At 37.7% G+C, this 72,089-nt stretch overlaps 4 protein-coding genes and 1 pseudogene across 4 annotated transcripts in view; 4 read left to right on the top strand and 1 right to left on the bottom strand.

Annotated features, from left to right (window-relative positions):
• The first annotated feature begins 14,194 nt into the window (after positions 1-14,194).
• On the top strand, positions 14,195-17,698 carry LOC146893578 (olfactory receptor 5AN1-like; annotated as a pseudogene).
• A 7,691-nt stretch (positions 17,699-25,389) lies between these two features.
• On the top strand, positions 25,390-26,340 carry LOC125398035 (olfactory receptor 5AN1-like). The gene has a single exon (XM_048430586.3). It carries the CDS (start codon positions 25,390-25,392, stop codon positions 26,338-26,340), a length of 951 nt encoding a protein of 316 aa, XP_048286543.3.
• An 18,850-nt stretch (positions 26,341-45,190) lies between these two features.
• LOC125398036 (olfactory receptor 5AN1-like) lies at positions 45,191-46,141 on the top strand. Its single transcript, XM_048430587.1, has one exon. The coding sequence runs from the start codon at positions 45,191-45,193 to the stop codon at positions 46,139-46,141; it is 951 nt and encodes a 316-aa protein (XP_048286544.1).
• A 7,269-nt stretch (positions 46,142-53,410) lies between these two features.
• Positions 53,411-54,364, top strand: LOC125398017 (olfactory receptor 5AN1-like). The gene has a single exon (XM_048430575.3). It carries the CDS (start codon positions 53,414-53,416, stop codon positions 54,362-54,364), a length of 951 nt encoding a protein of 316 aa, XP_048286532.3. The 5' UTR covers positions 53,411-53,413.
• A 17,175-nt stretch (positions 54,365-71,539) lies between these two features.
• The window catches only part of LOC125398038 (olfactory receptor 5AN1-like), a 948-nt gene continuing 398 nt past the window's right edge, over positions 71,540-72,089 (bottom strand). Inside the window, exon 1 of the mRNA XM_048430588.2 lies at positions 71,540-72,089. This exon is cut by the window's right edge and continues 398 nt beyond it. Within this exon, the coding sequence (XP_048286545.2) occupies positions 71,540-72,089 (550 nt within the window).

Raw genomic sequence — 72,089 nt, 5'->3', positions numbered from 1 at the left:
TGAAATAAACTGGCTGATTCAATTCAGAAGACTTTTCTATTATCCAATGTCTCTCTGTTGCTATTGTCCCTTTCTCATTAGCATTGGGAAAATTCAAGGTTAATAAAAAGCATTATGTAATCTATTTCTGGGGGCACTTTTTGCCCCTTTCTGTTTGTTTAACACATCTTTTATATTTCAATTTGATCTTTCTCTAACTGCCTAATCTGTAGGATTGTGTATTATGCCTGTAATATGATTAATATTATAATAAGCAAAAAATTATTTAATTTTCTTAAGACACATATGCTAGACCATTATCTGTTTTTAATTTGTGCAGGTATACCCCTGATAGCCATAACTTCTAATAAATGTGTGATTATTGAATCAGCCTTTTCTGAGCTTAAAGCAGTTGTCCACTGAAAACCGGAATAAGTGTCAATGATGCAGTGTACATATTTTAATTTTCCAAATTCTGCAAAGTGAAACACATCCATCTGCCAGATTTCATTTCTTTGAGTGCACTTTGGTGCTCTACAGGTAACAGTGTTATAGAAAGTGCAAGTAGGGCATCTCTTTATCATTTCTTTAGCTTGTTGCCATGTAATAGAAAACTTTTTCTTTAAAACTTTGCTATTGACATGATGTTTTTTTATGAAATTCTGAGGCCTGCAACACACTTCCAACCAATAATTGATCAATTTTTGCATTACCTTGTGCTATAGAACCTGGCAGACTCATACGGGATAAAAATGTGTGTTATGTACATAGGACAAAGCCTATTCCTGATTATGTCTTGTACCTGGATGAATAATGAAATCAATTCTGTATCATCTGGTATAAATTCAGTTGTTTCAATATGGAAGACAACTTTTTCTTCATATTGTGAATCAGTAACTATAATGAAGGTTCTTTAAAATCCCTTAGCACGATGAGAATAGCATATAATCTGCCCTCTGGACAGGATTATAAGGGCTTTGTTGATAGGGGAGTTCGGCCAATCACTTTCTGTTCATGGGGCGTGTCTCCCTAAGGCAAAAGTTTACCTATAAACCTGGTGGGTGAAAGCCCCCGCCCTCTCTCTCCATCTCGACCTGGCCAGGATCCAGCGCTCCAGACGAGTGGGACTCTGTGTAAGTTTTTCTTTCTATTTTATTAAAGCTGTATCTTTTGAAAGATAGTCTGGGGACTTTTCATTACCCCTGCATCTTCATCTTGTGTCCAAACCACCACCTCATGGTGCTTCACAGATTATTAGAAATGGGTTAATCAGGATGTGAGAGTTAGGCAATAACAGGCTAAAACTAATGGGCCAAGCAGTGTTTAAAAGAATACAGTTTCCGTGTAATTATTTCGGGTAAAGCTAGCTGGGAGCCAGGTGGCGGGACACAGCCTGCCGCTCCTTTTACACTTTGTTCCACCTTATTTAATTCTTCTGATTTGTAACCTGCCTTTCCCAATTTATTTGCATCAGAGTAAAATGTGTGGGCTCCAGTTATTGGAGCATCATGTACAATTCGGGGAAGAATCCAAGAAGTTCTCTTGATAAGGTTAAATCTATCGCTTTTGGGATAATTAATATTAATTTCTTCCAAAAAATTAGCATAAGCTCTTTGCCATGGTTCATTGTCTTTCCATAACTTTTTTATTTCATCAGTAGTGAAAGGCAGTGTAATCTCTCCCAGGTCTATACCTGCTAATTGATGAAATCTCAATTTACCTTTTATAATCAATTCTGAGACCTTTTCCACATAACTTTTTAATTTTTTACTTGGTTTATGTGGTAAAAAGATCCATTGTAAGATAATATCATCCCTCTGCTTTAAAATTCCTATAGGACAAATTCTGCAAGGCAATATGACTAAAATACAATTAAGATTTGGATTCACCCTATCCACATGTGCCTCCTGTAATTTATCCTCAACAATTGTCAATTATTTTTTTCTTCAGCTGTTAATTTGCTGGGAATATTCAAGTCTTTATCACCATCTAAGGTTTTGTTTAAATGAATTATTAGATCAGGTGTTATTCCAACAGCCAGTCATAGACTGGAAATGTCTTCTAACAATCTTTGAAAGTCATTAAGATTCCACAACTGGTCTCTCCTAATTTGTTACTTTTGTGTTCTAATTTTCTGTAAACCTATTTTATAACCTATGCAACTGACAGAATCTCCTCTTTGAATCTTTTCAGGAGTAATTTGTAATCCCCATTTAGGCAAAACTTTCTTTACTACTTCAAACATTCTTTCCAAAGTATCTATGTTTGTATAAGCTAGGAAAATGTCATCCATATAATGGTAAATTATAGACTTATAAAATTGCTTACATATTATTTCCAATGGCTGACTTACAAAGTATTGGCACAAAGTAAGGCTATTGAGCATTCCTTGTAGGAGAATAGTCCATTGATATCTTCTAGTAGGCTGTGAAGACAAATTTTTCTCTATCCTTTTCTTGTAAAGGTGCAGTGAAGGAAAAAATCCTTCAAATCAATAACTAGAAGAGGCCTTTCTTTTGGTAATAGAGAAGGGAGAGGAATTCCAGATTGTAGAGGACCCATAGGTTGAATTACCTCATTGACAGCTCTTAGATCTGTCACTACTCTCCATTTTCCAGATTTATTTTTTACAACAAATACAGGAGAATTCCAAGGGCTGGTTGACTCTTCAAACATTGAGCATATAGTTGCTCTTATACCAGCTGTTGTAAAGCCTGCAACTTTTCTTTAGCTAGAGGCTACTGCTTACCTATATTGTTTTCTAAGTTAACCATTTTAAAGGAAGGGCTTTTGGTAGCTCTGAATGTTTGCTACTTGCTTTATGTTCTTATACAGCCTGAATGGAAAATGACCTTTGTGTATTGTACCTTATAATTCCCTTCCCAGAATTATGAGTTCCTGGACTTCAGGAATGTTAATCTGGGTATTCCATGCAGCAGAAGTTTATATGTTGTTTGAGGTTTCTTTCCTGCCTGATTCCCACAATCATTAAGTCCCAAAGAAATCACACAGAGGTCTACATTAATTAAAAACTGATTGGCCCATTAGCTCAGGCTTCTTATTAAACCTTATAATTTATATTAGCCCATTATTCTTGTCTATGTTAGCCATGTGGCTCTATGTCTTATTCAGTGAGGCAGTCACATATTACTTCTTCTGTGGCTGGGTCATAACTGCAGGCTAGGACTTCCTTTTTCTCAGAATTATTCTGTTCTCATTGACCCACCTCTACTTCCTGTCTGGTTGTCCCACCTTTACTTCCTGCCTGACTACTGGCCAATCAGCGTTTTGTTAAAATACAGTTGGCAGGGTACAAACCATTGTCCTACAGCACTTCCCCCCTTTTATAAGGAGCAAAATCTCTGAATCTAATATTCTTTGTTTAGCTTTTCTCCTGACCAATATCCATACCAACTTATAACCAACATTTTAAACAAAGAAAAATATCCATAATCCATTTTTTGGGACTATGAACATAGTTTTCCAGGCTACTTCATGCTGTTTGGGGGTATTGATAATCTTTTGGGGACCTAAAGAAAATTTATAATTATATCAAGTCATGACTGGAGTATCCTGTAAGGATTGATCATCTCAGGCAGCAGTCTTGAATCTGTTCTGGATATAGAACTCAGATATTTGGGTCTTCCACTCCTATTGGAGATTTCTCATGTGGTCTTCCTTGATCAAACCTAATTTATCTTAACTCAGAATGAATACATAGTCTCCAATTTTCTGTGGAAACAAAAGCAAAAGCTCTTCTCCAAAGTAACATATCTTTTGACTTCAATTTTGAAATCAAGGTATTTTCAAAATACCTATCTTGGATTAATTCAGCAGCATTTATAAGCAAATATCTTCTGGCAGCTTTTGCTCTTTCCTCAGCATTCAAACAATTTAAAGAGAACATAATAATATACAGTATCCAGACTCTCTCTGTATTTTTCATCCTTATATGGCATTATTTTAACTTCTATTTCTTTTGTTTTTAATTTTTGGCTTTTTGAGACAGGGTTTTTTTTTGTGTATGTTTGACTATCCTGAAATTCACTCTGTACACCAGGTTGTCCTTTAACCCACAGAAATCTTTCTGCGTATGCCTCCCAAGTGCTGGGATTAAAGGTTTGTGCCACCACACCCAACTATTCTCTTTCATTTTTATTTCAAGGACTTTAACCTTTAGCCTGTATGTTTTTAACACATTGTAAATCATTTAGAGGTTTTTCTTTATCTTTGACTCTCTAATTACTGTATATCTCTCTTCTTCTGACCACATGAGTATTTAATTTGCTAGGCAAAATGGCTAGGATTAAAGCCGTGGCTTTGGTGTCTGGATGCAGCCCATTTCTTAGCTTTCTGAGATCACAGCCTCATTATGGAGGACCAGCCCTTGCCCTGTTTATTGCCACAACTCTATGGCTCTTCAAGGTCCCTGCCAGCAAGCAAGCTGAAACAGTCTGCTCAAAAGCCACACTCAAATGCTCTGTAGATAGGCCTCCTGCCTAAAAGAGTCAGAGTTTGTGCTGGCAAGATGGTGCAGAAAGACAACATTTTAAAATGGCACAGCTTTTTTCCTGCTATGACTGAAAACCAAAAAGCATGTAGTCAGCTTTTCATCAACACCATTTAAGTGTTTTGTAGCAGGGTCTCTTAAAAGAGCTGTAAGGTTTTACAGCTAAAGTTGAGTCAGGAGGCCTCTCTTAAATGAGGTGCATTTGCCTCTAGCAAACAGAGCCCACCTGAGAAAATGTTGCTATCAATAATCTGTGCTTAACTCTTTTCTTTTTTTGGTCTAGAATTACTTCCCAAGCTCTCTCATGCTTTATGAGGATACAGTTGTCTACATGGGAACCATTTGTTGTCTGAGGTTTCTTTTTTGTCAGTTTCCTGCAATCATAAAGTCCCAAGAAATCACACAGAGGTCTACATTAGTTATAAACTGACTGACTCATTAGCTCAGGCTTCTTATTAACTCTTTTAACTTATATTAGTCCTTTATTCTTGTCTATGCCAGCCATGTGGCTTGGTACCTTCAGTAAGGCAGTTACATTTTACTTCTTTTATGGCTGGGTCATGACTGCAGGCTAGGACTTCCCTCTTCTCAGAATTCTCCTGTTCTCATTGACCCACCCACTTCTACTTCCTGTCTGGCTGTCCCACCTATATTTCCTGCCTGGCTGCTGGCCAATTAGCATTTTGTTAAAGTACAATTGACAGGGTACAAACCATTGTCCAACAGCAGTCATGACCCCATAAATTTACTGCAATATCAGCCTCAGCTTCCCTCTTTGACATTTTGGCCAAATTCAGTCAACCCATCTTGTGATATGTTTAACTTGAGATGTAGTTCTAATTCTTAGTAATTGAACATCTACCTCTTGAAGAGGCCAATTTGGATGCAAGATTCTGGGGTAATGATATTCACATATACACTTGTGTCTATCAAACCAACAATTACAATGTCCTTCATATGCCCTCTTAGGCTTGGCCTTTGATCATTTATAGAAGTCTGCCAGAATATGTTTTCTATTTCATATTGGAATTTTTTACTTATTCTCCATATTCATGCCATCATCTAGAATTGTATGGTCTTTTACAGAAGGCTCTGGATTCTGTAATTATCCTGGTGAGACATGCCCTCCACAGTGACTGGACCACTTTGGGCTCGGGCCTGCAAGAGGCCCTCAAGGAGTTTCCCTATGGTATCAGGTTGCCTTTTCTGTCTTTTGTTGATCAGCATTTATTGGTCCAATATTGGCCTTTGCCACATCCTCTACATAAACCTGAAGTCCAAGTCCTCCTATTTTTGCCATTCCCAGAGGAGATATTATCCCTAGGAATTCCTTGTCTACAGTCCCGTCTCATGTGTCCTATTCTACCACAATTAAAACATTTGGTGTTTTGATGTCTTTTTATTTCTTTGGAAATTGCTTCTCCTACCCAAGATTCAGTATTATAGTTAAGTGTCTCAATGTTTATTGCATGCAGGACCCAAGTATCCTTTTGCATTCTAAGTTAACATTTTCAATAGCCAGAGATTCAGTAAGTATGCATCTAGCATCTGGGTCTGTTACTCCTATTTGCACGGCCTTAGTTAATCTTTGTAAAAAGTCACTGAAGATTTCTCTCTGGCCTTTTTCAACCCTGGTATATGATTCAATTTATTTTCTGAGTTCTTGAATCCTGTCCCAAGCATTTAAGACTGCTTTGTGGCATAGGGACAAGATTTGCTCATTGTAAACAGCTTGAACCTGTGGGTCAGCTTAAGTGCCGTCACCAAGAATTTGATCTTGGGAAGTCTCAAGGCCTTTTGCTTTTCCCTGTTGTTCCAAAATTTTTGTTTCTTCTCTGAAATAACATATAAATATCAATTGTGGACCATCATCTAGGACTGCTGAAACAAACTGAATCTAGTCATGTGGTATTGCATTGATGCTAGAAGCTCAAGTCTTTATCATCTTTTATCATCTTCCTAACATATGTGGAATGCAAGCCATAAATTACAACCGCTTGCTTAATTTCTTTTTACATCATTCATTCCTATAGGTATCCATCTACCTTCTTTCAGCCTTTAAAACTTGATGCTTTGTCAGAGTAGATTACAGGGTAGGAAGCTAAAACCCTGGGTAAGTCATCTCTGACAGCTACTGGCAATGTTGAATCCTGTCCTTGTGCCTTCTTTCCCTGTTCATCAGCTCCAATAATTTCCTCAATTATTTCAAATCTTTTTAGTATTTTCTCTTGTAAAGCCTGAATCTCCTAGTGATTTCAGTAAGGCACTTAGCCTCTGGTTCTCATTCTGCACATGTGATTCCAAGGTCTGAAGTTTCTCATTTAAAGATAAAACCTCATCCTTGGACATTATTGGATAGCATGCAGATTGCCATCCTGGAGAGATACTCTATCTGCTAACTTATCATAACTTTTAAACAAATTTTAATTGTCAAATTCAACAATATAAATTTTTTCAGATAACTTCTTAGTACTCTTAGATATGAATTTAATTTTTTTCTGTCAAATTAATGTTATCCTTTTTAATAGTATTAATTTTTTCAGGTAACTTTTGATTTTCAGTGGTATTAGTCCTGTCAACTAGCTGTTCATTATTAATCTGTAAAGAATGTATCACTCCTAAAAGTGCCACATTCTTTTTTAATGAGAGAATATGAAGAAAAAAACTGAGTTCCAATGCCCAATAAATTGAAGTATCGCCATAACCATATAAACATCACATCATACAATTCATAGCATTAGCAAAAATGTTCCTAAAAGTTTAAATATTAATGTACTATACAGTATTGTTTTATTAATTACTTGTTATGTTATCTGGTAAACTGTAACATTTATTGTCCAGCAGATGTCATGGTTGCAGAGGTGCGGTGTTGACAGAAATGGTTCTGAGCCACTTTAGTTTCCTGCATTGGTACTGGTTAAATACTGAGAAATATGCTTTGCTTGACAATTAAAACAATTCCATATATGGAGTAAGAAACCCAGAACTCATGTGCAGGGAGCAGAAACCAAATGCTGCAACCAGAAAAGAGGCCAAGAGCATGCTCTACATCAGCATAAATAGTATAAGAGGCCACACACCAGTGGGTGGTTAGCTTAAAGGCTATTGACTGTATGATTTCCTCTGGCAGCCTTGAGTTTTGTGCATGGTGATAGATATGGATCTATATTCATTCTTCTACATGTTGACATCCAGTTATGCTAGCACCACTTGTTGAAAATGCTTTCCTTTTCCCATTTTATATTTTTTGCATCTTTGTCAAAAATCAGGTCTTCGTAGTCGTGTGGATTAATATAGGGTTTCTGATTTGGTTCCACTGGGCCTCCTGTCTAATTTTATGCCAATACCAGGCCCTTTTCAATATTACCTTTACCTCTGTAGTAGAGTTTGAAGTCAGAAATTGTGATGTCTCCAGAAGTTCTTTTATTGTACAGGATTGTTTTGGCTATACTGTTTTTTTTCATTTCCATATGAACTTGAGTACTGTTCTTTTGAGGGCTATGAAGAATTTTGCTGAAATTTTGATGGGTTATTGCATTGAATCTCTAAATTGCTTTTGGTAAGATTGCCATTTTTACTATGTTAATTCTGCATACCCAAGAGCATGGGATATCTCTTCACTGGTGTCTTCTTCAATTTCTCTCTTCAAAAAATTTAAAGTTCTTGTCATACAAGTCTTCCACTTGTTTGGTTAGAGTTACTCTGAGATATTTTATGCTATTTGTGGCTATTATGTAGGGTGTTGTTTCTCTGATTTCTTTCCCACCCCTTTTATCATCTGGGTACAGGAGGGCTATTACTTTTTTTTGAGTTAATCTTGTATTTTACTGCATTACTGAAAGTGTTGTAAAACTTCCTTGGTAGAATTTTTGAGGTCACTTATGTAAACTATCATATCATCAGCAAACAGTGAGAGGTTGACTTCTTCTATTCTGATTTGTATCCCCTTGATTTCCTTTTGGTGTCTTATTGCTCTAGTTAGGACCTCAACAACTATACTGAATATATATGGAGAGAGTGGACAACCTTGTCTTGTTCCTGAATTCAGTGGGATTGCTGGAAGTTTCTCCCCATTTAGTTTGATATTGGCAGCTGGCTTGCTGTATATTGCCTTTATTATGTTTAGGTATGTCTCTTATATCCCTGCTCTCTCCAAGACCTTTATCATAAAGAGATGTTGTATTTTGTTGAACGCTTTTTTGTCATCTAACAAGATGATCGTGTGGTTTTTATTTTTCAGTTTGTTTATATGGTGGATTATATTGACAGATTTTCACATATTGAATCATTTCTGCATCTCTGGGATGAGGCTGATTTGATCATGGTGGATGTTTCTGATGTGTTCTTGGATTCGATTTGTCAGTATTTTGTTTAGTATTTTTACATCAATGTTCATGAATGAGATTGGTCTGTATTTCTCTTTCTTAGTAATATCTTTGTGTGGTTTGAGTATCAGGGTAATTGTAGCTTCATAAAAGAGTTTGTCAATGTTCCTTCTGTTTCTATTGTGTGGCATAATTTGAGGAGTATTGGTATTAGTTCTTTGAAAATCTTGTCGAATTCTGAGCTAAAACCATGTGGTCCTAGGCTTTTTTGGTTAGGAAAGTTTTTATGACTGTTTCTATTTCTTCAGCAGTTATTAGGTCTGTTTAATTTGCTTATCTGGTCTTGATTTAATTTGGTAAGTGATATTTATCCAGAAAGTTGTCCATTTCTTTTTCTTTTCCAATTTTGTTGAGTACAGGTTTTTGAAATATGATCTGATGATTTTCTGTATTTCCTCCTGTCTGTTGTTATGTCCTCATTTTCATTTCTGATTTTGTTAACTTGAATATTATCTCTCTGCCTTTTTTGTTAGTTTGGATAAAGGTTTGTCTATTTTGTTGATCTTCTCGAAGAATCAACTCTTGATCTCCTTGATTATTTATATTGTTTTCTTTGTTTCTATTTTGTTGATTTCAGCTCTCAATTTGGTTTTTTCCTGCCATCTAGTTCTCTTGGGTTATTTTGCTTCTTTTTGTTCTAAAGTTTTCAAATGTTGTGTTAATTCACTAATGTGTGATTTTTCCAGTTTTTTATGTAGGCATTTAATGCTATGAACTTTCCTCTTAACACTGCTTTCATTGTGTGCCTTAAATTTGGGTATGTTATGTGGTCATATTCTTTGAATTTTAGGAGGTCTTTAATTTCTTCCTTTATTTCTTCCTTGATACATTGATGATTCAGGTGAGCATTGTTTAATTTTCATGTGTTTGTGCGCTTTCTGAAATTAGTATTGCTGTTGACTTCTAGTTTTAAACCCCGTTGATCTCATAAGATACATGGGGTTATACCATTTATTTTTGTATTTTTTGAGGTTTGTTTTGCTACCAATATGTGGTCAATTTTTGAAAAGGTTCTATGAGGTGCTGAGAAGAAGGTATATTCTTTTCTGTTTGGGTGGAATGTTCTATAAATGTTTGTTAAGTTCATTTGATTCATTACATTTGTTAGTTCTCTTATTTTTCTGTTCATTTTTTTTGTCTGACTGACCTGTCCAGTGGTGAGAGGGCAGTGTTGAAGTCTCCCACTATTAGTGCGTGGGGTTTAATGTATGATTTAAGTTTTAAAAGTGTTTCTTTTACATATGAAGTTGCCCTTTATTTGGGGCATAGATGTTCAGTATTGAGATTTCCTCTTGATGAATTTCTCCTTTGACTAATATGAAATGTCCTTCTTTGTCTCTTTTGATTGATTTTAGTTTAAAGTCTATTTTGTTAGATATTAGGATAGCTACACTAACTTCTTTCTCAGGCTTATTTGATTGGAATATTTTTCTCAACCCTTAATTCTGAGACAATGTCTGTCTTTGAGGTTGAGATGTTTTTCTTGTATGCAGAAGAAGGATAGATTTTGTTTTTGTTTATAATCTGTTAGCCTGTGCCTTTTCATAGGTAAGTTGAGTCCATTTATATAAAAAGATATTAATAACTTATGATTGCTATCTCCTGTTAATTTAGTTTTCATTATTGGTAATGTTAATTTGTGCATTTCCCCCTTCTTTGGGATTTGCTGCTATGAGACCATCAATTGTCTGTGTTTTAGTTGGTGTAGTCAACTTCCTTGGGTTGGAGTTTTCTTTCTAGTATTTTGTGTAGGGGTGGGTTTGTGGCTAGATATTGGTTAAATCTGGTTTTGTCATGGAATATCTTGTTTTGTCCTTCTATGGTGACTGAAAGGTTTCTGAGTATAGTATTCTGGCCTGGATTCCGTGTTCTCTTAATGTCTGCATAACACTTTAACATGACCCTCTGGCTTCTATTGTCTCCAATAAGAAGTCAGGTGTATTTCTGATAGTTCTGCCTTTATATATTACTTGGCCTTTTTCCTTTGCAGCTCATAATATTCTTTCTTTATTCTGTATGCTTAGTGTTTTGATTATTGTGTGGTGAGGAGACTTGTTTTTGGATCCAGTCTATTTGGTGTTCTGTAAGCTTCTTGTATCTTCACAGGAATATCTTTCTTTAGGTTGGGAAAGTTTTATTCTATTATTTTGTTAAATATATTTTCTGTGCTTTTGAGTTGAACTCCTTCTCCTTCTATACCTATCATTCTTAGGTTTGACCTTCTCATGGTATCCCATATTTCCTGGATTTTTTGGGTTAAGTTGTTGTTAGATTTAATATTTTCTTTGACTGTTAAATCTATTTCCTCTATTGTATCTTCAGCACTTGAAATTCTCTCTTCCATCTCTTCTATTCTGCTGTTCATGCTTGTGTTCGTGGTTCCTTATCATTTTCTCATTTCTATATTTCTGTTTTTATAATTCCTTCAGTTTGTGTTTTCTTTATTGTCCCTATTTCAGTTTTCAATTCTTGAATAGTTTTTTCATATGTTTGATTACTTTTTCTTGGTTTTCTTTAAGGGATTTACTGAAGTCTTCCAATGTTTTGTTTTCTTTCCCTCCATTTGTTTGAGGCAACATCTCATTTCTTCTTTTAGAATTTCAAACATTTTCCTGAAGTTATTTTTTAGGTCACATTTCTTCTTCTTCATCTATATTTGTTTGTTCAAGTCTTGTTGTTTTAGGGTCTTTAGGTTTTAACTGGTGTTTATTGCTCTTTGTGATGTTGAGTGTGTTCTTACCTTTTCTACTCATCTTTTCCTCTCATATGTGTGATTGGGGCTTTCTGAGATTCTGTCGATTAATCTTCTAGGTGCCAGTGAATCCAAAGCTCAGATGATTGTTCTTTATGATACAGTCAGTGCCACAGTTCTCGTTACCCTGTTGGTCACTCCATGTTCTTGGAGGTCGCTCAGTACTCCTGGGCTTTGCTCTGTTCCCTTTGAGTTTTCCGTCTCAGGCCTGCTGTAGCCTAGGATACCAGCTCAGACATGTTTCTGTAAATGCTCCTGGTATGTATCCATTCCTGTGTAGGTCCCTGGCTTGGGATTGGTCCTGGAAAGGTCTCTGGCTCTGGTCTACTCCCCTGGAGTTCCCAGGCTTGGGAGTGCCCAGACCCACAGAGGATCTGGCTCAGGCTTACTTCCTCAGAGGTCACAGACTCACACCACCGAGTTTCTGGTTCCTGCCCATTTTCTTTGATGTTCCAGGCCAATGCCTGGACTCACAGAGGTCCTGGCTCAGGCCCATTCTCTGCGAGGTCCCAGACCCAAGTCTAGACCTGCAGAGATCTCTGGTTCCTGCCTACTCTTTCAGAGGTCTTAGATTCATGCCCAGACCAGCAGTGGTCCTGGGTCAGACCTAGTTCCTCAGAGGTCCTAGAGTAACGCCCAGACCCCCAGGGGTCCTTGCTTATGTCTACTACCTTTAAGGTCCCAGATTCACATCTGGACGCTCAACTGTCTCTGAGTCTGGCTCTCTTGCTTAACAGTTTCTCCCCTGTACCTGTTCCAGTGGAGTTCGTTGGCTCAGGTCTGCTCTGGACCAGGTCTCTGGTTCAGTCCTGGTCTGCCAATGTTCTAGGACTGGATTGGCTCCTGGTCCCATGGAGCTTGCTTTCTCAGGCCCATTCTGGCCTAGATAGCTAATTCAGTCCCATGCCTTTCAACTATTTTTGATCCAGCCTATTTGGTGCTCTGTAAGCTTCTTGTATCTTCATAGGCATATTTTTCTTTAGTTTGAGAAAGCTTTCTTTTATTATTTTGTTAAATATATTTTCTGTGCTTTTGAGTTGACCTTCTTCTATACTTGTTATTTTAAAATTTGGTCTTTCATGGTATCCCACATTTCATGCATATTTTGTGTTGAGCTTTCTTTAAATTTAACATTTTCTTTGACTGATGAGTCTATTTCCTCTTTTGTATCTTCAGCACTTGAGATTCTCTCTTCCATCTCTTGTATTCTGTTGTTTATGCTTGCATTTGTGGTTCTTGATCATTTTCTCATGATTTATGCTTTTATAAATCCCTCATCTTGTGTTTTCTTTATTGTTTCTATTTAAGTTTTAAATCTTGAATAATTTCTGTCATATGTTTGAGTGCTTTTTCTTTATTTTCTTTAAGGAATTTGTTGATGCCTTTTAATTTTTTGTATGTCTTTTTCTCCATTTCTTCGAGGGAACTTATTTTTCATTTTACTCTTTAAGGGCCTCAAACATTCTCCTAAAGTTATTTTTAGGTCTTTTTTTTCTGTTTCCTCTATATTTGGTTGTTCATGTCTTTCTGTTGTATGGACATGGGTTTTTAAGGGTGTTGTGTTGCTTTTTGTGGTGTTGTGTGTGTTCTTACCTTGTTTATTCATCTTTTCTTCTGATTGGTGTAGTTGGGCTGTCTGTGACTCTGGTGATCAATTTTTCAGGTGTCAGTGGAGCCAAGGCTCAGATGGTTGCTCCTCATAGTGAAGTCAGGATTACAGTTTCAGTCACTCTGTTGGTTACTCCATGTTCCTGGAAGTCACTCAGCATTCCCAGGGTTCTGCCTGCAATACCAGGGGTTGTTTATGTGTTATCCAATGGAGTTTGCTTGCTTTGGCTTTTTTCTCCCTAGGTTGTTGGTTTGGGCCTGCTCTGGCAGATGTTCTGGCTCAGGCTTACTCCCTCTGAGGTTCCAGTTTCCCACTTGGACCCACAGAGATCTCTGCTTTCTGTCTACTTCCTTGGAGGTCCCAGACTTGTGCCTGGAACAGCAGAGGTCCTGGCTCAGGCCTACTCCCTCAGCAGTTTCTCCCTTGTACTTGTTTCCTGTGGAGTTCACTAGCTTAGGCCTGCTTCAGCCTAGGTCTCTGACTCAGACTTGTTTCCATAAATGTCCCTGGTTTAGGCCCCATTCCCACAGAAGTCCCTGACTTGGGCCTGGTCCCACAAAGTCTTCTGGTCAGAGACTCTTAATCTCTCATACTCCATCTAGTAAGATTTGTGGGGATTTTTTTTTAACTCTTCCCCTAGCCAATCTCCTAAGTTCCACATCCTGTATATTTTTCCTTAGTTTCCATTTGTGCTTATCCAGTCAGCCCCAATGTCAGCCACATTTAGAGAATCTGGTTTGATCACATGCTCCTTCAGTCCCATTCAGCTGGATTTGTTGAACTCCCATTAGATCAGTCGCACTGTCTCAGTGGGTGGACCAACCCCTCGCAGTCCTGTCTTCCTTGCTCATCTTCTCCCTCCTTTTGCTCTTCAACTGGACCTTGGGAGCTCAGTCCAGTGCTCACATATCAGACATTTTTTTTGGAGGGATATCTTGCTCAGCCTAGAAGCAGTGGGGATGACCTTGGTTCTGGCTCAGTGTGATGCGTCAGACTTTGTTGACTCCTCATGAGAGGCCTTGTCCTGCCATAGGCTGAAGCAGCTTTATTTATCAACAAATAAAGCAACACATATACAGAAGGACATCCCACATCATTAGGGTCTTAACTGGGGCCATCCTTGTGGATTCTGGAAATTTCCCTAGTGCAAGGTTTCTTGCTATCCCTATCATGGCTCCCTCATATAAGGTATCTCTTTCCTCGCTCCCCCACTCTGTCCTTCCCCCATCTCAGACATCCAGTTCTCTTATGTTCTCCTCCCTCTTCCCTCCTTTTTACCCTCACTTCTTTCCCTTCACCAAGTTCCCAATTTTCTTAAGAGTTCTTGTCTATGTCCCCAAATGGCTCTCCATTGTGGCCTTTGGTCATCACTAAACCATTATCTTTAGCAATGGAGTTATCAGACACACCCACTCCAGACACAGCTAATGCTCTCCTAGCTGTCCATTTAAGCTTCTCAAACTTTTCTCACTCAGAAATACATGCATATTTATTATTCTCTGCACATTCCATTAAGCTTGCCGTGTTCTTATTAGATCAGAATTGATAAGCTGTGTTTATGCAGTCAAAACTTTAACAGCTTTTCTACTTTAAACTGTCTGGCAAGATGCAGAACACTAATAAAAAGAGTATGTGTGTGTGCTGATGAGTGCCTGTGTGTTTATTTATGCATGTGAGTGTGAAAAGAAAAAGAGAAAGAGATACAAAACAGAGAGTGACATAGCCCACATGTAGGAGAGTAATTATGCAAGGAAAACTTATACAAGAAAGAGGAGTATTCCTTGCACTCATTAGTGCTATGGTGCCCATTCCTGGTTGGTTTAGAAGATAGCTACCACAGAAAAGGTGTTGTGTACCATCTGTTTATCTTGTTAGAATTAACTTATATTGAAGTGAGTTTTTTTCTTTTTCTCTTAACCATGGTTTCTACTTATTTTTGTATTTTTACTTTATACTTTATATTTTGGGGTTACACTTCATCCCAAGAGTGTATCAGTGTATGATGGATCCTCTAATAATTTTTCCATGGTGAATTAAATCTCAGAGACCATGGAGGAATGCTAATCCCACATTAGTTAAAATTATTAATTTGTCATTTGAAATTCCTTACCAATCCATTTCTTTCTAAATGTCTATTTGTTATTTTGTGCATGTCTGTTACTATGAAGATAACAAGCCATGGATGTTAACAGGACGGTTGCCTTCCTTTGAGTGCCTACTCTTTCTCATGCTCATCCCTGTGACATCTTTCATAGGTGCTATCACTGACTGGCTCTTACTCCTGAGGGATAGCAGTTTTATTCATGGAACATAGGGAATAAGTATTATTTCTTATGAAACAGAGACTTCTAACATTATGATTGTCAGAACAAAAATATTTCTAGAGCATTTTAGAAAGAAAATATCTGCTTTAAGCCTTTTCTGTGTCAAAGCCCTTTAGTTCATGTCTATCTATGGACCCTGCGTACTCAAAGTCAAGAAAAGTCCAAAGAATAAGGTTTTTCATTTGATTTCAATGTCTCCAGGTGGTTTGATCTGCATGGGTGCTGATTATGAATCTACAGCTTCGTGGAGTCATTGTGTTTCACTGAGTATATGGTGGAAGACATCTAAGGAACTTGAAGACCTGGCATCACTCTCCCAAGGTGTAGCTCTTACAATCGTGATAATAGCAACCAGAATCCAGTGGACAGTCAATGTTCACTCCAGTGCAGGATGAGCCTGTGTGTGAATTGCTGGCTCTAGCAACTCAGGTAGTTTCTAGTCATGGACTACTGCTGTTATATCTTTACAGCAAATGCTCAAGATTATTTTGTTGAAGCCAGTGGGATAATTTAATTTAATACAGAGCAAGCAGAATCAGAACTGAATTGCCAAATCAATAAAATTCTTCTGACTGTCCTGCTTTTTAGAGGTGTATATTCGCAAATGAGACATCATTTGGGATCAAGAATGGATATTAACAACCTTCTTCTGAAGCTCCTCATATGACACTTCCATAAGAAGATTAATTTTAAACCTTTCTGGGTAGATAAGCTTTTGTGTTCCCAAAATCTGTCAGAAGAACAAATCATGACACTATGATCCAGAAAAGTTTTGAGATACTTTGTTAAACAAATTTGTGGAAATTATTATGCATACGACAAATAAATTTTAACAGCAATAGAACTCTAAACCAATGTCAGGAAATGATATCTTAAAAGTTATTTAGGAACTCTTCATATGACAGTTTTCTAGGAATACAGATTTCATTACATCACATAAAAATATGTTATTTATTTGCCAGAACTACAAATCATGACAGTATGATCCCAATCTCTGTGTGCCTACTCACTGATTTGTGTATATACTTATTTGTGTATTAGTGTTCTGTTTATGTGTTTGAGGATCACATCATTCCTTAAGCATTGTTTTATAAAGTTGCTACTTGTTTAAAATGTCTTTCATTAAAATAATGTTATAAATTCACTTGAGTCGTCAGCAATGCATATTTCTATTTCCTTTCTTATTTTAGGAACAGGAAACCTGAAGTATTGACTGGGAAAAGAATTATTATTGAGATCACTCAGTTCATCCTCTTAGGATTCTCAGATTTCAACCAAATCACAACACTTTGTTATATTCCTCACACTTTACATTACAGCGCTGACTTGGAACCTGTCCATTCTTGCTTTAACAAGGATGGATTCCCAGCTGCAACACCCATGTGTTTCTTCCTCAGTAATCCATCCTTTGTAGACATATGCTATGTCAACTCTACACTCCCAAAAATGCTGTCCAATTTCTTCCAGGAAAAACAAATGATCAGTTTCGTGGGCTACATAGTTTCATACTTCATCTTTGCCACTATGGGACTGAGCGAATCTTGCCTCATGACAGCCATGGCCTATGACAGGTATGCTGCCATTTGCAACGCACTGCTCTATTCATCAATCATGTCACCCACCCTGAGTGCTCGCATGGTGATGGGAAGCTACAGAGCAGGGCTCATAGGTTCTTTATCTCAGATATGTGCCTTGAGGCAGCTCCACTTCTGTGGACCAAATGTCATCAGATATTTCTTCTGTGACATGCCCCAGCTGTTAAATCTATTCTGCACTGATACTTTCTTTGCACAGGATTTTGTTGCTATATTAACAATGTTGTTTGGGCTTACTATTGCCTTAGCCATCATGATATCTTATTGCTATATAGTCTGCCCATTATGAAGATAACTTCAGCTAAAGCCAGGTCTAAGGCATTTAACACCTGACAGCTTTTCCCTATTCTATAGTTCTGAAATCTTTGTCTATTTGTGTTCTAGCTCTGGTGGATCCTCCAGTTTTGACAGATTTGCATCTGTCTTCTACACTGTGGTGATTCCCATGTTGAATCCTTTGATATATAGCCCGAGGAACCAGGAAATCAAAGATGCCATGAAGAGGTTGCAGAAAAAGACAATCTTTAGTCAAGGTCAAAGATAAGAAGATTTCGACACAATACCACACCAGAGTTACTGTTATCTGCTATCATGCACTTACTGGAACACTCCAAGTCTCTAGAACTTTGGATAAGACATCTTTGAAACAGACAACATACTAATAGAAACCAGCAATTGATTTGATGCAGTGGAAGCACATCATATTTAGGACCTGTTTGGTCATAATTTCCTTGTTACAAAAGGCCATCATCTCATCTTTAATTATTCTATCTATAGGCATTTGAATAGTATCAAGTTGAGAATTTGTGCAAGGATGAAAATTGTTAGATTACAGGGCTATTACTCTAGAGAAGATTCCTGATGGAGTTCTGTACTTCAGAATCTACCAACCTTGTCTCATAAATATCTTGATGTAGTGTAATAAGGACCAGACCACTATCATTGAATTTGCTGTTATACTTGTCAGGTGAGGGTGATAATTCCTGTTTGAATGAAATAAAGCCACATTCTGTCTTTAATGAATGTTTTATGAAGATTGATCAGAAAGTCTTGATTTTGTAAAAGAAATCACTTCTAGCTGTTTATTAAACTTTAGGTCTAGCACAAAGTTGGGAGTTTGAATCATTAAGAAAAATGGTGAAAAAGACTGTTTCTTCAGTACCAATTCTTTGATAATCTGATAGTTTTATTACTGGGACCTTCAAAAGCCAGACGTATAGCAATATCTTTTAGACTAATAGCCACAATACACACACACACACAAACACACACACACACACATTAGGATTAAAATCTCTCTTAATCTTCTATATCGCATCCCTAAGATTGCTCTGCGTTAATATAGTGAATGAGATCACTACATAAATATATTGATATCTTAGATAGCTGCACAAATTTGGCCTCCCAACACTTGTGTGAATTCATTGCAACATAGTCATTGGACATTCAAAATTAATGAGATTAAAAACACACGACACATAACACATTCTTACTGTCCATGTATGTTCGGCAGTTTTGGGTCCCTTTAAGGCATGTTTTTTTAAAAGTAATGTAATGGTCATAGTACAATACCTATCAATTTAAGCTGATATTTTTCAGCATTGCATGGGAGCTTTTGCCCTTCACCATCATGATGCCTTACACAATACCTTGTTTCACAGTCATGGGAAACAAATATTTGCAATAGTACAGTGATAAATGTGTCCATGGAAACAAAAGCAATAGAATGTTAATATTCTTCCAGAGCCAAGATGAGTGCTTTAAACCTATAACCCCGAGATTAATAAGGTAGGGGGAAAAGAACACTGCCCACAGAATGAGCTAGGTGGGTTCACTGGGGCTCTCAGAGACTAAAGCAGCAATAAGAGACCCTGAATGTGTCTGGTAAAGGTCCTCTGCATATATGTTATAATCCTGTAGGTTGCTGTTCTTGGCGATTTCTAACAGCAGAAATGATTCCTGTCTCTTACTCTTTTACTTGATTTGTGGACCCTTTAATCCAATAGGTTGCCTGTGTAGCCTCATTGTGAGGGTAGGTATGGTCAAAAGGCTTTTTTCTGTCTTGTCCCATCCTGCATGTGTGGATTCCTCTCCTGCCCACTGATCTCCATATCTGCTTATAAAATAATCATTTTGAGCCGTAATATTTGTAGTATGGAGGTCACTTGTTGGTTCCTGGCTGCTCAGTCCTGAAATAATCTCACAGAAACTGTATTAATTAAATCACTGCCTGGATCATTAGCTCTAATTTCTTATTGGCTAACTCTTACATCTTAATTTAACCCATATCTAGTAATCTGTGTTCTCCATGTGACTGTGGCTTACCAGCTAAAGTTCTGGTTTCTGTCTCTGATGGGGCTACATGGCTTCTTCTCGACTCTGCCTCCTTTCTCCCAGCAATCAGTTTAATTTTTCCTGCAGAGCTCTGTTCTCGCGTAGCTCTGCTATAGGCCCAAAGCAGTTTCTTTATTAACCAAGCATACAGAGCAGAACCCTACTCAATATTTGTTATAATTTCTTGGATGATAACTCAGGCTTATTACAAGCTAGTTCTTACATATAAATTATCCCATTTCTAATAATCTGTGTAACACCTCCTGTCTTTGTGACTAGCTGTTCACTAGTATATCTTGTTGCCCTGGCAACTCACTGGCATCTCCCCTCATCCTGCATTTCTTCACTTGTATCTCTGTCTAGATTTCCCTCCTAATTCTATTCTGCCTTGCCATAGGCCAAAACAGCTTTACTCAGGAACACATATTCACAGAGTACAGAGGGACATCACATATCACTTCTCCTTTTCTGTCTAATTAAAAAAGGAAGGTTTCAACACTAACATTGTAAAATTACATATAACAAAATAGGTATCAAACAAGAATTACAATTTTAATAATTATTCTTTCTGTATTTAGAAAAATTAAAGAAAACAATTTATCATCTACTTTATCTTTGTGAGTATCAAGTTTCATATCTTATTTATCTTTATTCATAAGTATGGAAAACTATAGTTATCTAGTCTTCAACTCCATGAAAGACCAGAGAAGGATACAATACTACCTGAGTAAATAGGAAGCACACTATAAGCAACTTAAAATTTTGAAGAAATGACAAAGATATGTGGCTGCCTGGACAGTCACCCAAAATTCTTCCATAACATTGGCAAATCCATCTTAAACTTACAGGCTTTGAGTGTCTGGCATACTTCTTAGTGAAGAAGGAAATTTGAAGGACAGTTCCACCTATTTTGGCAAACTTCTTCATTTGCAAAAGCAAGATGTGAGGTAACAAGTTTTGAACCTTGTGGTAAAATTGTAGAAATGGGTTAGTTTAAAAAAGAGCAAGCCAATAATAAGTTAGTACCACTGACCAAACAATTGTAATTAATATTAAGGCTCTGAATGATTATTTTAAATGTGACTGCAGGACTATTCTGGACCCAGAAAAACTTAGTTATAGGAATGTGCCCAGTCTTATAGTAACTTATGTCATGTTTGATTGAATTCCCTGGGCAGCCTGCTCTTTTCTGAAGAGAAATGGAGGAGGGGTGATCTGGTGGAAGGGGGAATTTGTGGGGGTGACTAGGAAAAATGGATGTAATGAATGAGAGAACAACAAATAGAAAAGATAAGGCAGAAAGATTTCCACAGGCTTTAGGCCTACCTGGGCTACATCTATCCTAGCCTTGATTACAGTATGAGGTGATGCCACAATCAAGTTAACAAATAAACAAACAATCAAAGCATACAAGTAAACTTCCATCTTAAAACTGAGAATCACAAGACATTTATGTAAGATTATAGTCACTAGTCTCTTTTCTCTTAATTTCATTTATCACTACATGTGATCATTACATTTCCATGTTATCTTCAGAGATTCACCAGATATTTTTATTTTGAGGGTATAATTATATAATTTCTCTTTCATTTACTCCTTCCAGAGTTTCCTATATGCCCTCCCTTACTCATTATTTGAGAGTTTCACAACTTTAAAAATAAAATTTGATCATATCAGCCACTAGCTCCACCTCTAAGTTCTTTCAGACATTCCACATAGAACCTGTCTCCCTCCATTCTCTTTTTGGGTTCTCCATTGACTCCATTCAGTAATAATTATGTGAGAAGTGAAGAATTGTAGAGCCAAGTGTGGGCAAGCTCTCAGGCATACTTCCTCGCAGGAAATTGAATTTTGCTATTTCAGCAGCTTTTTTGAACCAAAGTTCTTCAACTAATGGTGGTCTTCTTTGAGGCTCCCAATGCTGTAATTTGTGAAATTTGATCTGTGCAGGTAACCATAGCTGCTATGAGTTCATAAGTGCAATGACCCTGTCATGTCTGAAAATACAGCTTTAAAATAGCCTTTTCATTCTATGGCTTTTTACAGTTTTTCTGTCCCTATTTTCTCAATGATATGTGTGTGTGTGTCTGTGTGTGTGTGTGTCTGTATGTGTTTGCGTGTGTGTGTATAGTGTGTGTGTGTGTGCGGGACAAAGGCCTGATTTTGAGAAAGAGCTCTTCCATCTTACCATCTGCTCCCAAAAGCTCAAGTCATAAGCTTGATACAAGCACGCTCACTGAATGAGAATCTTGCCAGTTCTCAACATAAATTTCTTTTACTTTATGATACCAACACCCTAGGTTGTCATCAGGATAGGACATTTTCTGTCCTAAATTTCAGTTTCTTGTCATGAGTGGGAAGATAACTTACTGCCTTGACTTCTGCAATGTGTGTTGGCTGCATGTCTATTAGAGCTGCTGTATTGATTCACAACAGATATCTGAAAAAAAAGTGTGCATACTTATATAAACAAAATGCTTTCTATATTGTATGATTACATACTTATCAATATCAAACTATGTTATAAGCTAATTGTGCTGTCTTTGGAGACTCCTTTAACATCTCTGGACTTAATTTTGTCTTCTAGAAATGAAGATCTTGGGACTGGAAGATCCCTGTGTCCTTTGGAGATCAAATGCCTCCAAGGTCAGTGAACTTACAATCTGGTGTCATAATAGGATCACAGGGGAAGTTAAGAAGCAATGCACATGGCAAACTTGGCTGGTAATTATTAGAAAAATCTCCATGACAACCGTGATGCTGGAGAGCAAGTGTCTGTAGCATCTTCTATAATTGGCTTTTTTCCCCACTTTGGCTCTCAACAGCACATTTAAGAGGATTCCCTAGTGTTACTCTCTCACTGTCTCACCACTAGACAGCCAGGTCAATGGCCAGAAACATTTATTAGGAATATACTAGTTCCCCTTCTGGAAAATTATTGGAATATTGGTAGTTTCACCATTTGGCAAGATTCTGTCTTCCTCTAGTCTGGGTGAAGGTCAGAGGGTAAGACTTGCAGTTAGAATCAACTATCTTGAAAGTCCATCAGTTTTGCAGGAGGACTCACTATCTAATAAGATTTATTGGGATTTTCTTACTCTTCTTCTAGCCATCTCCTAACTTAAACATCCTGTATATTTTTCCTTTTACTTACTCAAATAATGTGCTGTTCAGAGAGAATACATGTTATGTTGAAAATGTCAGGCATGGGGCTGGGGTGAGAGGTGGTTGTTGAATGAAGTATGTACCTTAAATTATGTTACTTTTCTTTTTCCACTCAGAATATTGGAGATAAGAGGGTGCTAGGGCTACATGAGATTATCTATACAGTCTAACTGATTTTAAAATCCAGATATCAAGATCTAAATAAAAACAAAGGAATTGATTACGTTTCAGATTTCCTAAGAGCAGAGCATGCTTGTCCATGTATCTCAACTTTCTGTCTTCTCTGGAACTCTTTTTGCTGGCACTACATCTTTGATTACCAGGGTTATATATTTGAAATGATTGAGATTATATTCCACTGAGATGCACTGCTTTGGTTCATGACTTATAGTGGTAAGAAACAAACCAAGTCTTCTGATATGACCGATTACTCATGCACAATTCCTTAGACAGTAAAAATCTTCAAATGGTTCTCCAGTGTCAGCTCTGGTGGTCCTAGAGACACTAGATTTAGCAATGCAGTTATCAGAAAAACTCACTGCAGACACTACTAGTGCTGGCCTGTCCTTTTAAATTTCTTTTAATCACATTTTTCCTCACTCAGCAACATGTATTTAACTTATTGTTCCCAACACATTTTAATAAACTGGCCAAGTTCTTATTAGATCAGAACTGATAAGCTGTGTTTATCCAGTTAAATCTTTAACAGATTTTCTATTTTAAACTGTCTTGGGAGATGCTGAACACACAAAGAACACTAATAAAAAGAGTGAGTACATTTGTTTCTTCTCTGTTACAACATTAAATAATTTAGTCTAGAAAAGATATTAAGAGAAAGAATAATGGTCTGTAATTTTTCAGTCTTTGCTGGGAATAGTGGGTTACATAGAATATACCTAAATGTGCCTGCCAAATCACCAAAATGCAATGAGACAATGAAACATTTCAGTCATTTTTATTGAATTGACCAATTAAATTGATATTTAAGAATGCTACCCATGAGAGTTCATAATTTCAAAATGTTAATTTTGTTAATTTCATTAAGCTTAACTCAACTTGGATGAACTGAGAAACAACATTGTTTATCCTAAGAATAATCAGAAAGATGGTTAAGCTTTTAAGCCATAATGAAAATTAAGTGAAAGTAAGACTTTGAGTTTCAAATGCAAAGTCGAGTAGGACCAGATGATAATACATTCACCTGTACTTGTGGGTGGATGCAGATGTGAGTGAATGCAACACCTAACACTAAGGAGAAAGTCTCCTCCAGTCCTCCATCAACAGCACTGTCGTCTAGATAGCTCTTGGTGGAGGAAAACAAATGCAGCAATGAGAACCTGCAATGTGAGCGAGTGGGCATTTGAAAATATTCGGCAGAAGTAGATATTCTAATAACTGTTTTTCAACACCGTTATTGAAATCTGTCTCAGACCATTTTTTTTTAGGAACTAACTTTGTCAAAAAGACCTTGATGTATCATCTTTGTTCCGCCATTGACTGCATTTTAGAGGGAGGTTATGGCAGGAAGCATAATTGCTAACTTTAACAAAGTTCTGCCTGTAAGTCCCTTATGTCATTCAGTCTCTTGAGCAGTGCTAGAGGATGGTCAGTTTCATCACCACCTATACATGAGACTACTGAGGCAGTATAGTATTAGCATGATGAAGGGATATGCAGTCATGAAGTGAATATCATGACCTCCCCTCGTTCTCTCTCTCTCCCCCGGTGTTAGCATTAATGTAAATCTTAAATTGTTATTTAAATAAAGCAGATATATAAATTTGGGAAAATACAGAAATGCATGAAAAAGAAAATATAAATCATAGCACCCTTACTTTTTTGTTTGGGTTTTAATTGTTTTTAGTATGTTTCTTTAGAAATGATTTATACTGTGTATGTTTGCATGTTTACTTTTATGTCTGTGAGTTTGCATATATGTGTGCCTATGCAGTTATCTATGAATGTGGATGCAAGAGAGAAAGAAAGTGAGTGAGAGAGAAAGAGACAGAGACAGAGACAGAGACAGAGAGACAGAAAGCCATAGGTCACATTCATAAGAGTAACTATACAAGACAAATGTATACAAGAGAAGAAGAACATTCCTTGCACTCATCAGTATTGTGTTGTCCATTTCTTGGTGGTTTAGAAGATATCTTTCACACAAAAAGTGTTGCCTACTGTGTTTTGTATATTTTGTGAGTATTAACATATATTTATTTTGAATATTTATTCTTTTTCTCTTAACATGGGTTTCCACTAGTTTTCATGTTTTTACTTTATACTTGAGGTTTCAAGGTTACACTCCATTCCAAATGTGTATCAATGTATATCTGGCTCTCTAACAATTTCCCTATATTGAATCAGTTCTCAGAGACCATGAAAGTATGCTCACTCCAGAGTAATTAAAATTATAAACTTTGCCATTGGAAACCCCTTATCAACCCATTTATGTCTGAAATGTCTATTTGTTCTTGGTGCATGTCTGTAGCTGTGAGGATAATGAGCCATGGATGTTAACAGTACAGTTGTGTTTCTCCAAGTGCCGACTCTCACGCTCATCTCACCAAATTCTTTCATAGGTGATGTCACTGATTTACTTTCTCTTCTCAAGGACAAAAACAGTTCTTTTCATGGAATATTTTGAAACCGTCTCTAAGATAATGTTGTAATATCATTTGAGTCCTCAATACATTGTCTTATTTCCTTTCTTCTTTTAGGAACAGAGTCTCAGAGGTAATGATTGGGGGAAGAAATATTACCGAAATCACTCAGTTCATCCTCCTGGGATTCTCAGATTTCCCCCAAATCACAGCCCTGCTCTTTGTTATATTCCTCACACTTTACATTACAACGCTCACCTGGAACCTGTCCCTTGTTGTTTTAATAAGGATGGATTCCCACCTGCACACACCCATGTATTTTTTCCTCAGTAAGCTGTCCTTTATAGACCTCTGCTACATCACCTCAACAGTCCCTAAATTGCTTTCCAACTTCTTCCAGGAAAAGCAAACAATCAGTTTTGTGGGTTGTATAGTTCAATACTTTCTTGTTTCCACGATGGGGTTAAGTGAATCTTGCCTCATGACAGCGATGGCCTATGACAGGTATGCTGCCATTTGTAACCCACTGCTCTATTCATCAATCATGTCACCATCTCTATGTGCTTTCATGGTAATGGGAAGCTATACAGCAGGACTCATAAGTTCTTTATCTCAGATATGTGTCTTGATGCAGCTCCACTTCTGTGGACCTAATGTCATCAGACATTTCTTCTGTGACATGCCCCAGCTGTTAAATCTATCCTGTACTGACACTTTCTTTGCACACATTCTGCTTCTCATTTTGACAATGTTTTTCGGGCTTACAAATACCTTACCAATCATGATATCCTATGGCTTTATTGTCTCATCCATAATGAAGATCACTTCAGCTAAGGGCAGGTCTAAGGCATTCAATACCTGTGCTTCTCACCTGACAGCTGTTTCCCTATTCTATAGTTCTGGAATATTTGTCTATTTGCGTTCCAGCTCTGGTGGCTCTTCCAGTTTTGACAGATTTGCATCTGTCTTCTACACTGTGGTGATTCCCATGTTGAATCCTTTGATATATAGTCTGAGGAACCAGGAAATCAAAGATTCCATGAAGAGGTTGCAGAAAAAGACAATCTTTAGTCAAGGTAAACGATAAGAAAATTTCAACCTAATACCATGTTAGAGTTACTGATATCTGCTATCATGTATGTTACTGGAACACGCCAATGTCTATGGAACTTTGGATAAGACATCTTTGAAACAGACAACATACTAATAGAAACCAGCAATTGATTTGATGCAGTGGAAGCCCATCATATTTAGGACCTGTTTGAACATAATTTCTTTGTTACAAAAGGCCATCATCTCATCTTTAATTATTCTATCTATAGGCATTTGAGTAGTATCAAGTTGAGGATTTGTGCAAGGATGAAAATTCTTATATTGCAAGGCTATTACTTTATAGAAGATTCCTGATAGAGTTCTGTACTTCAGAATCTACCAACCTTGTCTCATAAATATCTTGATGTAGTGTAATAAGGACCAGGCCACTATCATTGAATTTGCTGTTATACTTATCAGGTGAGGGTGATCCTACTAAATTCTTGTTTGAATGAAATAAAGCCACATTTTGTCTTTAATGAATGTTTTATGAAGATTGATCAGAAATTCTTAATTTTGTTAAATAAATCACTTCTTGCTGTTTATTAAACTTTAGGTCTAGCACAAAGTTGGGAGTTTGAATCATTAAGAAAAATGAAGAAAAAGACAGTGTTTCCTCAGTACCAATTCTTTGATAATCTGATAGTTTTATTACTGGGACCTTCAGAAGCCAGTACTATAGCAATACCTTTTGGACCAACAGCTATGTATACACACACACACACATACACACACACACACACACACACACACACACACACATGTATGCATATATAATAATCTAATCTTTCTTAATCTTCTTTGTCACACCCATAAGATTGCTCTGGGTTAAAATAATGAATGTGATCACTACATAAATATATATTGATATTTTAAACAGCTGCCCAAATTTGGTCTCCTACGACTTGTGTGAATTCACTACAATATAATCATTGTACTGTTGACTGATTTTTCTGTCCTGCCCGGTTCCTATGGTCAATAAGACCAAAAAAAAAATCACACAGAGGTCTATATTAGTTATAAACTGATTGGACCATTAGTTTAGGCTTCTTATTAACTCTTATAACTTACATTAGCCCATTATTCTTTTCTGTGTTAGCCACATGGCTCAATATCCTTTTCAGAGAGACAGTTACATCTTCCTTCCTCTGTGGCTGGGCAATGACTGTAGAGGAATGGGCTTTCTCCTTCCTTGAATTCTCCTGTTCTCCTTGACCCACCTCTACTTCCTGTCTTGTTGTCCTACCTATATTTCCTTCCTGGCTACTGACCAATCAGGGTTTATTTAAAATATAATTGACAAAATAGAATTGTCCCATTCCACTTTCCCCTCTTTTTTGTTTTACTTAACAAGAACTCTGAATCTAATTTCCTTTGTTTAGCTTTTCTCCTGACCATTAGCCATAACAACTTGTAACCAACATCCTAAAGAAAGGAATATATCTATAGTCCATTTTTTTTCACAATGTGGGCTTAGTTTTCCAGGCTACTTTCTGCTGGTTGGGTTTGCTGATAATCTTATGGGGACCTAAAGAAAATTTAGAATTATGATCAAGTCCTGACTGGAATATCCTCTGAGGCTTGATCATCTTAGGCAGCAGTCTTTAATCTGTTCTGGATGTAGAACTCAGACATCTGTGTCATCTGTTCCTACTGGAGATTTCTCAGGTGGTCTTTCTTGATCAAACCTTATTTTTCTTAACTCAGAATAAGTCCATAGTCTCTCACATTTTGTGAAAACAAAAGCAAAACCCCATCTGCAAAGTAATATATCTTTTGACTTCAATTTAAAAGTCAAGGTATTTTCAAAATACCTATCTAGGATTAATTCAGCAGTATTTATAAACAAATATGTTTCAGGAGCTGTTGCTCCTTCCTCAGCATTCAAACAATTCAAAGATAACATTATAATACACATTATCCAGATTCTCTGTGTATGTTTCATTTTTATGTGGCTTTATTTTAATCTCTATTTCTTTTATTTTTACTTTTAATTTTTGGCTTTTTGAGACCGGTTCTCTGTGTATCTTTGGCTGTCTGGAACTCCCTTTGTTACCAGGTTGTCCTTGAACTCACAGAGATCTGCCTGTATTGGCTTCCCAAGTGCTGGGGTTAAAGACATGTGCCAGCACACCTTAAACTCACAGAGGTCTGCCTACCTCTGTCTCTCAAGTTTTGGGATTAAAGGTGTGTACCACCAAAACTCAACTATTATCTTTCTTTATTTATTTTAAGGACTTTAACCTTTTTCTTTACTCTCCCAAGCTTGCATATATTTTAACACACTGTAAAACATTTAGAAGTATTCTTCATCTTCGAATCTCTCTTCACTGTATAGCTCTCTTTTTCTGACCACGTGAGCCTTTAATTTGCTAAGCAATATTGAGAGGATTAAAGCTGTGGCTTTGATGGCTAGATCCAGCCCATTTCTTAGCTTTCTGAGATTCCAGCCTCATATCAGAGGTACAGGCCAGAGTCACGTTTATTGCTACAATTCTACAGTGTTTCAAGGTCCCTGCCAGCAAGCTAGCTCCAGCAGTGTGCTCACAAACCACACTAAAATGCTACTTAGTTCGACCACCTGCCTGAAAGAGTCAAAGTTTGCCATGGCAAGACAGCCAAAAATGCCAGCATTTTAAAACAGCATGGCTTTTTTTCCTGCTACATCTGAAAACCAAAAAAGCATGTGGTCAGCTTTTCATCAACACCATTTAAGTGTTTTGTGGCAGGACAGCTTAAAAGAGTTACAAGGTTTTACAGCTAAAGCTGAGTCAGGAAGCCTCTCTTAAATGAGAGCACTTACCTCTAGCCAACAGAGCCCACCCAAGAAAATGCTGCTATAATTGAGTTGTGCTTAACTCTATTCTTTTTTGTCTAGAATTGCTCCCTAAGCTCTGTCAGGCTTTATGTGAATGCAGTCATCCACATATTGGGCACCATTGACTTCCCAAACCATTTCCCCTTTTCTTTTTAAATAAATAGACAGGTTTTAACTTTAACATAATAAAATTAGATATAACAAACAGTTATCAAGTAAGAATTATAGTTACAGTATTTTTATCTACTTTATCTTTTATCATAATTAAGGAAATACTATATCTATTCTTCAACTCCATATGAGACAGAAACTCTGAATGTTCCTTTTAACAACACACTTGGATTTACAGAAGTACAGAGCCATTGTCCAACTCCAAAACAATATGAATATATTTATATATATTAATGTGTGTGTGTGTGTGTGTGTGTGTGTGTGTGTAAATGTAAGTGTAACCCATACTTGAATTCATAAACCATCTTCTGTTTTCTAGATGCGCCTTAGTGGATAGTTATTTTTTCTTCTGTCAGCATTCAAATATCCAGGGTCTCTTGAATTTTTGATGATGTGTATTTTCCTGCAAAGATAAGATCAGAACCCTGCCCCAACCCTGTATGGCTTTTCTTACCACCTGGATGATTGTCACCATTGTGGATGAGCTGTCATTTCTCTGTTTCAATAGGTTTCTCCTTTTCAAAGTGAATATATATTAATTTTGATGATATTCATAATTTTTCCTCTCCTGTGGAAACAAGAGCAAACCCCTTACCCAACATAGCACATCTCCTAGTTTCCATTGTGAGGTCAACACATCCTTGAATTATACTGGTTGATTCAATTCAGAAGATTTTTCCATTATTCAATGCTTCTCTGTTGTTGTTCTTCCTTTCCCATTAGTATTAAAAAATTCAAGGATAATAAAGCATTTTGCAATCTATTTCTGAGGGTATCTTTCATCTCTTTCTGTTTTTCAACATATCCTTTATAGTATGATTTGACCTTTCTATAACTGCCTGACCTGTAGGATTATTTGGTATACCTGTAATGTGCTTTATATTATAATAAGCAAAAAAGCATTTTATTTTCTTAGATACATATGCTGGACCATTGTCTGTCTTTATTTGTGAGGTATAACCATGATAGCCATAACTTCCAATAAATGTGTGATTACTGAATCAGTCTTTTCTGAGCTCAAGGCTGTAGATATGCCTCGCTAAAAAATGTAACAAGCCACATGGCTAGCATAGACAACTAATATAAGGTATAAGAGTTAATTAGAATCATGAGCTAATGTACCAATCATTTTATGATCAATGTAGACTTCTGTGTGATTTCCTTGGGACTTAACAACTGAGTGAACCAGGTGGGATAGAAAATCTTGGTCAACATTGGACATTCAAAATTGATGAGATTAAAAACACATAACATACTGACACATTCTTATTGTCTATGTATGTTCAGCAGTTTTGGGTCCCTTCATAGTGTGTTTTTAACAGTAATGTAATGGTCATAGTATAATACCTAATGATTTAAACTGATATTTCCCAGTATTGCAGGAGAGTTGTTGACCTTCACCATCATGAGGTCTTACACAATACCTTGGTTCACAGTCATGGGAAATAAATATTTGCAATAGTACAGTGATAAACATGTCTATGGAAACAAAAACAATAGAATATGAATATTCTTCCAGAGCCAAGATGAGTGCTTTAAACCTATAACCCCAAATTTAATAAGATAGGGGGAAAAGAACACTGCCCACAGAATGAGCTAGGTGGGTTCACTGGAGCTCTCAGAGACTGAAGTAGCAAAAGAAACCCTGCATGTGTCCGATATAGGTCCTCTGCATATATGTTATAATCCTATAGGTTGTTGTTCTTGGCTATTCCTAACAGCAGGAACGGTGCCTGTCTCTCACTCTTTTGCTTGATTTTTGGACCCTTTACTCTAATAGATTGCCTCTGTATCCTTGTTATGAGCGTGGGTGTAGTCAGAAGACCTTTTTCTGTCCTGCCCCATCCTGCTTGTCTGGAATCCCCTCCTGCCCACTGATCTCCATATCTGCTTTTAAAATTATTTTGAGCCTTAATATTTGTAGTAGGGAGGTCACTTGTTGGTTCCTGGCTGCTCAGTCCTGAAATAATCTCACAGAAACTGTATTAATTAAATCACTGCCTGGATCATTAGCTCTAATTTCTTATTGGCTAACTCTTACATCTTAATTTAACCCATATCTAGTAATCTGTGTTCTCCATGTGACTGTGGCTTACCAGCTAAAGTTCTGGTTTCTGTCTCTGATGGGGCTACATGGCTTCTTCTTGACTCTGCCTTCTTTCTTCCAGCATTCAGTTTAATTTTTCCTGCAGAGCTCCGTTCTTGCGTAGCTCTGCTATAGGCCCAAAGCAGTTCCTTTATTAACCAATGATATTCCTAGCATACAGAGGGAAACCCTACTCAATATTTGTTATAATTTCTTGGATGACAACTCAGGCTTATTACAAGCTAGTTCTTACATATAAATTAACCCATTTCTAATAATCTGTGTGACACCTCCTGTCTTTGTGGTGCTAGCTGTTCACTAGTATGTCTTGTTGCCCTAGCAACTCACTAACATCTCCCTCCATTCTGCATTTCTTCTCTTGTATCTCTGTCTAGATTTCCCTCCTAATTTTATTCTGCCTTGCCATAGGCCAAAACAGCTTTACTTAGGAACACATATTCACAGAGTACAGAGGGACATCACATATCACTTCTCCTTTTCTGCCTAATTAAAAAGGAAGGCTTTTAACTTTAACATTGCAAAATTACATATAACAAAATAGGTATCAAACAAGAATTACAATTTTAATATTTATTCTATTTGTACTTAGCAAAATTAAAGCAAACAACTTATCATCTATTTTATCTTTGTATCAACTTTTATAACTTATATCTTTTACCATAAGTATGGAAATCTATAATTGTAACTATCTAATCTTCAACTCCATCAAAGACTCCAGAGGAATATAATACTACTTAAGTAAATAGAAAGCACACTGTAAGCAACTTATAATATGTAGAAATGACAAAGATATGTGGCTGCCTGGACAGTCACCCAAAATCTTCTATAACATTGGCACATCCATCTTCAACCCACAGGCCTTGAGTTTCTGTCATATTTCTTAGTGAAGTAGAAAAATTGAAGGACAGTTCCACCTATTTTGGCAAACTTCTTCATTTGCAAAGCAAGATATGAGGTAACAAGTTTTGAACCTTGTGGTAAAATGTAGACTAATAGACATAGGTTAGTTTAAATGCTAAGACCTAGCCAATAATAAGTTAGAACCACTGACCAAACAATTATAATTAATATTAAGGTTCTGAATGATTATTTTAAATGTGACTGCAGGACTGTTCTGTTCCCCGAAAAACTTCTGGCTATAGGAATGTGCCCAGTCTTACAATAATTTGTGCCACGTTTGATTAAATTCCCTGGGCTGCCTTCTCTTTTCTGAAGAGAAATGGAGGAGGGGTGGATCTGGTGGATAAGTGAATTTGTGAGGATGATTGGGAGAAATGTATGTAATATATGAGAGTACAATAAATAGAAAAAATAAGTCAGGCTTCAGGGCTACCTGTACTACATCCATCCTAGCCTGGACCACAGTATGAGGCTATGCCACAATCAAGTTAACAAATAAACAAACAATCAAAGCATGCAAGCAAACTTCCATATTGAAACAGAATATCACAAGACCTTTATGTGAGGTTAAAGTCACTAGTCCCTTTTCTCTTAATTTCTTTTTCTTTTTTGATTTTTATTGAGTTCTTCATTTTTCTCTGTTCTCCTCCCTGCCTCTCTCACTTCAACCCTCTCCCAAGGTCCCCATGCTCCCAATTTACTCAGGAGATCTTGTCTTTTCCTATTTACCATGAAGATTAGATCTATGTATATCTCTCTTAGGGTCCTCATTGTTGTCTAGGTTCTCTGGGATTGTAATTTGTGGCCTGATTTTCTTTGCTTTATGTTTAAAAAAACACTTATGAGTGAGTACATGTAATAATTGTCTTTCTGTGTCTGGGTTACCTAACTCAAAATGATGCTTTCTAGTTCCATCCATTTTCCTGGAAAATTCAAGATCTTGTTACTTTTTTTTCTGTTGTGTAGTACTTCGTTGTATAAATGTACCACATTTTTCTTATCCATTCTTCAGTCAAGGGACATTTATGTTGTTTCCAGGTTCTATGACAAACAATGCTGTTATGAACATAGTTGAGCACACATCTTTGTGGCATGATTGAGCATCCTTTGGACATATACCCAAAAGTGATATTATTGGGTCTTAAGGAAGGTTGTTTCCTAATTTTCTGATGAATCACCACTCTGACATCCAAGGGGGCTGTACCAGGTTGCATTCCCACCAGGAATGCAGAAGTGTTCTCTTTTCTCCACAAGCTCTCCAGCACAAGTTGTCATCAGTGTTTTTGATCTTGGCCATTTTTACAGGTGTAAGATGGAATCTCAGAGTTGTTTTAATTTGCATTTCTCTGATGACTAAGGATGTTGAACATTTACTTAAGTGTCTTTCAGCCATTTTAGATTTTATTTAACACTACGTGTGGTTAGTTTTTTTTTTCTGGAGTATTTAGAATGTGCATGGATGATTAGTGACTGGAACTCCCCAGGAAGGCAGCTGCTTATTAGTCAAATTTGCTAGAGAAGTGAAATCATTGTTGATCTTGCTGCTCCAGAGTTACTTATACTTTGGTATAATATTTTATAGAAAATTATACCATTTTGTAATAAAGTCATTGGTTCAAGAAGTGAACTTGGGACTACCAGGAGTCCCTGTTCCTGTTCTGAGGAGATCAATCCAGACTGGTGAGTGTGTGACATTCCGGGGCAGACGGTCCAAGAACAGAGCATAGAACCCCTCCAGCTCCTGCTGCAGGGGCTTCTTTGTTTCATACTAACCTGACTCCCACAAGCCTGCCCTATTGTCTGGGAAGTCCATGGTCCAGGAAAAGTTCCTGCTCTTACCCTGAGGCTTTCCACCCAGAGGGGTGAGTGTCTGCCAACTGGACCAAAGGACCCTGGAAGGGAGTGTAGGGCACCTCCTGTTCCTGATGCAGGGGCTTCTTTGTTCCACAAGACTCTGCTCTCCCCTAAATTTGGCCCTTTTGTTTGCGGGGTCCTTGGACTACCAGGAGTCCCTCTTCCTGTGCTGAGAAGATCAATCCAGACTAGTGAGTGTGTGCCATTCCAGGGCAGACTGTCCAAGAACAGAGCACAGGGCTCCTCCAGCTCCTTCTGCAGGTTCTTTGTTGTTCCACACGAACTTGCCTCCCCCAAGCCTGCCCTACTGTCTGCGAGATCCTTGGCCCAGGAACAGTTCCTGCTCCTACACGGAGGAGATCCACCCAGAGAGTCAGTCACAGCATAGATTGGACCAAGACGCCAAGACTCTACTGGCTGCATTTGAGAAGATGGGCAGGCACCGATGCAAGAATTCCGCCAACAATCTGAAAAATAACATGATAACACCAGAATCCAGCGAACATACAACAGGAAGATTTGAACACCCTAATCCAGAAGTAGAAGAAATAGACTTTAAACGTAACATTATGAAAGTGATACAGTCCCTTAAACAGGATGTGAAAAGCTCCCTTAAAGAAATGGGTGAGAAGAATAACAAAAAGTTTGAAGAAATGAATAAATCCCTCAAAGATACCTTAGGAAACCAAGAAAAAGCAATGAAACAGGTAATGGAAACAGTTCCTGGCTTGAAAAATGAAATGGAGGTAATGAAGAAAGCTCAAACGAAGGGACAGCTGGATATGGAAACTATGGGTAAATGAACAGGTACTACAGAGACAAGTATAACCAACAGAATACAAGAGATAGAAGAAAGAATCTCAGGCACTAAAGATACTATAGAGGAAAAAACTCATTGATTAAAGAAAACAGCAAATCCAACAAATTCTTAACACAAACATCCAGGAAATCTGGGACACCATGAAAAGATCAAACCTAAGAATAATAGGGCTAGAAGAAGGAGAAGAATTACAGTACAAAGGCCCAGAAAATATATTCAACAAAATTGTAGAAAAAAACTTTCACAACCTAAAGAAGGATATTCCTATGAAGGTACAAAAAGCATACAGAACACCAAATAGACCGGATCAAAAAAAATTCCCTTGCTATATAATAATCAAAACACAAAACATACAGAATAAAGAAAGAATATTAAGAGCGGCAAAGGAAAAATGTCAAGTAAGATATAAAGGTAAACCTATCAGACTTACACCTAACTTCTCTATGGGAAGCATGAAAGCCAGAAGGTATTGGATAGATGTGCTGCAGAAACTAAGAGACCAACGATGCAAGCCCAGACTACTATACCCAGGCAAGCTTTCTTTCACCATCGATGGAGAAAGCAAAATATTCCAGGATAAAACAAATTTAACTAATACATAGTCACAAATCCAGCCTTACAGAAAGTAATAGAAGGAAAATCACAACCCAAGGAATCCAACAACACCCACAATAACTTAGAGATCTAATGACCCTCCATAAGTACAACCCAAAGAAGGGAAACACACAAACTCTACCACCAGAAAATAATAATAATAATAACCAGAGTTAACAGCCACTGGTCAGTAATATCACTTAATATCAATGGTCTCAATTCACCTATAAAAAGGCACAGGATAAGACAATGGATGTGAAAGCAGGACCCAACATTCTTCTGTTTACAAGAAACACACCTCCACCACAAAGATAGACATTTACTTAGAGTAAAGGGTTGAGAAAAGGTTTATCAATCAAACAGACCTAAGAAACAAATGGGTGTGGCTATTCTAATATCTAACAAAATTGACTTCAAACTAAAATCAATCAGAAGAGATGGAGATGGACACTTTATACTCATAAAAGGAACAATTCATCAGGATGAAGTCTCAATCCTGAATACCTACACCCCTAATATAAAAAAAGCACCCACATATGTAAAAGAAACATTACTAGAACTCAAAGTACACATCAAACCCCACATACTAATAGTAAGAGACTTCAACACTCCTCTCTCACCAATGGATAGGTCAACCAGAAAGAAACCTAACGGAGAAATAAGAGAACTAAAGGAGATAATGAAACAAATGGACTTAACAGACATATATAGAACATTCCACACAAATAGGAAAGAATATACCTTCTTCTCAGCATCTAATGGAACCTTCTTGAAAATTAATCACATACTTGGTAACAAAGCAAACTTTCACAGATACAAAACAATTTTAGTAACCACCTGTGTCTTAACGGATCACCATGGAATAAAGTTAAAATTTAATAACAATTCTATCCCCGGAAGGCCTACAAACTCATGAAAACTGAACAGTCAACTACTGAACCACCCCTGGGTCAGGGAAGAAATAAAGAAAGAAATTAAAGTCTTCCTTGAATTCAATGAAAATAAAGACACAACATACCCAAACCTATGGGATACTATGAAAGCAGTGCTAAGAGGAAAGTTCATAGCACTAAGTGTCCACATTAAAAAAACGGAGAAAGCTCACATTGGAGACTTAACAGCACAGCTGAAAGCTCTAGAAAAAAAAGAAGCAGACTCACCCAGGAGGAGTAGAAGACTGAAAATAATCAATCTGCAGGCTGGAATCAACAAAATGGAAACACAGAAAACAATTCAAAGAATCAATAAAACAAAGAACTGGTTCTTGGAGAAAGTCAACAAGATTGATAAGCCCCTTTGCAAACTAATCAAAAGGCAGAGAGAGAATGCGCAAATTAACAAGATCAGAAATGAAAAGGGGGACATAGCAACAGACATTGAGGAAATTCAAAGAATCATTAGGTCTTACTACAAAGGCCTATATGCCACAAAGTTGGAAAATGTATAAGAAATGAACTTATTCTTAGATAAATACCATATGCCACAATTAAATCAAGACCAGGTGAACAATTTAAATAGACCTATAAGTCGTGGGGAAATAGAAGCTGTCATAAAAAACCTCCCAACAAAAAAAAGCCCAGGACCAGACAGTTTTAATGCATAGTTTTACCAGAAATTCCAAGAAGAGCTGATACCTATACTCCTTAAGGTGTTTCACATAGTAGAAACAGAAGAGTCATTGCCAAACTCTTTTTATGAAGCTACAGTTACCTTGGTCCTTAAACCATACAAAGACTCAATAAAGATTAAGAATTACAGACCAATCTTGCTCATGAACATAGATGTAAAAATTCTCAATAAAATATTGGCAAACTGAATCCAAGAATACATCAAAAAAAAAATTATCCACTACGATCAGGCAGGCTTCATTCCAGAGATGTAGGGCTGGTTCAACATACAAAAATCTATCAATATAATCCATCATATAAATAAACTGAAAGAAAAAAAAACATATGATCATTTCATTAGATGCTGAAAAAGTATTTGACAAAATTCAACACCCCCTTCATGATAAAGGTCTTGGAGAGTTTAGAGATACAAGGATCATATCTATATAATAGAAGCAATATATAGCAAGCCAACAGCTAATATGAAATTAAATGGAGAGAAACTCAAAACCATTCCACTAAAATCAGGAACGAGACAAGGCTGTCTACTCTAGCCATATCTCTTCAACATAGTGCTTGAAGTTTTAGCAATAGCAATAAGACAACATAAGGAGATCAAGGAGATTCAAATTGAAAAGGAAGAAGTCAAACTTTCGTTATTTGCAGATGATTTGATTGTGTACATCAGTGACCCCAAAAGCTCTTCCAAAGAACTCCTACAACTGATAAATACAGTGATGTGGCAGGATACAAGATCAACTCAAAATAATCAGTAGCCCTTCTGTACACAAAGGATAGAGTAGCAGAGAGGGAAATCAGAGAAATTTCACCTTTTACAATAGCCACAAATAGCATAAAGTATCTTGCGGGTAACTCTAACCAAGGAAGTGAAAAATCTATTTGACAAGAACTTTAATGCTTTGAGGAAAGAAATTGAAGAGGACACCAGAAAATGGAAGAATCTCCCATGCTCTTAGATGGGTAGGTTCAACATATTAAAAATGGCAGTCCTACCAAAGGCAATCTATAAATTCAATGCAATCCCTATCAAAATCCCAACAAAAATTTTCACAGACCTTGAGAGAACAATAATCAACTTTATATGGAAAACCAAAAACCCAGGACAGCCAAAACAATCCTATACAATAAAGGAACTACCGGAGGCATTACCATCCCTGACTTCAAACTCTATTACAGAGCTACAGTAATGAAAACAGCTTGGTATTGGCATAAAAACAGAGACATTGACCAATGGAATGGAATCAAAGACACGGATATTAACCCACAAACCTATAAACACCTGATTTTTGACAAAGGAGCTGAAAGTATACAATGGAAGAAAAAAAGCACCTTCAACAAATGGTGCTGGCATAACTAGATGTCAACCTGTAGAAGAATTAAAATAGATCCATATCTATCACCATGCACAAAACTCAAGTCCAAATGGATTAAAGACATCAACATTAATCTGACCACACTGATCCTGATAGAAGAGAAAGTGAGAAGTAGACTGAAACACATGAGCACAGGAGACCACTTTCTACTTACAACCCCAGTAGCACAGACAAGAGCAACAGTGAATAAATGGGACCTCCTGAAACTGAGAAGCTTCTGTAAAGCAAAGGACATTGTCATTAAGACAAAAAGACAACCTACTGAATGGGAAAAGATCTTCACCAACCCCGCATCATACAAAGGTCTGATCTCCAAAATGTATAAAGAACTCAAGAAACTGTACATGTAAATTCTAATTAACCCAATTAAAAGATGGGGTACTGAACTGAAAAGAGAATTCTCGTCAGACGAAGTTCAAATGGCCAAAAGGCACTTAAGGTCTTGTTCAATCTCTTTCGTGATCAGGGAAATGCAAATCAAAACAACTTTGAGATACCATCTTGCACCTGTCAGAATGGCTAAAATCAAAAACACCAATGATAGACTATGCTGGAGAGGATGTGGAGTAATGGGAACACTCATCCATTGTTGGTGGGAATGCAAACTTGTGCAATCACTTTGGAAATCAGTGTGGCAGTTTCTCAGGAAATTGGGAATCAATCTACCCCACTCTTGGGAATATACCCAAGAGATGCCCTATCATACCACAAAAGCATTCGTTCAACTATGTTCATAGCAGCATTATTTGTAATAGCCAGAACCTGGAAACAACTTAGATGCCCCTAAATGGAAGAATGGATAAGGAAAGTGTGGAATATATATATTTTAGAGTACTACTCAGCGGTAAAAAACAATGACATCTTGAATTTTGCATGCAAATGGATGGAAATAGAAAACACTATCCTGAGTGAGATAACCGAGACCCAAAAAGATGATTATGGTAAGTACTCACTCATTAGTGGACTCAAGCCAAAAACAAAGGACATTAAGTCTATAGTTCACAAGCCTAGAGAAGCCAAATAACAATGTGAACCCAAAGAAAAATATATATAGGTCCTCCTGGAAATTGGAAGGAAACAAGATTGTGAGGCAAAAGTTGGGAACATGGGGGTGGGGGTCGGGGTGGGGGTGGGAGTTAGGGAGAAAGGAAAGACTGGAGAGAGCTTGGGGGAATGAGAGCGTGGAGATGGAGGAAGGGCAGATAGAGGAGCAGGGAAGAAGATATCTACATTAAGGGAGTCATTTTAGGGTTGACAAGAGACTTGGCTCTTGAGGGGATCCCAGGTGTCCACGGATGTCCCCAGCTAGGTCCTTGGGTAGCAGAGCAGAGGGTGCCTGAACTGGCCTTGCCCCACTATCACACTGATGTTTATCTTGAATATCACTATAGAGTCTTTGTCCGGAGACAGATGGAGATAGAGACAGAGATCCACATGGGAGCACTGAACTGAGCTCCCAAGGTCCAATTGAAGATCAAAAGGAGGGAGAAGATGAGCAAGGAAGTCTGGACTACGAGGGGTTGGTCCACTCACTAGGACAGTGTGCCTGTTCTAATGGGAGCTCACCAAATCCAGCTGGACCGGGACTGAATGAGCATGCGATCAAACTAAACTCTGTGAATGTGGCTGACAATGGGGGCAGACAGAGAAGCCATTGATAAAGGCACTGGGACTTGTTCTACTGCATGTACTGGCTTTTTGGGACCCTAGTCTATTTGGATGCAAAGCTTCCTTGGACTGGATGGGGCAGGGAGGGCCTTGGAAGTTCCACAGGGCAGGATTCCCTGCCCTCTCTTAAGGAGGGAGGGAGAGGGAGGAGGGGAGAGTGGGGGAGAGGGAGAAGGGGGGAGTGGGGGAACTGGAGGGGAATGGGAGGAAGGAAGAAGTGTAAATTTTTGAACCGAAAAAATAAGAAAAAAAAAACAAAAAAAAAAGTTGGACTTGGATGGAATCTTTCCTTTGGTTTGTTGTTAGTTCCTTTTATTTCTGTTATTTTTATTTATATATTCTTAAGAGAATTCTTGCAATATTCAGGGAACTTAAAGGACCTGGAGAGGATGTACATAATTATGCAAACTGAGTTGTCATTTCTGGCCAATAATCTCAAGTTAGACATAAGTTTGTGATTCTATGTTTCTAGTTTAAAACAGGACCGTGGTATATAGACAACAAAGGGCAGTGGTTTACCATCCTGCTTAGATTTAAAATGGTTAGTAACTGTGTTGTTATATTTCCATGTTATCTTCAGAGATTCACTAGATAGTTTTATTTTTGAGGGTATAATTATATACTTTCTCCCTTTCATTTTCTCCTTCCAGTGTTTCCTATATGCCCTTCCTTCCTTACTCATTATTTGAGAATTTCACAACTTTAAAAATAAAATTTGATCATATCAGCCACTAGCTCCACCTCTAAATTCTTTCAGACATTTCCATGTAGAACCTGTCTCACTCCATTCTTTTTTGTATTCTCTCTTGAGTTCATTCAGTGATAATTATGTGAGAAGTGAAGAATTGTAGAGCCAAGTGTGGGCAAGCTCTCAGGCACACTTCCTCGAAGGAAATTGAGTTTTGCTATTTCAGCAGCTTTTACGAACCAAAGTTCTTCAACTAATGGTGGTCTTCTTTGAGGCTCCCAATGTTTGCTGTAATTTGTGTAGTTTGATCTGTGCAGGTAACCATAGCTGCTATGAGTTCATAAGTGCAATGACCCTGTCATGTCTGAAAATACTGCTTTAAAATAGCCTTTTCATTCTATGGCTTTTTACAGTTTTTCTGACCCTATTTTCTCAATGATATGTGCGTGTGTGTGTGTGTGTGTGTGTGTGTGTGTGTGTGTGTGACAGAGGCCTAATTTTGAGAAAGAGCTCTTCCATCTTACCATCTGCTCCCAAAAGCTCAAGTCATAAGCTTGATACAAGCACCCTCACTGAATGAGAATCTTGCCAGTTCTCAACATAAATTTCTTTTACTTTATGATACCAACATCCTAGGTTGTCATCAGGATAGGACATTTTCTGTCCTAAATTTTAGTTTCTCGTCATGAGTTGGAAGATAACTTATTGCCTTGACTTCTTCAATGTGTGTTGGCTGCATGTCTATTAGACCTGCTGTATTGATTCACAACAGATATCTGAAAAAAAAACGTGTGCATACTTATATAAACAAAATGCTTTCTATATTGTATGATTACATACTTATCAATATCAAACTGTGTTATAAGCTAATTGTGCTGTCTTTGGAGACTCCTTTAACATCTCTGGACTTAATTTTGTCTTCTAGAAATGAAGATCTTGGGACTGGAAGATCCCTGTGTCCTTTGGAGATCAAATGCCTCCAAGGTCAGTGAACTTACAATCTGGTGTCATAATAGGATCACAGGGGAAGTTAAGAAGCAATGCACATGGCAAACTTGGCTGGTAATTATTAGAAAAATCTCCATGACAACCGTGATGCTGGAGAGCAAGTGTCTGTAGCATGTTCTATAATTGGCTTTTTCCCCCACTTTGGCTCTCAACAGCACATTTAAGAGGATTCCCTAGTGTTACTCTCTCACTGTCTCACCACTAGACAGCCAGGTCAATGGCCAAAAACATTTATTAGGAATATACTAGTTCCCCTTCTGGAAAATTATTGGAATATTGGTAGTTTCACCATTTGGCAAGATTCTGTCTTCCTCTAGTCTGGGTGAAGGTCAGAGGGTAAGACTTGCAGTTAGAATCAGCTACCTTGAGAGTCCATCAGTTTTGCAGGAGGACTCACTATCTAATAAGATTTATTGGGATTTTCTTACTCTTCTTCTAGCCATCTCCTAACTTAAACATCCTGTATATTTTTCCTTTTACTCACTCAAAAAATGTGCTGTTCAGAGAGAATACATGCTATGTTGAAAATGTCAGGCATGGGGCTGGGGTGAGAGGTGGTTGTTGAATGAAGTATGTACCTTAAATTATGTTACTTTTCTTTTTCCACTCAGAATATTGGAGATAAGAGGGTAGCTAGGGCTACATGAGATTATCTGTACAGTCTAACTGATTTTAAAATCCAGATATCAAGATCTGAATAAAAATAAAGGAATTGATTAAGTTTCAGATTTCCTAAGAGCAGAGCATGCTTGTCCATGTATCTCAACTTTCTGTCTTCTCTGGAACTCTTTTTGCTGGCACTACATCTTTGATTACCAGGGTTATATATTTGAAATGATTGAGATTATATTCCACTGAGATGCACTGCTTTGGTTCATGACTTATAGTGGTAAGAAACAAACCAAGTCTTCTGATATGACCGATTACTCATGCACAATTCCTCAGACAGGAAAAATCTTCAAATGGTTCTCCAGTGTCAGCTCTGGTGGTCCTAGAGACACTAGATTTAGCAATGCAGTTATCAGAAAAACTCACTGCAGACACTACTAGTGCTGGCCTGTCCTTTTATATTTCTTTTAATCACATTTTTCCTCACTCAGCAACATGTATTTAACTTATTGTTCCCAACACATTTTAATAAACTGGCCGTGTTCTTATTAGATCAGAACTGATAAGCTGTGTTTATCCAGTTAAATCTTTAACAGATTTTCTATTTTAAACTGTCTTGGGAGATGCTGAACACACAAAGAACACTAATAAAAAGAGTGAGTACATTTGTTTCTTCTCTGTTACAACATTAAATAATTTAGTCTAGAAAAGATATTAAGAGAAAGAATAATGGTCTGTAATTTTTCAGTCTTTGCTGGGAATAGTGGGTTACATAGAATATACCTAAATGTGCCTGCCAAATCACCAAAATGCAATGAGACAATGAAACATTTCAGTCATTTTTATTGAATTGACCAATTAAATTGATATTTAAGAATGCTACCCATGAGAGTTCATAATTTCAAAATGTTTCATTAAGCTTAACTCAACTTGGATGAACTGAGAAACAACATTGTTTATCCTAAGAATAATCAGAAAGATGGTTAAGCTTTTAAGCCATAATGAAAATTAAGCGAAAGTAAGACTTTGAGTTTCAAATGCAAAGTCGAGTAGGACCAGATGATAATACATTCACCTGTACTTGTGGGTGGATGCAGATGTGAGTGAATGCAACACCTAACACTAAGGAGAAAGTCTCCTCCAGTCCTCCATCAACAGCACTGTCGTCTAGATAGCTCTTGGTGGAGGAAAACAAATGCAGCAATGAGAACCTGCAATGTGAGCGAGTGGGCATTTGAAAATATTCGGCAGAAGTAGATATTCTAATAACTGTTTTTCAACACCGTTATTGAAATCTGTCTCAGACCATTTTTTTTAGGAACTAACTTTGCCAAAAAGACCTTGATATATCATCTTTGTTCCGCCATTGCCTTCATTTTAGAGGGAGGTGATGGCAGGAAGCATAATTGCTAACTTTAACAAAGCTCTGCCTGTAAGCGCCTTATGTCATTCAGTATCTTGAGCAGTGCTAGAGGATGGTCAGTTTCATCACCACCTGTACATGAGACTACTGAGGCAGTACAGTGTTAGCATGATGAAGGGATATGCTGCCAGGAAGTGTATGTCATGACCTCTCTCTCTCTCTCTCTCTCTCTTTTTCCTTGTGTTATTAAAATATAAATCTTAAGTTGTATGAAAATATAGCAGATATACAAAATTGGGGAAATACAGATAGGTATGGAAAAGAAAAGAAGAAATCACAGGACCCTTATTTTTGTGTTTGGTTTGTAATTGTTTTTAATGTGTTGCTTTGGAAATAATTCACAATGTGTATGTTTACATGTTTACTTTTATGTCGGTGTTGTTTGCACATATGTGTGTTTATGCATTTATTATGAATTTGGATGTGTATTAGAGATAGAGAGAGAGAGAGAGAGAGAGAGAGAGAGAGAGAGAGAGAGATCCATAGGTCACGTTCATAAGAGTTACTATACAAGGCAAAAGTATACAAGATAGAATAGCATTCCTTGCACTCATCAGTGTTGTGGTGTGTATTTCTTGGTGGTTTAGAGGACATCTTTCACACAAAAGGTGTTGCTTACTATTTTTGTATATTTTGTGAATATTAGCATATTTTTCTATTGAATTTTTATTCTTTTTCTTATAACAAGGGTTTCCACTTGTTTTCATGCTTTTACTCTATACTTGAAGTTTCAAGGTTATACTCCATTCCAAATGTGTATCAATGTATAACTGACTCTCTAACAATTTCCCTATATTGAATCAATTCTCAGAGACCATGAAAGCATGCTCATTCTACAGTAATTAAAATTATAAACTTTGCCATTGGAAACTCCTTATCAACCCATTTCTGTCTGAAATTTCTATTTGTTCTCAGTGCATGTCTGTAGCTGTGAGGATAATGAGCCATGGATGTTAACAGTACAGTTGTGTTTCTCCAAGTGCCAACTCTTTCTCATGCTCATCTCACCGAATTCTTTCATAGGTGATGTCACTGATATACTTTCTCTTCTCAAGGACAAAAACCAGTTTCTTTTTCATGGAATATTTATGAAATTCTCTCTAAGATAATGTTGCAATATCATTTGAGTCCTCATTACATTGTCTTATTTCCTTTCTTCTTTTAGGAACAGAGGCACAGAGGTAATGATTGGGGGAAGAAATATTACCGAGATCACTCAGTTCATCCTCCTGGGATTCTCAGATTTCCCAAAAATCACAGCACTGCTCTTTGTTATATTCCTCACACTCTACATTATAGCACTCACCTGGAACCTGTCCCTTGTTGTTTTAATAAGGATGGATTCCCACCTGCACACACCCATGTATTTTTTCCTCAGTAATCTGTCCTTTATAGACCTCTGCTACATCACGTCTACAGTCCCTAAATTGCTTTCCAACTTCTTCCAGGAAAAACAAACAATCAGTTTTGTGGGTTGTATAGTTCAATACTTAGTCTTCTCCACTATGGGGTTGACTGAATCTTGCCTCATGACAGCAATGGCCTATGACAGGTATGTTGCCATTTGTAACCCACTGCTCTATTCATCAATCATGTCACCATCTCTATGTGCTTTCATGGTAATGGGAAGCTATACAGCAGGACTCATATGTTCTTTATCTCAGATATGTGTCTTGATGCAGCTCCACTTCTGTGGACCTAATGTCATCAGACATTTCTTCTGTGACATGCCCCAGCTGTTAAATCTATCGTGCAGTGACACTTTCTTTGCACAGGTTCTGCTTCTCATATTGACAATGTTTTTGGGGCTTATAAATGCCTCAGTCATCATGATATCCTACGGCTTTATTGTCTCATCCATAATGAAGATCACTTCAGCTAAGGGCAGGTCCAAGGCATTCAACACATGTGCTTCTCACCTGACAGCTGTTTCCCTATTTTATAGTTCTGGAATGTTTGTCTACTTGAGTTCCAGCTCTGGTGGCTCCTCCAGTTTTGACAGATTTGCATCTGTCTTCTACACTGTCATAATTCCCATGTTGAATCCTTTGATATACAGTCTGAGGAACCAGGAAATCAAAGATGCTATGAAGAGGTTGCAGAAAAAGACAGTCTTTAGTCAAGGTCAAAGATAAGAAGATTTCAACACAATACAGTAACATTAGAGTTACTGTTATCTGCAATCAGGTGCACATTACTGGAACACTCCAAAGTCTACGGAACTTTGGATAAGACATCTTTGAAACGGACAACATACTAATAGAAACCAACAATTGATTTGATGCAGTGGAAGCACATCATATTTAGGACCTGTTTGGTCATAATTTCCTTGTTACAAATGACCATCATCTCATCTTTAATTATTCTATCTATAGGCATTTGAGTAGTATCAAGTTGAGAACTTGTGCAAGGCTGAAAACTGTTTGATTACATGGCTACACTTCTAGAGAAGATTACTAATTGAGACCCTGACCCCTAGTGTTTACTTATTTTTGTATCATTAGTATCACAATGTAGTATAATATGGACAAGGCCATGATCATTAATTGTTCTGTGACACTTATCAGGTAAGGGTGATCATACCTAAAATTCCTGTTTAAAAGAAATAAAGCCACATTTTGGGTTTATTGTGACTTTTAGGAAGACTAATCAGAAACAGCTTGATTTTGTTAAAGAAAATCACTCTAGCCACTTCATAAATTTTAGGTCACACACAAAGGTGAGAGTTTAAATCATGGAGAGAAATGGTGATAAAGACAGGGTTTCATTAGTGCCAATTCCTTGGTATTCTGATGCTTTGATTGCTGGCACCTTGAAAAGTTATGACCTATCTTATGGCCCAATAACAATGTATGAGCTGATGGGATCCTAATCATCTCCCTTAGTCATCTATATCACACCCAGATGTTTGTCCTGCACTGATATGATATCCCGGGGAGGCCTGCTTTTTTCTGATGAGAAACAGAGGAGGAGTAGATATTGTGGAGAAGGAAAGATGGGGAGGCACAGGGAAGAACAAAGGGAGGGGGAAACAGTAGTCAGGATGTAATATATAAGAGAACAATAAATAGAAAACAAAGCAGGAGAATTTCCACAGGCCTTACACAAACCTGGGCTACATAGTTGTATCCCACCCTAGGTCGCAGAAAGATACTATGCCACAAGCTAATGAACAAACCAACAGACAATCAAAACACGCAAGCAAATTTCCATCTTCAAACAGGGCATCACAAGACCCTTATCTGAGATCATTGTTGCCAGTCTCTTTTTCCCCAGTTTCATATAATTTTACGTGTGATTGGTTTTTTTTTTCTGGAGTATATAGGGTGTGCATGGTTGACTGGAATTTCTCAGGAAAACCGTTGTGTGTTATTCCAAGATGATAAAGGAGAGGAATCATTGTTGGTGCTATTCCTCAAGAGTTACATATGCTTTGGTAAATTATTGTAATAAAGTCATTGGTTCAGAAAGGTAGACTGGGATGAAATCATTTATTCGGTATGTTGTTAGTTCCTTTTCTATCTGGTATTTTTATTTATATATTTCCAAGAAAATTCAGGAAATATTCAGTGTGCTCACAGTGTTTGGAGAAGATACAGGTAATTATGAAAATAGAGTTGTCTTTTCTGGCCAGTAATCTCAAGTCAGACATAGGTTTGTGGTTTTACGTCTCTGGTTTAAAACAGGACCATGATGTATAAAGAACAATGGGCAGTGGTTTACCATCCTGCTTAGATTTGGACGAAATGGTTAGTAACCATGTCATTATATTTCCATGGTATCTTCAGAGACTCATTAGATATTTTTGTTTTTGAGATTGTAATATAATTACATAATTTCTTCCTTCTATTTCCTCCTTCCACATTTTTTCATATGCCCTTCCATATTCATTATTTGAGAGTTTCACAATGTTTACAATAAATTCTGACAGTACCAACTGATGGCTCCACCTCTAAGTTCTTTCAGACCTCACCCCGTGGCATCTTCCTCCCTTCATTCTCTCTTTGTATTCTCCACTGTGTCCATTCAGTAATATTTATGTAAGTATTGTTGTAGGGCTAAGTGTGGGCAACGTCTCAGGAGACATTTCCTTGAAGGAAACTGAGTTTTGCTACCCCAGCTGTCTTCATCTACCAAAGCTCTTCAGCTAGTGGTGTTCTCCTCTGTGCCTTCCCATTTATGCTGTAATTTTTGTCGTTGATCTGTGCAGGTAACCATAGCTGCTATGAGTTCAAAAGTGCAGTGGTGTGTCATGTCCAGATTTTCAGAAAACACTGCTTTACAACAGTCATTCCATTCATCTGGCTTTTTACTATCTTTCTGTCTCTCTTCCTCATGACATTGTGTGTGTGTCTGTGTATGTGTCTCCTTGTGTGTGCATGTGTACACACGTGTGTGAGTTTGTTTGTGTTTAGGATGAAGGGCTAACATTGGAGTGAATTCTCTCTTCCTATCATGTGCTCCCAAAAACTTAGCCCATAAACTTGATACAAGCTCCCTCACTGAATGAGCATCCTGCTGGTCCTCAATGCAATTTTACTTTATGATACCAACACCCAAGGTTGTGTTCCAGAGAGGACATTCTCTGTCCTGGAATTTCAGTTTCTTGACATGAATTAGTAGATAACTTATTTCCTTGGCTTCCTCACTTTTGCATTGGATATGCCACATGTCTGTTAGAGCTGCTGTATTAGTTGACTCACAACAGATATTTGAAAAATGTGTTAATATCTATATAAAATAAGGGTGCTTTCTGTATTGTATGCATTTATATTTATCAATATCAAGCTATGTCATCAACTGGTTGCACTATCTTGGGAAAGTCCCTTGACTTCTCTAAACTAAAGTTTGTTTTGTAGAAATTAAGATCTGGGGACTAGAAGACCCCTCTGTCTTTTGCAGCCCAATGACCCCAAGGTCAGTAGTTACAAGCTAGCATCCTAATAGATCACAGGGGAAGTTAAGAATTGATGCCATGGCAAATGGGGCCTGTAATTATTAGAAAAATCTCCATGACAACCATGATTTCAGAGAGTAAGAGTAAGAGTATGTTCTATAATTGGCTTTTCCCTTCCACTTTGACTAGGAACAGCACATTTAAGAGGATTCCCCCGTGTTGCTCTCTCACTGTCTTACCAGACAGCTGGGTTAATGGTTAAAAATATTTATTAAGAATATACTAGTGACTTTCCTGGAAAATTATTTGGAATATTGACAGTGTCAACATTTGGTGGGAATTCTGACTTCTAGTCTTGGTGAAGGTCAGAGGGTAAAACTTGCAGTTAGACTCTGTTATCTCAAGGTCTGTCATTTTTACAGGAGGACTCACAATCTAATAAGATTTATGGGGATTAAATTTTCCCACTCTTCCCCTAGCCATTCTCCTAACTTCCACACCCTGTGCTTTTTCTCCAGTTTCCTTTTGTGCTTACCCAAATTATATGCTGTTCAAAGAAAAGATTATATCATATGTTTAAAATATCAGGTATGTGTCTTGGGTGTGATATGGTTGTTGAATTCTTATGTATGTACCTCAAATTCTGCTACTTTCCATATTCTACTTATAACAATGGAGATAATGAGGGTAGCTATGGTTAAATGAGATTATCTATAAACCTTACTTAATTTTAAAGGCACGAGATGGAGATTGGGATAAAATCAGAACTGATTGAGTTTCAGATTTCCTAAGAGCCAAGCATGCTTGTCCAAATATCCCAACTTTCTGCCTTCCCGGGAACTCCTTTCACTGCACTTTTGCTTACGGGTGTTACATCTTTGAAATAATTGGAATTATACTCTATTCAGACTCACAGTTTTGGCTCATGATTTCTAGTTATAAGAGACAAACCAAACCAATTCTTGAGATATGACAGACTACTCATGCATGATTACCCTGGACAGTTCACAATCTTCAAATAGTTTTCCAGTATCAACTTTGGTGGTTCCTGAGTTCTAGTTTTATCAGTAAAGTTATGGGAGATGCTCTATTGGAGATGCCCCACTCCAGACACAGATAGTGTTCTTCTATCTGTTTACTTCAGATTCTTTTACTTATAATTTTTTTTCACTCAGCAACATGTATTTAACTTATTGTTCCCAGAACATTTTATTAAACTGGCCATGTTCTTATTAGATTAGAATTAATAAGCTGTATTTATCTAGTTCAATTTTTATCAGACTTTCTATTTTAAACTGTCTTGGGGGATGCAGAACACATGCAGAACACTAATAAAAAGAGCGAGTGTGTTTGTTTTTCTTCTGTTACAATACTAAATAATTTAGTCTAGAAAAGATATTAGGAGAAAGAATAATGGCCTATAATTTTTCAGTCTTTATTGAGAATAGAGGGTTACATAGACAATATCTAAGTGTACCTGTCTATATCACCAGTATGTCATGAGATAGTGACAACATTTCAATCATTTTATAGACTTGACAAATTAAATTGATGTTTAAGGATGTTACCTCTGAGGGTTAATAGTTTCAAAATGTTTTCACTAGACTTAATTCAACTTGGATGAACTGAGAAACAAAATTGTTTATTCTAGGAATAAACAATTCTAAGAAAAACGGCCAGTTCATAAAACCAAATAGAAATTAAACAAAAGTAAGATTTTGAGTTTCAAATGCAAAGTCGAGTAGGACCAGTTGATAATACATTCGCTTGTACTTGTGGGTGGCTGCAGATGTGAGTGAACACAACAGCAAGGAGAAGAATCTCCTCCAGTTCTGTGTGGACAGCACTGTTGTCTAGATAGCACTTGGTGGAGGAAAGCAAATGCAGCAATAAGAATCTGCAATCTGACTGAGTGGGAGCTCTGAAAATAACATGACACAGGGGTAGAAATAATTCTAATAGCTATTTCTCAGTACCATTTTGAAACCTGGCTCGGGCAATATTTTGTAGGAACTAACTTTGTCAAAAGGTCCTTGATGTATCATGATATATGAAGTTAAATGTAAATGGTTAAAAATGCCTTTAACACCACTTTTCAAAGAAGGTGATGTCAGGAACAATAATTGCTAACATTAACAGAGCTCTGTGTGTAAGCCCCTTATGTCGTTCAGTCTTGTGAGCAGTGCTAGAAGATGGCCAATTTTACCATCTCTATTTATACATAGGACTACCGAGGTAGAATAAAAATAACATGATATAGGTTTATGCAGCCATTAATTGAAGTCATGGTCTCTCTTCCTTTGCTATTATGAATATAAATCTTAAATTTTTATTAAAATATAGCAGATATAAAAAATTGGGGAGACACAGGTAAATATGAAAACGAGAATAAAATTCACAACACTCTTACTTTTGTTTGGCTTTTAATCAGTATTTATTTGTTTCTTTGAAATGGTTTCTATGGTATGTATGTCTGTATGTGAACGAGTGTGTGCACCTATGCATTTATAAATGAATGTGAACGTGAAATAAAAGGGAAAGAGAGACAAAGACAGAGAGAGATAGAGCACATGCCTGAGAGTAACTATACAAGGCGATTATATACAACATAAGGAGAACATTCTTTGCACTCATCAGTGCTTGGTGTCCATTCCTTGCTGGATTAGAAGATATCCTTCACACAAAAGGTGTTGTCTATTGTCCTTGTGTATTTGGTGAGTATTATCATATTTTTCAAGTGAGTTTCTATTTTTTTCTCTTAACAATGGTTTCCACTTGTTTTTGTGTTTTTACTTTATGTTAGCAGGTTATGCTCTATCCCAAGAGTGTATTAGCATATAATGGATCCTCTAATAATTTTCCTATAGTGAATTATATCTCAGGGACCATGAAGGGATGCTCATCCCACATTAATTAAAATTATTAATTTGTCATTTGAAACTTCTTTTCAATCTATATCTGTCTGAAATGTCTATTTGTTCTTGGTGCATGTCTGTCACTGTGAGGATAATGAGCCATGGATGTTAACAGTACAGCTGTGTTTCTCTAAGTGCCAACTGTTTCTCATGCTCATCTCTCTGAAATCTTTCATAAATGCTGTCACTGGCTCTCACTTCTCAGGGACAACAGTTTTTTCAAGGAACACATAGGTGATATGTGTTATTTCTTATAAAACAGAGACCTCTAATATTTTACTTGTCAGAACAAAAATATTTCTGGAGTATTTCAGAAGAAAATACCTGCTTTGAGTCTTTTCTGTGTCAAAGTCCTTCAGTTCATGTCTATTCCTTAGTTCTGTGTACTCAAAGTCAAGCAAGGGTTAAAGAATAAGGTTTTTCAGTTCATTACAACGTCTCTGAATAAGGTTTTTTCAGTTGATTTCAATGTCTCTGGGAGGTTTGATCTGCATGGATGTTGATTCTGATTCTACAGCTTCCTGGAGTCATTGTGTCTCACTATCTATAGGGCTGAAGATATCTCAGGGACTTTTAGACCTGGTTTCACTCTCTCAAGGTCATTATTGCTGACAATCAGTGGTAATAGCAATCAGAATCTAATGGATAGTCTCTGTGCACTCCAGTGCAAGCTGAGCCTGTGTGTGAATGGCTGACTCCAGCATCTCAGCGACCTTTTAGTCAAGGACTTCTGCTGTCTTCTCTTACAGTAAGTGCTAAAGGCCATTGTGTTGAAGGCACTGATGTAGTTTAATGCAGAGCAAGGGGAATCAAAAAATGAATTGTCCAATCAACAAAAACCTCACAACTGTCTTGTAATCTAGAGAAACATACTCACAAATGAGACATCCTTTGGGATCAAGAGTGGGCACTATTTACCTCATTCTGAAGTCTCTCCTATTACACTTCTGTAGGAAGATCAGTTTTAAACTTCACTAGGAACGTAAGATTTTGGACCATCAAAATGCATCAGAATTACAAAACATGACAGTTTGATCCAGGTCACTTTGGGGATGTTGAGTTAAAGAAATTTTTGAAAACAAGTGGAAATTATTTTATATAGGGCAAATAATTATTCCAGTAAGGGAATTTTAAACCAATGTCAGAAGAAATCTTAAAATTTATTTTGGAGTTCTCACGGGAAAACTAAGTTTATAATTTTACTAGGAACATATACTTCTGCTCCACAAAAATGTGTCAGAATTATAAATCATGACAGTATAATATATGCCAGTGTATGTGCATGTGTGTGATTTTGTATTTGTACATGTTTGTGAGTGTGTAACCCATATCATTTATTAGGCATTGTTTTAAGAAGTTGCTATTCAACTTTTAAGTTCTGTCATTGGAGGCCTTCCCTTTTCTGAACAGAGAGAATTGTGTTTGAGGGGGTGGAGGGAAAATGTGGGAAAGAAATGGGAATAGAGGGGACAACAGAAATTGTATCGGAGATGTAAAATAAATAAATAAATAAAAAGATAACTCTCTGATTTCACCTGAGTCACAAATGTGTTGTCTTATTCCTTTCTGATATTAGGAGCACGAGCCTCGAGGTAATGACCGGGGGAAGAAATATTACCAAGATCACCCAGTTTATCCTCCTGGGATTCTCAGATTTCCCAAGAATTACAGCAATGCTTTTTGTCATATTCTTGGTTATTTATCTTCTGACTCTGACCTGGAACTTGTCCCTTATTGCTTTAATAAGGTTGGATGCCCACCTCCACACACCAATGTATTTCTTCCTCACTAATCTGTCCTTTATAGACCTCTGCTTTGTCACTTCTACAGCCCCCAAGATGCTTTCTACCTTCTTCCAGGGAAAACAAACTATCAGCTTTGTGGGCTGCATAGTTCAGTACTTCTTCTCTGCCACTATGGCGCTGAGTGAATCTTGCCTCATGACAGCCATGGCCTACGACAGGTATGCTGCCATTTGTAACCCACTGCTCTATTCATCAATCATGTCACCCACCCTTTGTGCTCAGATGGTGATGGGAACCTATATTGCAGGACTCACAGGTTCTTTATCTCAGATTTGTGCCTTGCTGCAGCTCCACTTCTGTGGACCTAATGTCGTCAGACATTTCTTCTGTGACATATCACAACTTTTAAAGCTGTCCTGCAGCAATGCTTTCTCTGTGCAGGTCCTGCTGGTGATATTAACAATGGTTTTTGGAATAGTCAATGCCTCAGCTATCATGCTATCCTATGGCTTTATTGTCGTGTCCATCATGAAGATCACTTCAGCTAAGGGCAGGTCTAAGGCATTTAACACCTGTGCGTCTCACCTGACAGCTGTTTCGCTATTCTATAGTTCTGGTATCTTTGTCTATTTGCGTTCCAGCTCTGGTGGCTCCTCCAGCTTGGACAGATTTGCATCTGTCTTCTACACTGTTGTGATTCCAATGCTGAATCCTTTGATATACAGTCTGAGAAATAAGGAAATCAAAGATGCCATGAAGAGGTTGCAGAAAAAGATAATCTGCTGCCTAGGTCACAGATAAGAAGATTTCAGCAAACTGCCACGTCAGAGTTACTGTTATCAGAAGTCTTGTGCACATTACTGGAACACTATGAAGTCTTTGACACTTTGGATAAAGATGACTTTGAAACAGATAACATGCCAATATAAACCAACAATTGATTTGATGCCATGGAAATGTATCATTTTTGGGACCAGTAACATCATAATTTCCTTGTTACAAAATGGCCATATTATCATTAATTATTCTATCCGTAGGTATTTGAGTAACATCGAATTGAGAAACTTGTGCCAGGCTAAAATGTTAAATTATAAGGCTACCCCTCTAGAGAAGATTCCTGATGGAATCCCTGACCTCAGAGTCTACCAACCTTGTCTCATGGATATCTTGATATAATGTAATGTAATAAGGACCATAAGATGACCATTGATTTTTCTGTGATACTGATCAGGCAAGGATGATCATACCAAAACTCTCTGTTTGAAAGAAATATAAATGCATATTAGCTTTATTGTACCTTTCAGGAAGACTATTTAGAAACAACTTGATTTTGTCAAAGGAAATCAGTACTAGACCTTAATAGCCTTTGGTTAAACATAAAAGTTGGAGTTTGAATCATGAAGAAAAATCGGGAAGAAGACAGAGTTTCTTCAGTGACAATTTTTTAATATTCTGATGGTATGATTTCTGGTACCGTGAAAAGCCATGACCCATAGAAGTATCTTATTGGACCAATAGTAATATGTGAGATGATGGGACTCTAATCTCTTATAGTCTTCTATATCACATGCAAAGGTTTGCCCTGGGTCAGTATAGCCAATCAGACCATTTCATAAAATATATATGATATTTCACGCATCTGTTCAAATTTGGTCTTAAGAAGACTTGTGTGAATTCATTGTAATATAGTCATTGTCCATTCATCATTGCCGAGTTTAACAGCACATGACACACTGTCATGTTCTTTTTAATTGTCTATGTTTTATTCATCATTTTGTATCCTAGTATTGTATGTTTTGAGGAGAGTGATGTAATGGTTATAGTATAACGACTAAAACTTTAAGCTGATATTTTCCAGTACTGCAGGGGAGCTGTTGATCTTACTACCATGAAGCAGAATCACATCACACAATATCTTGGTTCGCAGTCTTGGTACCTAAATATTTGCAATAGTACGATGATAAACATATCCATGAAAATGAAAAAGTGAGAGTGTCAATATTCTTCCAGAGCCAAGATGAGTGGTTTATACCTGTAATTCCAGCATTAATAAGTCAGAGGGAACAAGAACACTGCCCACAAAATCAACTAAGTGAGCTCATAGGGTCTAACAGAGATTGAAGTGACAAGAGAGAGAGAGAGAGAGAGAGAGAGAGAGAGAGAGAGAGAGAGAGAAAGAGAGAGAGAGAGAAGATGGAGTCAAAGTGATGTCATGTTGCTGCAAAAGGAGAAAGATGCCAGAATATTACTGGAAAGCCACAGCCTCAAGGCAATACATAGATTAACAGAAATGGGTTAATTTAAGATGCAAGAGCTAGCTAGAAATAGACCTGAGCCATGGGCCAAACAATGTTGTAATTAATATATTTTATTTATAATTATTCAGGTCTGGAGGGTCCTGGAAATGAAAACACAGTCTCCATCTGCATGTCATTATTGTAACTCACATGGTTCAAGTCTGTATAAAACTGTTGATAATTTTTAACCCTTGGCATATATATATATATATATATATATATATATATATATATATATATATATATATACATCACCTTTTGGCACTGTGAAAGTTAACCAGCAGGAAAAGGCTTCCAGTTCAGTACCAGCATTTCTCCATCCTGTGACCCAAATATATGGTGTCTTTAACAATACGGTCTACTGTCTAATTCTAATGGGTAACCAAGAGCAGAGGCAGTAGCCTGTCTTATTTGGGAAAGGGTTAATACTATCAAAGGACAACATTTTATATCTGGCATCAGGCTTTTTGTTTCATAACCTATAGCACCAGGGAGAGGCACTATCTTTCTCCTACAGATTAATCTCACTTAAACACACACACACACACACACACACAGTGTGCATACACATACACACATGTGCACACACATTCAGAAACTATTAAAACTGTAAGTTTCTCTATGACCTTTACAAGCATCATTAGTGTTGGTTATCCCTCTCCATCCCTTCCTCTGACTTACCTTCACAAATCCCTTCCCATTTAAATCTTTCCCACTCCATTGTCCTCTTTCTCTCTCATGGCACCTGTATTCTGCTATCTCCCTATCTCAAAATCTTTCTCTAGAGCCCCATTTCATTGGACTTTTTCTAGTTCCCTGGTTTCTAAATGTACTCAAGGCAGGTTTCTATGTGAGTTCAAAGCAGGATCTGTGTGAGTTTGTGTGGCTTTTGTCTTTATGTGTCTGGATTATCTCTGTCAGTGTGGGTTTGTAAGTTTTTTCTATTTACTTTTCAAGTTTTATAATATTCTTTTCTTTATAGCTGAATAAAATCCCATCACATGTATGTAGTACATTTACATTATGTATTCATCAGCTGATGGACACCTAGGCTTGTAGTAAGGAGGGGGCTGCTTGTTGGTTTCCGACCACTTAGCTCCAAAATAATCACACAGAATCTGTATTAATTAAATCACCAATTGACCCATTAGCTCTAGCTTCTTATTGACTAACACTTACATATTAATTTAACTCATTTATAGTAATCTGTGTATCACCACATGGCTGTGGCTTACTGGCTAAAGTTCTGGTGTCTGTCTCAGGCAGCAGTTTCATGGTTTCTCCTTGACTCTGCTCTACTATCTTCCAGCATTCAGTTTAGTTTTCCCTGCCTACCTCTATTCTTTTGCCCTATCAGGCCAAGCCAGTTTTATTTATTAATTAGCCAATTGTATTCACACCATACAAAGGGAAATCCCACATCATAGGCTGTTCACCTTCAAAGCCCAATGCATTCAAATATTTAACATTTGCCCAGGATCTATGAACTATTAAGCACTATGCATACTGGTACTTTGGCCCCACAAAGGTGAGAAGGACTCATTCCCTTGGCTACATCAGTGAGGCTGAAATGAACAGCTGTCAAACTCAGATAATCTGGAGGTTGAGTCCCACATCTAACTTAACAAATGACTGTCTTTCTCTGAGTCTTTTGTTCTGATCCATGAAACATAGGGACATCATGACAGTGTATTTAAAGTCTGTATGACAATAATGAACTCATTGTGTTTATGCTTCAAGTGGATTTTATTGTTTTGGTCATGCTCTTGTCTAGTATAAACAATATCACATATATATCACGGTGGTGTCATAAGCCTATAAGTAAAGAAAACTAAGTCTAAGTTCTAACAAAAGATGTTGTAGAAATATGTAAATATAAGACAAGAGCTGAGAGAAGGCACTTAAACACACATGCCTGAAGAAAGACTTTTAGCTTCTCACTATTCAGTTATCCAGTTTATCACTGTTTTAAGTCACATACATTTTCCTTGGCTTACAAAGTGATATTCTTCCATATGAGTTTTTCAAATACCATATTTTGGAGACCAACTCTCCTTTATTTCATTTCCTCTTTCTTCCTCCACCCCCCTTCTTAATCACCCACACACTCCTAATATTCTCCTATCTGCTTTTATATCACCTGTGTTCTGTTATGGTCCATCCCTTGAGGTATCCAACCAGTAATTCTTTTCTGGGCCTTATATTTTACAAGCATTCCATTAAACCCACAAATCTAAAGATTTGAAGCTGAGATTTATGAAGAAAATGTGAGTAGGCATTTGTCTTTCTGGGCCTCTGCTACATCATTCAGTATAATTTTTGAGAAGATTGCCCTGAATATGTTGATCAATTTTTGGTTGGAAGGCCATTTTTACAATGTTGTTTCTGTAATCCATAGGCATAGGGATATTTTGCACCTTTTATCACCTTTCTTAATTTTTTTATTACTTTATTAATACTAAGAGTCAAAATTTCCACTTCCTCTGCTCCACCTGCTTTCCTCCCACTCCCCCACTCACCCTCCTCCTTTCCCATTTCAGTCCTAAGAGAGAGGGCAGGGTAGCCTGCCCTGTGGGAAGTCCAAGGCCCTCCCCTCTCCATCCAGGCCTAGGAAGGTGTGAATCCAAATAGACTAGGATCCCCCCAAAACAGTACATGACATAGAGAAAAATCCCAATGCCATTACCATTATCTTTTCAGTCTTCCCTAATTGTCAGCAGCATTCAGAGGGTCCAGTTTGATCCCATGCTCATTCAGTCCCATTCCAGTTGGATTTGGTGATCTCCCATTAGATCAGGCACACTGTCTCAGTGGGTGGATCATCCTCTCGTGGTCCTGACTTCCTTGGTCATATTCTCCCTCCTTTTGCTCTTCAACTGGACTTTAGAAGAACAGTCCAGTATTCCCATGTGGGACTCTGTCTCTAACTCCATTTTTCGTTGGATGAAGGTTCTATGGTGATATTCAAGATAGTCATCAGTTTGACTATGGGACAAGGCCAGTTCAGGCACCTTCTCCTCTACTGCCCAGGGTCCAATCTGGAGACATCCCTGTGGACGTCTGTGACCCCCTCTAGAGTCAAGCCTCTTGCCAACCCCACAATGCCTTCTTTAATTAAGATATCTTCTTCCCTGCTCTCGTATCTGTCTTTCCTCCATCTCAACCATCCCACTCCCCCAAGCTCTCCCTAACCCTTCCCTTCTCCCTTCTCTCTCCCCCTCTCCCCTTCCCCCCCTCCACCCTCACCCCCATGATCCCAACTTTTGCCTGGCAATCTTGTCTGCTTCCAATTTCCAGGAGGATCTGTATATGTTTTTCTTTGGGTTCACCTTATTACTTAGGTTCTCTAGAATCGCAAACTATAAGCTCAATGCTCTTTGTTTATGGCTAGAATCCACTAATGAGTGAGTACATACCATATTCATATTTTGGGATTTGGGTTATCTCACTCAGGATAGTGTTTTCTACTTCCATCAATTTACATGCAAAATTCAAGATGCCATTTTTTTTTTTACCATTGAGTAGTCCTCTGATGTGTAGATAGAGATCTTCACCAACCCCACATCAGACAAAGGTCTGATCTTCAAAATATATAAAGAACTCAAGAAACTAAATTAAAATTCTAAATAATCCAATGAAAAAATGGGGTACTGGCTGGGCGATGGTGGAACACGCCTTTAATCCCAGCACTCAGGAGGCAAAGGCAGGCAGATCTTTGTAAGTTCGAGGCCAGCCTGGTCTACAAGAGCTAGTTCCAGGACAGGCTCCAAAAGCTACAGAGAAACCCTGTCTCAAAAAAACCAAAAAAAGGGGGGGGGGTACTGAACTAAACAGAGAATTCTCAACAGAAGAATATCAAATGACCAAAAGATAATTAAAGACATGTTCAACTTCTTTAGCTATCAGGGAAATGCAAATCAAAACAACTTTGAAATATCTTACACCTGTCAGAATGGCTGAAAAACACCAATGATAACCTATGTTGGAGAGGATGTGGTGCAAGTGGAACACTCATCCATTGCTGGTGGGAATGCAAACTTGTACAACCACTTTGTAAATCAGTGTGGCAGTTTCTCAGAAAATTGGGAATCAACTTACCTCAGGATCTAGCAATTCCACACTTGGGAATATACCCAAGAGATGCCCAATCATACTACAAAAGCATTTGTTCTACTGTGTTCATAGCAGCATTATTTGCAATAGCCAGAACCTGGAAACAACCTAGATGCCCCTAAATGGAAGAATGGATAAAGAAAATGTGGCACACCTTTCTTAATTATTTCTTCAATATTTTACAGTTTTCATTATAGAGGTTCTTTATTTCTTTAGTTTTGTTTTATTCAAGGCTGTCATATTTTTAGGCTGTCATAAATGGGATTGTTTCCCCAATTTCTTTCTCGGTGTGTTTGTGATTGGTATATAGGATGGCTACTGACTTTTGTAGATTAATTTTGCATCTTGCCATTTTGCTGAAAGTGTTTATCAGGTATGAGTTATTTGGTGGTGTCTTTAGGATTATGTCATGAACAAATAGGGATACTTTGACTTTTCTCTTTTTTGTATGTTTTCCTTTAATTTCCTCTCTCGCCTTATTGCTTAGGACTTTTGGCAGTACACTGAATAAGAATGGAGAGAATGGGGAATACCAGCTGTCCCTATTTCAGTGCTGAGGAGTTCCAACCAGAGGGGATAGTCTGGGCTATCCGGGGTGGACTGCCCCGGAAGAGAGCACAGCCCCCCACCTCAGCTTATGCGGCAGGGTCTTCTGTGTTCCACTCAATTCTACCCTGCCATCAAGGTCACCCTTTTGTCTCCTGTGTCCTTGGAATACCAACTATCCCTATTTCAGTGCTGAGGAGTTCTATCCAGAGAGGTGTGTGTGTGCTAGCCAGGGCAGACTGTCCCAGAAGAGAGCACAGCCCCCCTCCTCCTCAGCTTCTGCAGCAGGGTCTTTGGTATTCCACTGGACTCTACCCTGACCCCGCAGTCGCCCTTTTGTCTCCTGTGTCCTTGGAATATCAGCTACCCCTATTTCAGTGCTGAGGAGTTCCATCCACAGGGCTGTCCCTATTTCAGTCCTGAGGAGTTCCACCCAGAGGGTGCTGAGGAGTACCATATAAAGGGACAGAAACAGTTTCTGCCCCTGCACTGAAGAGATCCACCCAGAGAGTCAGTCACAGCAAATACTGAACCTAGACACCAAGACTCTCCTGGCTCCATTTGAAGGAAGAGATGGGCAGGCGCCAATGCAAGAATTCCTTGAACAACATGAAAGGCAACATGACACCAACAGAATCCAGGGATCACGAAACTAGAAGAATTGAACACCCTACTCCAGAAGAATTAGAAGAAATCGACTCTAAGCAGAACTATATGAAAATAATACAGGAACTTAAACAGGAGGTGAAAAATGTGCTGTAAAGAAATGGAGGAGAAGTATAACAAAAAGATTGAAGAAATGAGTAAAGAAATGGAAGAGAAGTATAACAAAAAGTTCAAAGAAATGAGTAAATCCATAAATGAAACCCTGGAAAACCAAGAAAAAACAATCAAACAGGTAATGGAATCAGTTCAAGAATGGAAAACTAAAGTTGAGGCAATGAAGAAAACACAAACAAAGGGCTGGCTGGCTATGGAAAATCTAGGTAAACGAACAGAGACTTCAGAAACAAGCATAACCAATAAAACACAAGAGATAGAAGAACAAATCTCAGATTCTGAAGACACCATAGAGAAAATAAACACTCTGACCAAAGAAAACAGCAAATCCCACAAATTCTCATCACAAAACATTCAAGAAATCTGGGACACAATAAAAAAAACCAAATCTAAGAATAATTGGGGTAGAAGAAGGAGATTGCAGATCAAAGGCACAGAAAATATATTCAACAAAATTATAAAAGAAAACTTTCCCAATCTAAAGAACGATATCCCTATGAAGGTTCAAGAAGCATACAGAACACCGAATAGACTGGATCGAAAAAAAATCCCCTTGCCATATGATAATCAAAACACAAAATGTTCAGATTAAGGAAAGAATATTAAGAGGTGCAAAGGAAAAAGGTCAAGTAACTTATAAAGGTAAACCAATCAGACTTACACCGGACTTCTCTAGGGAAACCATGAAAACAAGGAAGTCCTGGATAGAGGTACTGCAGAAACTAAGAGACCATGGATGCAAACCCAGACTACTATACCCTGCCAAGCTATCATTCACTATCAATGGATAAAACAAAATATTCCAGGATAAAAAAAAAATTTAAACAATACGTAGCCACAAATTCAGCCTTACATAAAGTATTAGAAGGAAAATCACAACCCAAGGAATCCAACATTACCAACACTGCCTACAATACCTCAGATATCTAGCAACCCTTCACAAGCACAACTCAAAGAAGGGAAACACACACTCTACTACCCCCCCCCGCCAAAAAAAAAGGAAAATAACTGGAGTCAACAACCACTGGTCATTAATATCACTTAATATCAATGGACTCAACTCACCTATAAAAAGGCACAGACTTAGAGATTGGATACGAAAACAGGATCCAACATTCTGCTGTTTACAAGAAACACACCTCAACCACAAAGACAGACACCTACTCAGAGTAAAGGGTTGGGAAAAGGTTTTCCAAGCAAATGGACGTAAGAAACAAGCAGGTGTGGCCATTCTAATATTTAACAAAATTGACTTCAAACTAAAACGAATCAGAAGAGATGGAGATGGACGTTTCATACTCATAACAGGAGCAATACATCAGGAGAAAGTCTCAATCCTGAATATCTATGCCCCTAATATAAAGGCACCCACTTACATAAAAGAAACACTTCTAGAACTCAAGGCAGTCATCAAACCATACACACTAATAGTAGGAGACTTCAACACACCTCTCTCACCAATAGACAGATCAATCAGACAGAAACCCAACAGAGAAATAAGAGAATTATTGGAGGTATTGAATCAAATGGACTTAACAGACATAGATAGAACATTCCACAAAATATAGGAAAAACTATACCTTCTTCTCTGCAGCTCATGGAACCTTCTCAAAAATTGACCACATACTCGGTAACAAAGCGAACTTCCACAGATACAAAAAAAAAATGAGTAACCACCTTTGACTTGTCAGATCACCATGGATTAAAGTTAGAATTCAACAATAATGCTACCTCCAGGAATCCAACAAACTCATGGAAGCTGAACAAGTCAACTTGATTCACCCGTGGGTCAAAGAAGAAATAAAGAAAGAAATTAAAGTCTTCCTTGAATTTAATGAAAATAAAGATACAACATACCAAACCTATGGTACACTATGAAAGCAGTGCTAAGAGGAAAGTTCATAGCACTAAGTGCCCAATTAAAGAAAACGAAGAAAGCACAAACTGGAAACTTAACAGCACACCTGAAAGCTTTAGAAAAAAAGAGAAGCAGATTCACCCAGGAGGAGTAGAAGACTGGAAATAATCAGACTGAGGGCTGAAATCAACAAAATAGAAACACAGAAAACAATCCAAAGAATCAATGAAACAAAAAGCTGGTTCTTGGAGAAAATCAACAAGATCGACAAACCCCTATCCAAACTAATCAAACGGCAGAGAGAGAACATACAAATTAATAAGATCAGAAATGAAAAGGGGGACATAACCACAGACACAGAGGAAATTCAGAGAATCATTAGATCTTACTACAAAAGCCTGTATGCACAAAATTGAAAAATGTAAAAGAAATGAACATTTTTTTAGATAAGTACCATATACCAAAGTTGAACCACGACCAGGTGAACAATCTAAATAGACCTGTTAGTTGCGAAGAATTAGAAGCTGTTATAAAAAATCTCCCTACCAAAGAAAGCCCAGGACCAGATGGTTTCAATGCAGAATAATACCAGAACTTCCAGAAAGAGCTAATACATATACTCCTTAATGTATTTCACAATATAGAAACAGAAGAGTCATTGCCAAACTCTTTTTATGAAGCTGCAGTTACCCTGATATCAAAACCACACAAAGACACAACCAAGAAAGAGAATTGCAGGCCAATCTTACTCATGAACATCGACGTGAAAATTCTCAATAAAATACTGGCAAACTGAATCCAAGACCACATTAGAAAAATTATCCATTATGATCAAGTAGGCTTCATCCCAGAGATGCAGGGCTGGTTCAACATATGCAAATCTATCAATGTAATCCATCATATAAATAAACTGAAAGAAAAAAAGCCATATGATCATATCACTGAATGTTGAAAAAGCATTTGACAAAATTCAACACCCCTTTATGATAAAGGTGTTGGAGTGATTGGGGATACAAGGATCATACCTAAATATAATAAAAGCTATTTACAGCAAGCTGACAGGTAACATCAAATTGAATGGAGAGAAACTCAAAGCCATTCTACTAAAATCAGGAACACAACAAGGCTGTCCACTCTCTGTATACCTCTTCAATATAGTGCTTGAAGTTCTAGCAATAGCAATAAGACAACATAAGGGGACCAAGGGTATTCAAATTGGAAAGGAAGAAGTTAAACTTTCGTTATTTGAAGATGATATGATAGTGTACATAAGCGACCCCAAAAACTCTACCAAAGAACTCCTACAGCTGATAAACACCTTTACTAATGTGGCAGGATACAAGATCAACTCCAAAAAATCGGTTGCCTTCCTATACACAAAGGATAAAGAAGCAGAGAGGGAAATCAGAGAAACATCACCTTTCACGATAGCCACAAATAGCATAAAATATCTTGGAGTAACTCTAACCAAGGAAGTGAAAGACCTATTTGACAAGAACTTTAAATCTTTGAAGAAAGAAATTGAGGAGGATACCAGAAAATGGAAAGATCTCCCTTGCTCTTGGATTCGGAGAATCAACATAGTAAAAATGACAATTCTACCAAAAGCAATCTATAGATTCAATGCAATCCCCATCAAAATCCCATCAAAATTCTTCACAGCCCTGAGAGAATGATAATCAAGTTTATATGGCAAAACAAAAAACCCAGGATAGCCAAAACAATCTTATACAATAAAAGAACCTCTGGAGGCATTACCATCCCTGACTTCAAACTCTGGTACAGAGCGACAGTATTGAAAACAGTTTGGTACTGGCAGAAGAACAGAGAAGTCGACCTATGGAATCGAATAGAAGACCTGGATATTAACCCACAAACCTATGAACACCTGATTTTCAACAAAGGAGCTAAACGTATACGATGGAAGAAGGAAAGCATCTTTAACAAATGGTGCTGGCATAACTGGATGTCAACCTGTAGAAGAATGAAAGAGGATCCATATCTATCACCATGCATAAAACTCAAGTCCAAATGGATTAAAGACCTCAATATCAATCTGACCACATTGAACCTGATAGAAGAGAAAACGGGAAATAGTCTACAAGACATGGGCACAGGAGACCACTTCCTAGGTAGAACTCCAGTAGCACAGACAATAAGAGAAACAATGAATAAATGGGACCTCTTGAAACTGAGAAGCTTCTGTAAAGCAAAGGACACTGTCATTAAGACAAAAAGGCTACCTTCTGACTGGGAGAAGATCTTCACCAACCCCTCATCAGACAAAGGTCTGATCTCCAAAATATACAAAAAACTCAAGAAACTAGACACTAAAACTCTAATTAACCCAATTAAAAAATGGGGTACTGAACTGAACAGAGAATTCACAACAGATGAACTTCGAATGGCTAAAAAGCACTTAAGGTCATGCTCAACCTCCTTAGCAATCAGGGAAATGCAAATCAAAACCACTTTGAGATACCATCTTATGCCTGTCAGAATAGCTAAACTCAAAAACACCAATGATAGCCTATGCTGGAGAGGATGTGGAGTGAGGGGAACACTCATCCATTGTTGGTGGGAATGAAAATTGTGCAGCCACTGTGGAAATCAGTGTGATGGTTTCTCAGGAAACTGGGAGTCAACCTCCCTCAGGACCCAGCAATTCTACTTTTGCTCATATTCCGAAGAGATGTCCTATCATACTACAAAAAGCATTTGTTCAACTATGTTCATAGCAGCACTATTTGTAATAGTCATTACCTGGAAACAACCTAGGTGCCCCTCAATAGAAGAATGGTTAAAGATGGTGTGGAACATATACACATTAGAGTTTTACTCAGCGGTAAAAAACAATGACATCTTGAATTTTGCATGCAAATGGATGGAAATAGAAAACACTTTACTGAGTGAGGTAACCCAGTCCCCAAAAGAGGAATATGGTATGTACTCACTCATAAGTGGATTCTAGCCATAATTAAAGGTCTTTGAGCCTATAATTCGTGTTCCTAGAGAATCTAAATAAGAAGGTGAACCTGAAGAAAATCATATAGTTATCCTCCTTGATATTGGAAGTAGACAAGATTGCCAGGCAAACTTGGGGGCACATGGAGTGGGGGGTGGGGGTTGGGGGTGGATTCAAGAGGAGTTGGATAGAGAGAAGGGAGAAGGGGAGGATTCAGGATAGTTTAGGGGAATAGGATTGGTGGTATGGAGGAAGGATAGATATTGGAGTAGGGAAGTAAATATCTCAATGAATGGAGGCGTTTTAGGGTTTGTAAGAGACTTGATTCTAGAGGGGGTCCCAGGTACAAGGAGAGATCCCCAGATTGTTCCCTTGGCAGCAGAGGAGAGGGTACATGAACTGGCCTCGTCCCATAACCATACTGATGAATATTTTGCATATCACCATAGAACCTTCATCTGGCAATGAATCGAGTTAGAGACAGAGTCCCATACTGGAGCACAGGACTTAGCTCCCTAGGTCCAAATGAGGAGCAGAAAGCGGGAGAACGTGAGCAAGGAAGTCGGGATCACAAAGGGTGTGTCCACCCACTGAGATGGTGGGACTGATCTAATGGAAGCTTACCAAGGCCAGTTGGACTGGGAGCGATGGAGCATGTGATCAAAATGGACACTCTGAACACGGCTGGCAATGAAGGCTGACTGAGAAGCCAAGGACAATGGCATTGGGATTTTTATTCTACTGCCTGGTTTGACTTTGTGGGAGCCTGTTTTGTTTGGATGTTCACCTTTAAAGACCTGTGTGGATGGGGGAGGACCTTGGACTTCCCAAGGGGCAGGGAACCCTGACTGCTCTTAAGACTAGAGAGGGAGGAGGAGGTGGTGAGGGGAAAGTGGTGAGGGGGAGGTGGGGAAGGGGATGGAAAAGGGAGGCAGGGAAGAGGTGGAAATTTTTAATAATAATAATAAAAGAATGGAGAGAATGGACACCTGAGTCTTGTTACCAATGTTAGGGGGAATGTTTTGTTTTTCTCCCTTTAGAATGATGTTCAGTCCTCCACAGGGTCTCTAGACCCTCCACACATATTATTTGTTCCTATTATATTTTGTTTTTTTGTGGTGGTGGCAGAAATGTGTGTGTGTGTGTGTGTGTGTGTGTGTGATTTTGATTTTGTTTTGTGAGGTTATTTCCTGTGTTTTCATGGGTGTAGTTAAAGTTTTCTTTTTAATACATTAGTAGGACTGAATTTATAGATAGATAGTGTTTGAATTTAACTTTATCATGGAATATCTTATTTTCATCATCTATTGTGATGGAAAGGTTTTACTGGGAATAGTAATGTAATCTGACATATGTGGTCTCCCAGATCTGCAGCACATCTGTACAGATTCTTCCTGCTTTAGCATCTCTATAAAATAGTCAGGTATAATTCTAAAAAGTCTTTCTTTATATGCTACTTGGTCTTTTTCTTTTGCAAGTTTTAATAATCTTTGTTGTGTATGTTTAAGACTTTGATTATTATGTGGTAAAAGGTCCTTCTTTTCTGGTACAATCTGTTGGTGTTCTTTATGGGTGTTTGTTTCATTTTTTCTTTTTCTTTTTTTTTGTTTTTTTGAGAAAGTATTTTTCTGTACCTTTGTAGTCTGTGGTGGAATTAGCTCTTGTATTCCAGACTGGCCTTGAACTCACAGAGATCTACCTGCTTCTTACTTCTGAGTGCTGGGATTAAAGGCCTGTGCCACCACCACCTGGCTTCTTTATGCTTCTTGTACATGTATAGGCATCTTTATCTTTAGGTTAGGAAAATTTTCTTCTATGACTATTTTGAAAATATTTTTCTGGGCTTTTGTGCTAGGATTCTTCTCTTTCAATTTCTATTATTTTTAGATTTTTTTATACTGTCCCAGATTTCCTGGATGTTTGTGTCAGGGATTTTTTAGATTTAACCTTTTCTTTGACTGATGTAGCCATTTCTTTGATCATATCTTTAATATTTGAAATTCTGTCTTCCATATCTTGTATTCTGATGGTGAAGCTTGCCTCTATATTTTCTGTTTGCATTTCTAAATTTTTTATTTCTAGAATTCCCCCAGTTTGTGTTTTATTTGTTGCTTCTATTTCTATTTTCATGCGTTGATCAGTTTTATTCATTTCCTTCAACTGTTTGTTTGTGCTTTCTTGGATTTCTTTAAGGGATTTATTAATTTCATTTTTAAGCACCTCTATCATCTTCATATAGTTTGTTTAAGGTCTTTTTATTGTGCTATGACTCTTTTCAATATTCAGGATCTGCTGTGGTAGCATACCTGGGATCTAGTGGAGACATATTGATTGAGTTGTTAGGCTGATATCAAGGCATCTGGGTTGTAGATGGTTATAGTTCTAGATTATGACTTCTGAGTTTGTCTTTGTTCCTTATTTATGTTTCTTCTCTGGCTCTTTGGAGAGTATAGTGGCTGTGGATAGCTTGTTTTATAGGCTTGCTCAGCTGGCCTGTTCACACAGAATGCCTCATAGTCTTGATGGTTGGTATATTGGGATGAGTTGATAAGGAAGGCAGAAAAGAAGGAAGTTAGGAAGGTGTAAGGAAGTAAGGAAGAAAAGAAGGAAAGAAGGAAGGAAGAATAATGGAGGGAAGCTCTTTGTGAACTGCTGGGGATGGGGTCAGAGAAAAAAGGGAGCCCATGATGAAATAACTGTCAGAGCTGTGCATGGGAATGGGGGGATTGGATCTCATGAGCAGTAGGAGAGGAGTGGCTCTATCTTGTTACCCTAGAAGGAAAGGCCCTTGGATTAGCAGTGGAAACCTCCTGTGGCTGGGTTTTTTGAGGGCAGGGAGGTTAGGAACTGTAGGATTGACAGATGTGACCAGGGGGAAGAAAGGCAGTAGTTGGTTTTGTATAGAAGCACTTTGGGATGCTACTGGGAGATTGTATCTGGGAGAACAGAGAGAGAAAAGACTATCTGTGGGAAACTTAATTCAACATGTTTTTTTAATATCCATACTTGTTACTTATAACCTTCTTTTACTGCAGAAGAAAGAAAATGTATATCATTAAATTTATGGCAAACAACAATTTTCTATAGTCTTTCTGCTATAGAATTCACGGAGCAAATACTCTTTAAATTCAAGAATTTGAATGACTGCAGTGAGAATATTTTATGAGTCATTCCTATATTCCAGATAAGCAGTATTATTGGAGATATATTTCAGTTTATTTGTGTGGAATGTATTTATCTTACTTTTTATTATTGATAAAACCAGGCTTAGAGTAATTGAAGACAGCATGAAGTTTTAGGTGTCTAAAAGTACCCAAAACAAACTATATCATAGTTTATAGCAAAAAGAAAAGCAAGAGAATAAAACAAATTAATTGGATATGGTGAAATAAGAGAGTGACTTGAAATTTTTATGATCTTACTAAGTCAAATGTTAAAGCCGTGAGATTCAGGTCTGCTTAACAAACAAATAAAAATTCAATAGATTAATAACCGAGCTTTATTTATTTTTTAATATCCCATAGTCCCTCAAAATCAGGTAAGGTCAGTCAACCTGAACTATATCTCATATCCCTACTAACAGAGCAATCACTAACTGTCACATTGACTTCTAGTGGCAGAGTAGTAAGCACACAGGACTAATTATGGCCATTCTCTTCAGACTTCCTCCTGCAGCTCTTCATCTCACCTCTGCTCCTTTTTTACTAACAAAATCTACGAATATCTTGCATATCACCATAGAACCATCATCTGGCGATGGATGGAGATAGAGACAGAGACACACATTGGAGAAATGGACTGAGCTCCCAAGGCCCAGATGAAGACCAGAAGGCAGGAGAACATGAGCAAGGAAGTCAGGACCGCGAGGGGTGCCTCCACCCACGGAGAAGGTGGGACTGATCTAATGGGAGCTCACCAAGACCAGCTGGACTAGTACTGAATGATCATGTGATCAGACCGGACTCTCTGAATGTGACTGACAATGAGGACGGACTGAGAAGCCACTGATAATGACACCGGATTTTGAATCTACTGCATGTATTGACTTTCTGGGAGCCTAGTCTGTTGGGATGCTCACCTTCCTAGACCCGGATGGAGGAGGGAGGGCCTTGGACTTCCCACAGGGCAGGGTACTCTGACTTCTCTTAGGACTGGAGAGGGAGGGGGAAGGGGGATAGGAGGAGTGGGAGGAAAATGGGAGGATTGGAGGAGGGGGAAATTTTTAATAAATAAAAAAAGAAAGAAAAATGAGAAAAAATCTATCACAGTTAAAAGTGATTTTGAGCATTTGTCATATTAGATCTTAAGTGAAAAGAAACTAAAAGAAAGTAAGTATGGAACAAGCTAATGCCGTTGCTCTTAATCACAAACTGGTTTTTTAAATCTAAATATAGATGAGTAACCTAGCTCTCTAAAGAAAAGTTCATTCAAGATACTCTCAGACAACTCCTGTTCAGGGTTCAGGATCTTCGATGGACACTTTGTAGTTTCTTGACTATATCTATATTGTTCTTTTAATTTTGAAGGCCTATACATTGTTTTTCATAATTGTTATTAGTCTTTAGAAGACTGAATATTCACTAACTTAGTAGAGTGAATTCATATGTGTATTGCCATAAAAAGTAGAGCAGATATTTGAAATATCAGAAACAAACTGATAATAAGATACCGTTGTCTATATTAATCAATGATAAATAGTAATGCTTTAATATGGCAAAATAAACCACAGTATCTGATACTACTATTGATCATTTGAAATTTAGATATGAAATCTCATCTGGATTCTGGTTTCAAGAATGAAATAAGCACATACATATTTAATTGCTCTGAACAAATCATATCTTTCTTACTACTGAAGACTTAAACCACGTCTTCTTAACGTAGGTGGTAGTCAGCGGTGACAAGTATATGAACCAAAATGTGACAGATGATTAGGACTGATATTTCTTAGGAACACTGTAACTAGGAGAAGTACTTTGCTTCCAGGAGGTCTAGTCAAGCCAGCATTACTTTTATTCCTTCAAACAGAAGCTTCCTTGTTCAGAAACAAAGAACAACCCACCAGGCCTTTATTATGCTACATTGGTCCAATTGTCAGACACGGCTTCTGGAGCCAGGGAGCTTCAGCCAGGCATCTTCTGTAAGGTGAGACCCAGACCTGAAGTCTTCAACTGTAGCAGCAAAAAGTTATAAATTTAGATGTTTCACAAATACTGTGGATAAATAATGAAAGAGGAGTCTATTTATGATGGGACAAGTAAAATATAAGTCTCCACGATTTATAAGGATAATGTTTCAGTAGTATCAAATCAGATATGGTCTATATTGCTGCATAATCTGTATCAAGTTGAGCCTTTGTTCAATGTATGTAGGAATTTTCTTACTGAAATGCCAGTGATAAATCTCAGAATCTCTTGTTAGAAGCATCTCATCTTCCTCTGTAACCTCTTTATAGCATCTCTGATTTCCTTGTTCCTCAGACTATAAACCAAAGGGTTCAACAATGGAGTCATCACAGTGTAGAAGACTGATGCAAACCTATCTAAGCTGGAGGAACCACCAGAGCTGGAACTCAAATAGACAAAGGCACTGGAGATATAGAATAGGGAAACAGCTGTCAGATGAGAGGCACAGGTATTGAATGCCTTGGACCTTCCCTTAGCTGAAGTGATCTTCATGATGGACAAGAAGATATAGCCATAAGATACCATGATGGCTAAGGCATTTGTCGGCCCAAACAATATTGTTGCTATGGCAAGTACGACCTGTGCATCATAAGTGTCAGTGCAGGATAGATTTAACACCTGGGGCATGTCACAGAAGAAATGCCTGATGACATTTGGCCCACAGAAGTGGAGCTGCAGCATGGCACATACCTGAGATAAGGAACCTATGAGCCCTGCTGTGTAGCTTCCCATCACCATGCGAGCACACAGGGTGGGTGACATGATTGATGAATAGAGCAGT

Source organism: Myodes glareolus, chromosome 7, assembly GCF_982192425.1.
Source record: "Myodes glareolus chromosome 7, mMyoGla1.1, whole genome shotgun sequence".
NCBI lineage: Eukaryota > Metazoa > Chordata > Mammalia > Rodentia > Cricetidae > Myodes > Myodes glareolus.
The sequence above is the reverse complement of the archived record's forward strand: the minus strand, read 5'-3'. Positions and strand labels throughout refer to the sequence as shown.

Coding starts and splice junctions, on each gene's coding strand:
- LOC125398035 (XM_048430586.3), top strand. CDS start 25,390: ATGATTGGGGGAAGAAATATTACCGAAATCACTCAGTTCATCCTCCTG.
- LOC125398036 (XM_048430587.1), top strand. CDS start 45,191: ATGATTGGGGGAAGAAATATTACCGAGATCACTCAGTTCATCCTCCTG.
- LOC125398017 (XM_048430575.3), top strand. CDS start 53,414: ATGACCGGGGGAAGAAATATTACCAAGATCACCCAGTTTATCCTCCTG.